Consider the following 72089-nt stretch of genomic DNA (forward strand, 5'->3'; position numbering starts at 1 on the left):
TGCTACATTTCAGGGCCTCGTGGAGCCAAAGGGCCATTGTGATCCTGCAGGGCACCATGGATCCATGGAGAGCATTGTGGCATTGCAAGGCCCCGTGGAATCATGGAGACCCTTGTGACCCTGCAGGGCCTTATGGAAGGAAGGGGCCATTGTGACACTATGGGAAGTTGTGGAACCAAGGGAATCATTGTTGCACTACTGGGCCCCAATGGAACCAAGGGGCCATTGGACACAGCGAGGCTTCATGGAAACCAAAGTCCATTATGGCACTGTGGTGCCTTGTGCTTGTGGAACCATGGAGACCATTAGGATCCTTAAGGACTTGTGTAACCAAGGAGCTATTATGACACCTCAGGGCATCATGGAAGCAAGAGAATCATTGTGGCACTGCAAGGCCTCAGAGAAGCAAGGAACCATTGTGACACTGCAGGGCCCTGTGGAACCAAGGCAACATGAAATAGGTGTGGCTGCCTTGGTCTCCCAGGGATCACCTGACAGGTCTGGCTGACCTTGGAATGTGGAAGGCCACTCCCATCTGCCCCTGAAACACTGAGGCTCTGCACTTTCTTTCTTATGGAAAAGAACTGTCCATCTTTTCCTGGCATCCATGGCCAAAATTAGGATTCCACCTCCAAATTTCTGTGTATCCAAGGATGTGTCCCAGACAAAAGCTCCCAGGACAGACAGATCTGGCTGGTCTTTGACTCCTGAGGGGCAGCCATCACCTGTTTTCCAAACACTGGAAAGGGCTCTGTGCTTTTCTTTTTATGAAAAAACCCTCCTCCCTCTTCTCCAGGCACAAATGTTTTAGATTAGGACTCCACATTCATCAGTTCAAATATCCAAGGGTTGCTCCAAGCAAACCTGCCAGGACGGACAGGTCAGGATTGCCTTGGCCACTGGTGGTTGCTGTTCATCAGCTCCTGAAACATGGGGGCTCCGTCGTTTCCTTCCTATGGAGACCAATGTGACGCTTGGGAGCCTTGTGAAATGAAGGAGCCATTGTGACACTGCAGAGCACCATGGATCCAAGGGACCGTTGTGATACTGTGGAACCCAGGACATCTTTGTGGCTCTGTGGAGGATTTTATTAATGAGTGGTTAGCAGAGAAAGGCCATGCTGACATAATGCCGCTGGTTCAGCTGAAAGAGGAAGGTCAGCATTCAGTAGGCTGAAAAGGGAAGTCAGCAGTCTCTGACTAAGAACCGTATGACCTTGCTGCAACATGAGGAAAGGGAGGTGAGATTAGCTCTGAATATCTGCAGAATGTAACAAAAGAATAACCATAAGAATGCAGAAGTAGGCGTAGTTGCTGATATGTAACTAACCAATCCTGAGCTCAACTTTTGCAATATGTATGAAGTTCATTATAAACGGTATTTAACCTGCTGTACCGATCAATAAAATCAGACCTGCGATGATCAAATTGATGTCCGGGTCTCCTTCCGTCGACAAATGGTGGAGAATGCAGGCAACCCCCTGAACGTTCGCTCTCTTGGATTATAAACGCACCACGGTCGAGGAAGTTGGGTGTGGGTCCTTGCAGCCGGGACGGTGCCGGATTTTAAAGCACCCTTGAGGATCACAACGGTGACTCAAGCCAACTACGTGCTGCAGGAGCCTGGAGAGCTGCAACAGCGTGCGCTGATATATAGGTATGGATAGGCAAGCGGCATACGATCTCTTCTCCTCATATTTAGAAAGGCGAGGAGTAAAAGGGATAGATTTAAAAAAGGAATTACCAGGGTTATTAGCTTATGGTCATTCTAAAGGAATTTTTGCTAATTCACATACAGTTCATGAGATAGCAGAGTGGAAAAAGTTTGGGGATATCCTGTGGGATACAGTGTTAGATCATGATAAGTCAGCAAAGAAATTTGGCAAGTTATGGTGGGTGGTGTATAATATGTTACTTCAGCAGGTCTCTGAGAGAAAGGCAGCAGAAAGGGCGACAGAAGCTCATAAGAGGAATATAGGGTATGGTCGTGAGGATGATCCCTTAGCACCTTCTGTAACTCAGATATTTATGCCTAAGGGTCCCCAGAAAAATGGTGTGGAAAATTTTCCCTTAGATACAGTGGAACCATCTGCACCCTTCCTGTTAGGGGGGGAGGGCGAGTCGGATGGTGGGGGTGGGAGCAAGCCAGCTTTGCCTCCGCCGCCAGCTTCAGGCGGGTCGGATGGTGGGGGTGGGAGCAAGCCAGCTTCGCCTCCGCCGCCAGCTTTGCCTCCGCCGCTTCCCCCGAGTGAGCCAGCTCCGGCGGGGGGGCCGCTTCCCCCGCACGAGCCGGCTCCTGCTCCACCGCCTTCCTCGTGCGAGAACTCGGTCTCTGTACCAAAGTGCCAGCAGCATAGCACCCTTAAAGAGTCAGATCCCATCCCAGGGGCACACCGTGATCTATGGGGGGAAATGGCTAAACAGAGGAGGGAAGCTTGGGCTGCTTTGGCAAAAGAAGTAATGCAGATGGGGGATGGCGAGGCGGTGGAAGTAGCTTCTAATCTTGCATGTCCGGTCACATACACACCACAGTATGATGCACAGGGGAACCTTCCGCATAATATAGCGGAATATAATCCCTTAGATTGGAAGATGTTAGCTCAGTTACGTTCTACGGTTAGTCAGTTTGGAGTAAAAAGTGAACCTGTTAGGCAAATGCAAGAGTGTTAGCTACTTTAGGGGCAAATTGGACCATTGAGGAGGCATTAGAGCGAATGGCATTAATGCCAACAGCTTCACAGGCATTTATAGCAGAAGCTTTAAAGGAATTAGGATTAGGGTTACAAAAGCAAGCAGAGTCTACTCAAAATAAGATGTTAGCTCCTCAGAATCAGGTGTTAGCTGCTCTTGCTCCTCTCCGAAGCGGCTCACTGGCGGTTACGCAAGGAGGCTCGAGACCGTTCATCAAGTGTTACCGATGCGGCAATGAGGGACATACGCGCCCAGACACAAGTTGCCGCCGTGACATCGGAGACACCAGCTGCTGCCGTAACATCACTGCCAGCAACAGCAGGGAGCCTCGGTTTGGACTTATCAGCAGCAGTAGACGTCACACTAATGACGAACCGGCCTGAGAGGATGCAAACTGGAGTAAAGGGTCCTCTTATGTTAAGTGGACAAAGATGTGGAGCATTATTACTGGGACGTTCCTCAACAACCATGCTGGGATTATTTGTATTGCCTGGTGTTATTGATGCTGACTATACAGGGGAAATACAAATCATGGTTTACACCCTTTATCCTCCGGTTAAATTAACAAAAGGACTACGCATCGCACAATTGGGACCACTATCACAAATGACATCTGGTATACCATCATTTACTGGGCAAACATGGAATGAAAAAGGTTTTGGCTCTACTGGTGTTACACTTTTAACTTTGTGGATTTACAAAATAGACCAAAACAGAAAGTGGAAATTACCCATGGGCATCAAAGCATAACCCTTTATGGATTATTGGATACAAGAGCTATTACAGCTTTTACAGATGCAGGAAAGAAATCAAGGCGTGCTGCTGTCACCTGGCAAGAAAAAGGACAATGGAAGCATCAACTTCTCACAGCAGACCCTGCAGATAGCTTACAAACTTTGGAATTGTTAGCAGTAGTATGGGCAGTGTCCAACTTAAAGGAGCCTTTAAATGTGGTCACAGACTCTATGTATGTCGCAGGAGTAGTCAGACGAATAGAGGAAGCAGCAATTAAGGAAGTGAATAATAAACGTTTGTATGAGTTACTGATACAATTAAGGAAAGCTCTACGAGAGAGAAATGCAGTGTATTCGGTGATTCATATTAGGAGCCATAAATGATCTGAAGGTTTAGGAGAAGGGAATGAACGTGCAGACAAATTGGTTACCTTACCCATTGATAACTCTTGTCCTATTGATAAGCATACATTGGCCAGAGAAGCACATAGTAGATATCATCAAAATGCAAAAGGATTAGCAAGGAACTTTGAGCTGAGTTTGTCAGAAGCTAAGGCCATTGTTAGAGCATGTCCAACATGTAGTTATCATAATGGAGAAATAGGTTTAGGCATTGGAGTTAATCCTTGACGTTTAGAAATAAATGAGAAATGGCAAATGGATGTTACACATATAGCTAGATTTGGTAAAGTTAAGTGTGTGCATGTCACTATAGATACATATAGTCATTACATATGGGCTACTGCTCAGGCAGGAGAGAAAGCTATACATGTTATCAGGCACCTGTTAAGTTGCTTCGCTGTCATGGGAGTCCCAAAGAGTATCAAAACAGATAATGGTCGAGCTTATGAAAGTGCTAGGGTCCAGAAATTTTTGAATCGATGGTCCGTTAAGCATGTGACAGGTATTCCATACTCTCCTACTGGACAGGCAATAGTAGAAAGAGCAAATGGTACCCTTAAGCAGTATATTGAAAAGCATCAAGATATAAAGGACCCACAATCATGCTTGGCTAAGGTTCTGTATGTGATTAATCATTTATGTATTTTTGGGGAAGACGATACCCCCTCTGCAATTAAACATCACCCAAGGTCAGGTCAGGAAATTACTGAGGAAACAGAGGTCTGGGTTAAGTATAAGAACCCGAGTACAGGATTATGGGAAAAACCTGCAAAAGTATTATATTGGGGTCAGGGGTATCTTTGTGTTTCCTCACCAACAGGGCCTTTGTGGGTGCCTGCTAAGTGGACTAAACCTGTTTTTGATGCAGCCTCTGGTGGACTGTCTCACGGAGGAGGACAAGGAGCGACTGGGGAAGAAACTGTCCCTAGTCCTACAACCGCTGCTGCTACAGCTAAAGGGACACTCGAAAGTGTTGGACAGAGCACTGACACGTCACTATCGGACGGCCCAGGAGTTGATCGGTTTTATTGACTCATTATCAACTTTTCGTTTAACAAATCCAGCAAAGGCACCTTGCCTTGACTGTCACAATCCACATTGTGCTGCCTGGATAGCCCTACGTTGTGGGAGTTGTGATAACACTTTTTGGATAGAACAATCATTATTATGGGATTTGTGGTGTCACATTTGTAAGCACGAGCACACGTGGGGTAAAAGCTGGCAAGATGAATTAAGGAGACAAACAGGGCAAAATGCATATATAGCTTTAAATCTTTATGAGTCTCCTGAACAGAAAATTCTTGCTTATTATCAATGGGAAGTACAATGTGTCGTGAATAGAATTAAGGTTCAAAGTAAATCACGTATAGTCTCTGTAAGGTGTAGAAAATTAGTACCTTTAACGCAACGTTCGATTGTAGGGCCCTTCAGAGGGAATCCTGAAAGAGCACTAGACTGCTGCATTGAAAAGTTGCAAAAATTAAGTTTGCAAGTAACAGGACCAGTAAAGTTAGGAGCAGCAAAACTGAAAACTGATAAGAAAAAGAAGGCTAGAAAGGGAACGACCTCATCTAAATAAGGCTATTAGTGATTGCTAATTAGTTTTCTATGATTAGGGCAATTTCACATCTATGGGACCCTGCCTTGTAGGATGCTGTAGCTCCATGGGACCCTGCTTTGTGGCATGCTATAGGTGTTGAAGAACAAGAACAGCGATTACGAGATAAGATACATTTTGTATTAAAGAAGGAGCTTGAATTGGTAGCTGTATATAGTAAGAAAGCTGAAGAGGCTTTGCAATCACCACCATTGAACTGGTTGGATTGGATCACACAGACAAATTTTAATACTGATCCTTTCCTATATACACTTCCTTGTTACATTCGCAAAAAGGATAATGATAAGTGCTATGCTTGGGTAGCTTTGCATTGTGCTGATTGCAATAAGGTTTATTGGTATTCACAGAGGACAGTAGGAATTTTATGGTGTCACCCTTGTTTTGGGAAGTGGATTCGATATTCTTCCTGGTATAGAGCTCTTGAGCAAAGTACTGGTCTACCAGGAAGGTCAGGATTACAACTTTATGAGAGTACAGAACAAGTGGCCATAGCATATATAAGGTGGAAATTACAGCAAGTACTTAGAGAGCTTGAAATTACTACATCCTCACGCATCATAGCAGCTCGCTGTAAAGCTGATTTGCCTTTAAACTTACCTCACGCTATACCCGTAAGCAAGGATGCTAATTTGGAGTTAGACCAGTGTATTCAAAGACTAACTCAAGTTCATTTTAACCGTCCTAACAAACCAGGGAAAAGACAACAAAGAAAGGAAAAACAAGAGAAAGCAGAAAGAAAAATGAGGTTTGTTTTTATACTGCTCAATGCTGCAGCAAGTGAAGCAATAGGGATAACACGTTTCAGTCAGCCAAGAGAAAATCTATGGGTAACACTTGCTAATCAAATTAATCAATCATCGCTTTGTCTTAGTCTTGGAGGAGTTACTAATCCATTTCGAACATGCCTGGTAGGACTTCCGGTGTGGTCTCCTGGAGAATTTTGCAGTTTAATAAGTAATCGAACTTTATGTATGTCTAACATGTCAAACATCACATTGCCAGTGCAGCAAGGGTATACTGCAGGTCAGAGTGATGGCTATCGCCAATGCTTACTAATCCAATCACTTAACACCTCTTTGCATTCTCCTCCTGAAGAATTGGATCTTTTTGGAAGTACAAACGCCAGTATGCCTAACACTAAAGCTGGAGGATAGTTTAGTTTCAAACCCTTGGATGTTCAAAATTTAAATCAACCTAAAGAAACATGGGCCACCGTAGATTCATCCCTGAATTTGAGTGAATTCTCTCCACAGTATTACAGTCAATGTAACAGTACAAAAATCACGGCACCAATGAAATTGTCTACAGGAATATTTTTAATTTGTGGAGACAGGGCGTGGAATGGTGTACCAGCTAAACCACAGAGTGGACCCTGTTATTTGGGAAAATTGTCATTGTTTCATCCTAATGTGCCTTTGCTAATGCGGTTGAGTCAAAATTCAAATAGAAAGAGGCATAGTATACATGACTTGGACTGCAGCCAGATAGGAGATCCAAAGTTTTGGGGTACATTCAGGCAAGTAGTAGTTTCAACTATTTTGCCAGGAGGATCTGCCAATAAGGCTATGAATTTAGCAAAGCAATTAGGGTGCTGGGCAAAAAATGAGCTAAACAAGACATCCCAAATTCTAGACATGTTAACTGCAGATGTGCAGAGTGTTAACCATGCTGTTTTGCAAAATAGAGCTGCTGTAGATTTTTTGCTCTTAGCACAAGGGCATGGATGTGAAGAGTTTGAGGGAATGTGTTGCATGAATCTGTCTGATCATTCGGTGTCCATTCACACTAAGATAAAAGAATTGCAACAAGGACTTCACAATCTCAAGGAAGAAGAAGGTTTAGGAATTGACGAGTGGCTTAAAAACTTAGGACTTGGGCCATGGCTGAGGAACCTTGTGATCTATGCTATAGAACTACTGGGTGTAGTTTTACTGTTTTTGCTTATTTTGCCTTGTGTCTTTAATTGTATTCAAAACATGGTCAGTCGTATGATAGCAAAAATGCAGACTAGTCTTCTTGCTCAAGAAGAAAATGGGGGAAATGTGGAGGATTTTCTTAAGAGTTGGTTAGCTGAGAAAGGCCATACTGACTTAATGCCACTGGTTAAGCTGAAAGAGGGAGGTCAGCAGTCTCTGATTCAGTGACTGCTGACAGGCAAGAATGCCGGATGACCTTGCTGCAACATGAGGAAAAGGAGGTGAGATTAGTCCTGAATATCTGCAGAAGGTAACAAAAGAATAAGCACAAGAATGTAGAAGCAGGCGTAGTTGCTGATATGTAACTAACCAATCCTGAGCTCAGCTTTTGCAATATGTATGAACTTATTAAGAACTGTATTTAACCCGCCGTATTCGATCAATAAATCGGACTTGGATGAACCAATTGGTGTCTGGGTCTCCTTCCTTTGACACAAACCAAAAACCCCTACAACCTATAACTCATAAAAAATAACCCTGTAACTAAAATTAAACACAAAAAAACCCCAAAAACCAATCGTAAAACCAATCCTAACACAACCCAAAACCAACTCCCACCACAAGTTACTGGAAGGTCAGGTGTTAATCCTTTCAATACATCAATCCTCCATTGAGTAAAAGAAAAAACAAAATGCAAACATATTAAAAAACACTCATCAAAGTCAGTACAAAAGAAAGGCAATCCCAAATAAAAAACAGAAGAAAAAATACCTTATTCTTAAATCTTAAATCCTCCTATAAACTATGAAAAAACCCCTCTTTTTTATGGCACATAATATTATTAAAAAATATTCAAATTAATATCAAACAAAAACCTACATGCTAAAATAAACAACTGTTAAAATTACTGTAATTTCATTAGAAGTTTAAAAAGTAAAAGAAAAAAATCATAATCCAATACCCTCAAGAGAAGAACTCTATTCCAGAAGATAAAAATAATTTTAAAAGTAAATAACAAAACCTTTTACCTTTAAACAACTCATCTTTAAAACAATACCTCATAAGTCAGCATGGCCCATCAACAAGCAGTAAAATGGCTTGTAGCAATAAAAGGAACTACACAATACCTAAGTTTCCCAGACAACTGTATTCATGACAAAATTAAGAACCACAAAAAACCTATATTTTCCTCCTGTAAAAAAACTCCTTAAGTTTAACATGAAAAACTTCTCTCCCAAAGTAATCTAAAAAAAGGACTATTCTGGAAATAGCAAACTAACTAGAAATTTTAAATTTAGTTACTTCACATTGTCAGAAAAAGTTCAAAGAAAAAAGAGTGTACTAAAGAGTTTATTTTAATTCTTACTACTTTCTTCTTTTTTAATTTATTTTTAATTAAATTTTCTTTTTACCCTTTTAAAATTTTAAGCCTACTTTGCCTTTCTTGTAATCCTATCTCACAATAAAATAAATACAGAAATATTTAATTGGCACTAAAACCCACAACACTCATCAATACATTAATTAAGAAAACTCAAGATTAGAAAAATCTTAAATTAACAAACCAAAACCACTACAATATTGTAATAAAAATTTTGCCAAAGTTTCTCTGATTTTCTAAAGTTGCCAGCAAAGGCTGTTTGGTTGTTCTGAGTGCCTGAGAACCTCCTGTTGTTATTTTCCAGGGAGTCCAACTCAGAGGACACATGCAATTGTAATTCCTTTTAAATCTCTCTTCAAGAGAGTTGTTTGGGGGATGGGAGTCAGGGCTTGTCTGTCCTGCTTGGCACAGCCCAGGCAGGGCTTTCCCAGCCACATTCCACACTCCATTTCCCAGCTGGAGCCGTTGCTGCCTCTGAGTTGTGCTGCCCCAGCCCCAGGGACGCTCTCCTTGTCTGCCCATTCCCCCACGGTCTCTGGGCAGGGATGGCCTCAGTGGGGGCTGCTGACATCCTTGGCAACTTGGAGGCTGCTGCTGAATTTTCCTGCTCCAGAGGCTTGTTCAGCCTTCAGCTCTTGAGTGCAGGAATTCAGTGTCCCAGGGCTCATTAACATTCAGAACACCTTAACAAGCCAAGCGCATGGGAATAATTTGATTTTAATTTTCAAATCCTTTGTGTTTAAGTAGTTCTCAGTAGTGTATTCAAAGTGAATACATGATATTTAAAAAGACAGCCAGAAAATATTTTTTGGGGCCTGTTTAGTTTAGTTTTGTTTTCCTGTTAATTCATTGCTATGTGCAATCTCCAATTGACAGTGAATCTGAGTACCTCCTCATGCAGTTTGACTGGGAATGAAAATCAACACCTTTCATGGCTGACAATCAATCAGACTCTGTCCCTACCCCCATCCCATCATTTCCCCCATCCATGGCTGGCACTCAGAGCAGCCTTGTGCAAATCTGAGCTCCCTCCAGCCCACACTGGACCTAGCCAACAGACCACAGTTGAACAGGATACTACGTAATAAAAATTACACAATTAAAATAGCAATCACACAATTACAAACTCTTCCCTGATCTATGTGCAATGTCCCAGGAGTGTCTGATGAGTCCACTATTCACAACTGATTTACATACTAAAATTAATTTTTGACAAACGGGGTTCTTTGATAGATATAAACACAATTAAGTTCTTGTGTCAGGATTCTTGACCTGGACTGAGGACAGAACAGCTCAAACAATTCCTGATTTGCAATTTTATCAGTGGTAGATGGAGAAGAAAGGTCAGGCTGCTCTTGGTGTTGAGGAAATGCTGCAACCAGCCTGACTCCTTTCATCTGCTCATGCCCTGGCTGATCTCCCCTCTTTCCCCTTCCACCCATTGGCTTTTATCTCCCACCAGGCCACCTGGTGAAGAGCCTGGCTCTGTGTTCTCCATCCCCTCCTCGCTGGCACTGCCAGGCTGGCATGAGGAGCCCCTCAGCCTTCCCTGCTCTGGGCTGGACAAGCCCAGCTCCCTCAGCCTCTGCTCACAGCCCAAGGGCTCCAGCCCCACCTTCGAGGCTCTTCCCAGACCCGACTGCAGCTGCCAGACATCTTTCCTGTCCTGGGCAACCCAATCCAGGCCACAGTGACAGGATAGCCCACATCCTTGATGTCCTGGTCACGCAGCCCTGGCCCCTTGTCCCCTTGTCAGGCTCTGGGGTGGATCCTGTGGAACATCCTTTGGTGGAGGCTGTGGCTCCAGGTGGGCCGGGGGGATCCCGGGGGACAGGGACCCTGCTGGGCATGAACAGCATTGGACTTGTTGGGAGAAACTGTGAGGGGGAGCTGGGGCGGAGTGACCAACCCAGTGACCTGACGCAGCCCTGCTGGGATGTCACACAGCTCCTCTGGGATGTCACAGCCTGCTCTGTGATGTCTCAGTTTGCTCTGCGATGTCATACCTCTAACCTGTGATGTCACAGCCTGCTCTGTGATATCACAGAGGCAGTCTGTGATGTCATAGCTGCTCTATGACCTCATATACCCCATTCTGTGATGTCATAGCCCACTCTGTGATCTTCTGTGAAATAAGGAAGGGCAGCAACAAAACTTCTGCACTGGAATTAGGAAGGGCAGACTTTGGCCAGTTTAGGATGCTGATTTGGGGAGTACCAAATCAGGTCCTGATTCTTTAAAGGGAAACAGCCCTTAAAAACAAAGGGGTCCAGGAAGGATGGACACGTTTCAAGAAAGTAACCCTAAGAAGAAGGAGCAGCCTCTGCCAGTGTGGCAAAAGATGATCTAGTGAGGAAAATGACTGGCTTAGCTGCCCATTCAGGTTTTGTGGGAACTCCGGTGTAAAAAAGGACCAGCAACTCAGGAAGTGTTTAAGGATGTCATTATGTTATCCGAAAGAAAATTAGATACGTAAAGCTCAATCAGAACTTAACCTGGCCCATTCTGTAAAAAAATTTTAAAAAAAACTTTGTATAAAAAAGTGTATAGCAAAAGGAGGGATAAGGGAATGTCTACTCCTTATTGGATGTAGTGGAGAATATAGAAACTAAAGAGAAAGAAAAGCTGAGCTACTTAACACCTTGTTTGTCTCAATTTTCAATATTAGGACAGGTTGTTCTAAGGACAAGTGTTCTTCTGAGCTGGTAAATGGGCACAGGGAGCAGAACAGCCCCCCCTGTAATCCAGGAGGAAGCAGCTGGGCACCTGCTGAGACACTCAGATGCTCACAGGTGTATGGAATCAGATGGAATCCATCCTAAGGGCATGAGGGAGCTGGGGCATGAGCTCCCCAAGCTGCTCTCCATCATTTACCATCAGTGCTGGCTCAGCAGGGAGGGCCCAGAGGACTGGAGGTGCCAATGTGAGCCCATCCCCAAGAAGGGCCGGAAGGAGGAGCTGGGGAACTCCAGGCCTGTCAGCCTGACCTGGGTGCCCAGCAAGGTTCTGGAACAGATCACCTTGAGTGCCATCACAGGGCGCCCACAGGATGGCCGAGGGATCAGAGCCAACCAGCGTGGATTTAGGGGTGGCAGGTCCTGCATGACCAACCTGGTCTCCCATTATGACCTGGTGACCCATCTGTGGATGCAGGAAAGGCTGTGGATGTTGTGTGCCTGGATTTTAGCAAAGCCTTTGACACTGTCTCTGACAGCATTCCCTGGAAAAGCTGCAACCCACGTCTTGGGCAGGTTCCCTCCTCGCTGGGAGATTGAAGAGCTGGCTGGAGGCTGGGCCCAGAGAGTGGTGGGGATGGTGCTGCACCCAGCTGGTGTCCAGGCACTGGTGGTTTCCCCCAGGGATCTGTGTTGGGCCCAGTCCTGTTTAATATCTTCACTGATGATCTGGCTGGGGGGATTGAGTCCACCGTTCACAAATTGCAGATGGCACCAAGCTGGGTGTGAGTGTGGATCTGCTGGAGGGCAGGACAAGAAGACACAGCCCTAAGGTGCACCAGGGGAGGGTCAGGCTGGGCAATAGGAAGAAGTTCTTCACAGAAAGGGTGAGTGGGCATTGCAATGGGCTGGCCAGGGGAGAGGTGGCAGAGTCACTGTCCCTCTCCAGTGGCACTTAGTGCCATGATCTGGGTGACAAGGCAGTATTAGGGCATTGGTTGGACTTGATCATCTCAAAGGTCTTTTCTAGCCTATTTGATTCTTTTATTCTGTGATGACTGGGATATTCTGGGGCAATTGTGACACTGCAGGGCCTAGTGGAACTAAGAGGACCATGGTGACACTGTGCAGCCCCACAGAAACAGGGGTCCACTGTGGTGCTCTGGGGCCAAATGGACCCACGGAGTGCTCCGTGACACTCTGGGTCCTCATGGAAACACAGAGACCATTGTGACACTGCAGGGCCTTGTGTAACCAAGGGCTTTCACCATTTTGGCACTGCAAAACCAAGGAGACCATTAGGGGGACTGCAGGGCCTAGTGGAACCAAGGGGACATTGTGACACTGTGGGGCCTCATGGAACCAAGGGGACATTGTGACACTACCGAATCCTGTGTAACCAAGGGGCCACTGTGAAACGATGGGGCCCCAAGGAATCTGGAAGAACATTGTGACAGTGTGTGGCCTTGTGGAAACAAGGAGTCCATTGTGACACTGAGGGGACTTCTGGAACCACAGAGACCATGGTGACAGTGTGGGACCTCATGTAACCATAGGGGCATTGTGACACTCTGGGGCCTCATGGAAACAAGGGCCCACTGTGGAACTGCAGCACCAACGAGAATATTATGACACTGTGAAGTCCCACAGAACCAAGGGGTCAACTGTCACATTTTGGGGCCCTATGGAATCAAGGAGACTAGTGTGACAGTGCAGGGCCTGGTGTAACTAAGAGGCCATTGTGACACTGAGGGGCCCCATGGAACCAAGGACATCTTTGCAGATGACACCAAGCTGGATGTGAGTGTTGATCTGCTGGAGGTCAGAAGGGCTTTGCACAGGGCCCTGGACAGGCTGGATCCAGGGCCCAAATCCAACAAGGCAAGGTTGAACAAGTCCCAGTGCCGGGTCCTGCCCTTTGGCCACAACAAGCCCTGCAGCACTACAGGCTGGGGACAGAGAGGCTGGAGAGCAGCCAGGCAGAAAGGGATGTGCAGGAACTGATGGACAGCAGGCTGGACATGAGGCAGCAGTGTGCCCAGGTGGGCAGAAGGCCAATGGCTCCTGGCCTGGATCAGGAATGGTGCAGCCAGCAGGAGCAGGGCTGCTGTACTCAGCACTGATCTGTCCCCAGCTCTGCACACAGACATTGCTGCTGCAGCTCCAGAGAAGGCAACAAAAGGGCATGTCTGCAGAAAACTCTGCTGGGAGATCCTTTAGTTCTATTAAAGCCACCAACAGTGCAGCTCCTCATTGACACAGTCAGTGGCCACAGGGCAGGTGGAGAGAAAAAAAATGAAAAATGGCACAAATAATTATATTTATTAGTGGACAAGATTTAAAAAGTAAAATAAATAGATAAAGAACCACCAAAATGAAACCATCAAGAAGTATCAAAGAGGACTTTTATTACATGTGATTTGCAGAAACTGGCCAGCAGTTTAATGCTTCTGAAACCATCCCGTCATCAGTCTCCACACTGCAGCCTTGAGCTCCTGGTTCCTCAGGCTGTAGATGAGGGGGTTCAGAGCTGGAGGCACCATTGAATCCAGACCTGACACAGCCAGATCCAGGGATGGGGAGGACATGGAGGGGGGCTTAAGATAATAAAATGTACTAGTGCTGAGGAACAGAGAGACCATGACCAGGTGAGGGAGGCAGGTGGAAAAGGCTTTTTGCCATCCCTGCACAGAGGGAATCCTCAGCACAGCCCTGAAGATCTGCACATAGGAAAAAACAATGAACATAAAATAACACAATGCTAAACAGATGGAAAACACAAGGAGCCCAAATTCTCTGAGATCGGATTTGGAGCAGGAGAGCTTGAGGATCTGAGGGATTTCACAGAAGAACTGGCTCAGGGCATTGCCATGGCACAGGGGCAGGGAAAATGTATTGGCTGTGTGCAGCAGTGAATAGAGAAAGGCACTGTCCCAGGCAGCTGCTGCCATGTGGGCACAAGCTCTGCTGCCCAGGAGGGTCCCGTAGTGCAGGGATTTGCAGATGGACACGTAGCGGTCGTAGCACATGATGGTCAGGAGGAAATACTCTGCTGACAGGAAGAAGAAAATCAGAAAGACTTGGGCAGCACATCCAGTGTAGGAGATGGTTCTGGTGTCCCAGAGGGAATTGTGCATGGCTTTGGGGAAAGTGGTGCAGATGGAGCCCAGGTTGCTGAGGGCCAGGTTGAGCAGGAAGAAGAACATGGGCATGTGCAGGTTGTGGCCGCAGGCTATGGCACTGATGATGAGTCTGTTGCCCAGGAGGGCAGCCAGAGAGATGCCCAGCAAGAGACAGAAGTGCAGGAGCTGCAGCTGCCACATGTCTGTCAATGCCAGCAGGAGGAAGTGCCTGATGGAGCTGGTATTGGACATTTGCAATGCCTGAGCATGGGGATCTGTAAAAATGTAAGCATGGAATAGTTGGGTTTGGAGAGGACTTTAAATATCTCAGCACAGCTTGGGGGCACTTTCCTCCCACTGTCTGCCCAGAGCTCTGCTGCCTGGAGCTGTCCCTGCCAGCAGCTGCTTCCCTGTGCCAAGGGCTGAGCCCTGCCAGTGCTGCCAGAGCCCAGCCCAGCCCTGGGGGCTCAGCTCTGCCCTGCAGACCCCTCCCAGCTCTTGCACTGCCCAGTGGCAGCTCGGGCTCTGCAGGCTCTGATGGCTCTGTCACAGCAACCCTGAAGAATCTGGAAAAGCAACATTGATGCTGCCTTTGGGGTCCTGTGCTGATTGCTGTTGCTGCCTGGTTTATTCAGATCACAGTGAATTTAATTTTCCAACCTTAACTGAGTGATGAATATCTATGTGTAATTTCCAACCCAGGCCAGTCGATTAAAAAAAGCAGGATTTTCCCATTTCTGCAGCCCCTGCTTCACTATGCTCCCTGTAAAATCTACTTGGAAATATTCTGCAGTCAAATGCCAGGATGGGAGCAGTCCTGAACAATGCAGCATCCTCCCCACACAAGAAGAACACTTCCAAGCCTAACCAGCTGTCTCCTCCCACCCAGATCTTGTCCCCCAGTGCTGGGAGCAGCTGCCAGGGCTGGCTGAGAGCTGTCCCTGGCAGGCAACAGAGTCCCTGCCCCAGCACAGCGCCCTGGGCTGCAGGACCCTGCTCTGCAGGACAGCCCTGAGCACCCCTGGCTGCTCTGCACAAGAGACAATCAGAGAATGTACTCACAGAGTCTGTAGGCATTGGGATGTTCCAGCTTTAGGAGATGGCTCCAGGAACTGCAGCTGCATTGTCCTGCAGCCAGAGGCTCCTGTGCCAAGGGCTGGCAGTGATTCTGCCCCAGGAACCTCTCGGCGCCTTCCCAGCCCTGACTGATTGAAGCTCTCTGTGCCTCTGTGCTGTGCCCAGGGTGGCTGCAGGCAGAGCCCCAGCCCTGCTGGGCTGTCAGAAGAGCTGCTCATCAAGAGAAATGTGCTTTTGAAACTCTTCTTGGTTACCAGGAGCTGCCTCTGTGCCAGGAGCCCAGCCCAGCTCAGCAGCACAGACACAGCACAAGGACTTTAATGAGCCTCTGGGGCTTTGTGCTCAGGCCCTGAACATCAGTTCCTGAGAGGGAGCTGAAGAAACCTCTCCAGAGCTCCAAGTCAGAATCTAACTCAAAAGTTTCTTGGACTTGTAATGGGTCCCAGTGAGGGACATGCCTGAGAAAGTGTCCCCAGGCCCCAGGCAGAGCAGAGAACTGGAGGCAGTGATGACAGGTGGGGACAAAGAGAAGCCAAGTCTTGGTGCTCTGGGGCACAGCAGCAGGGTCTGTGCCACCAAGAGCTGTGAGGAGACACCTTCCTTAGGCACTGGGGCCTCCTGACACAGCCCCAGCCAGGCTGGGCACTGTCAACCCCTTGTCCTGCCCTCAGAATCCCCCCCTAGCCCACATCCCTGTAGCCTCAAGGATCTGCTGGAAGGAGTCCCTGGGGAGCTTTGCTCAGGAATGGCCCTTGAGGGCTCCTTAATGCTCCTTGTAGGGACTGCAGGTTTTTGAAAGGACTTTGGGTTTGGCTTTTGCCTTGGAGTCTCTGAGAGGTTTGTGCAATCATGGCCTCCAATTGTCTGCTGTAGTGAGTCCCTGGAGAGCCTTTGCCAGTAACAACACTCACTGGGGCACATTAATTCTTCAGGGTATTTCAGTCTGTTTAAGGTACTTGGTGTTTCCCTTTTGATACAGACTCTGTAAGAGGTTTGTGCAATCATGGCCCCAATTATCTGCTTTAATGAGTCCCTTGTGAGCTTTGTACTGACACTCAGTGGTGCCCATTAATGCCTTGAGATACTCAAGGTTTTTAGGGTACTTTATGGATTTAGGAATACTTTTAGGTACTTTTAAGGTGTTTCCTTCCCACACTGAGTCTCTGAGAGCTTTTTGTACCATTCTGGCTGCCAATTCTCTCCTACTAGGAGTCCATGAGGAGCCTGTGTTGGGTATCTTTCTTCTTTCTGTTTTGCAACAAAGATGGCACTGAAAGAATTTTGTAAGACTTTCTAAAAGCATCCAAACAAACATTGGACATTTAACAATAAAACAACAACCGCTAAGAGAATGAATAGTCCTGTCTTAGCTCGACATCATCCAACCCTTTAGTCCCTTGGATTCGAAGAGTTGTTTGACCCAGTCTTTGTTTTTGACTTGGAGCTTCTTGAACCCTTCCTTCAGTACCTGAATGCTCTTTTGGATTGACTCACTGTGGATGGAGAGGTTCATGCAACACATGCCCTCAGAGTCTACACTGGCATGGCCATGTACCCAGAGTAAAAACTCTGTCGCTGTTCTGCAAGGTGGCATGTCTGATGGCCTCTATGTCTGTGAGCAGGCCACTCAATGTGAGGGAGGTAGCATTGGTTTGCTTACTTAACAGGCACCCAAGATGGTCTAATTGTCCTAAAGCTTTAGCTGCAGCCACCCAAGGCAGTCCACATTGGGGGTGCTACCATCCAATACCTGGATTAAAGCTTGCAAAGCCATCTCTTTGATATCATCCAATACTTCTCTCAGGACACCTGCTGCTTGATCATCTGGTAGGCTGTGTTGTCCTTCTGCAGCCAGATGATTGTTTGTCAATTCCGCCCTTGCCTCATTATTAGCATAGTCTGCTATTAATTGATTTAGTAAACACTTCCATCCCCCTTCCCAAAGGGTGTATTCTGTAGGTGACACCAACATGGTCATAATATATTTAAATCATATGAGGTTGAGACATGTGCTGTAAACATGGCCCTCATTAGTCCATTAAAACAAGGTAAGTCCTTCCTATGGTCTTTAGCTGCCCTACACAGATCCTTGATTTCCCCTCAAACCAATGGCTGATAGCTAGGATTCTGCCCCCTTCTTTCATAACATACCGGGGCAACGAGGAGTTTCGAGACTATTTGCCAGTCTCCTTTCTTAACTGCTTCTTTCTGGATCCTTTCCTGGGGATCTTCTGGGGTTGAGGGGCAAGGTGGCTCTGGGGAATCCAAACTGTTTTTTAAGGAGGAAGAATAACTTGGAGGAGAAACATTTGGATTAGAAATAGTGTGACAGTTGGGCTTAGTATCTGTGACCATGGGGTTATATTGTTGTCGGAGGGGGAGGCAAAGGGCACTGCCATTTTGTCAGGTGTTGGAGAGGAAGGGTCTTGATTTAGGACGGCATACCCCTGGGCTGGCATTCTGGAGGCATGGCCCAGGCTGAAGGTGGAATGATTGAAAGTGGGGGTGTGACCTGCAGTTCTGGGGGTGGAGTCTGGAGGTTCATTCAGGGTGGAAGAGAAGGTTGTGGTAGTAGGAAGTGGAGGAGCCAAGATGGAGGGAGGATGGTCAGGCTCAAGGGCATCTGGAAAAATTTTAATGATCCACTTCACAACTGATTTTTATTTGTTCTTTGAAGATATTTGGTCATGATCAGTAAGAATTAACTTGCAGCATCCATATATGCACCTTTCTACTTTGGAGTTCTGGCTGCCCATTTTTCTCTTTCTCTGCCTTAGGTGGAACAGCCACTGGAACATCCCAAATCAATAATGGCATGTGGATGTATATTGTAAAAATGCAGTGGCAAAATGGGCAATAATTGTCCTGCGTTTCCCTAAACCCACCTGCAATCCTACGCAGGTGAAACCGTCATTGTCCCTGGGGATCCTGGCTGAGGTCCCTCAAAACAATGATGAATCTGCCAGCCTGACATAATCCAAAGTCCCGGGGAGCACTGGTCTATCCATCAGCTAACCACTCTGATGTGACTAAATGTCATGGTTCCTGTTCGGGCGGCAAAGGTCGCAATGAGGGTGGCTGTGACAAACCTTTCTGGTTCCGCAGCTTCAGGGCAAGGGTGGTGAAAATGAAAAGAAGCAGATGCTGGGGAAGATGAAACAGGAAAGCCTTATAAATATGATTGCCTGGCAAAAGATTTTGAGAATATGGAAACTATAAGTGAGATTGAAATGAAAGCAAGCTTTGAGACACCAAGCCTTAGTTACTGGACAACAGGCAAACATTAGTATGGCCGGCTGAAGGTAATCTTCTTTTGATGAAACAATACCCTCTGCTTGCAGACAGGTCCAAGGGTCAGAGCAGACCCTACTAGCTTGGCATAAGGGGCCCAAAGAGTAGTTTTTAGGTTTTAGAATGTAACACAGTATGGTAATGTATATAGGCTGTATGTAAATGCTATAAGATTTGTATCTTGTATTATATTGTTTAGCAAAAATTAGAATATGCAGCACAGAAGAAGATTTATTGTATAGTAATGGGAACTCCCCTCCTCTTTCAGGCATCCATTTTGGGTGTCTCTTTTGGGCCTGCTCTGGGCTGTGGCTGGCAGCTCCAAACAAGGTCCCTGCACCCACACCCTTTGCAATAAACCACAGGTTCCGAGACGTGGCTTCAGAGATCTCTGGTCTCCGTCCATCCCAACCGTCCTAGCCCCTGATGATCCTACAAGCAGGATCAATGAGTTTGCCCAAATAGAACTTTAGTAACAGGGTGAAAAACAATAAACATGGAGAAGTCAAGCGCAATGCAAGGGGTAGGATTCAAAGACCTGAGATAAAGGCGAAGCAACAATATATACACTTGAGGGTAGAACACTCTAGAACAATAACCATATAGGGGACACAAGTAACCAGTAGGGGAGGAGAACTTGGACAACTTAGCATAACAACATTAAGGCTTCTGGGGGAACTCTCTAACTCACCTTAAGTTAAACAAATGATTTCCAGGGCTTGAAACTCGAGCCCGGTACTTCCGAGGTAAAATCTGTTTCACTGAGTTACAGCTGGGCTAACTCCCACACCGCTGCTTTGCTCTGGTCCCTTGGGCCCATTTGGCCTAACAGAGCCACAAAGATGTCCTGGGTTCCACAGTGTCACATTGGTCCCTTGGATCCATGGTGCTCTGCAGTGTCACAATGGCTCCTTCATTTCACAAGGCTCCCAAGCGTCATATTGGTCTCCATAGGAATGAAACCACGGAGCCCCCATGTTTCAGGAGCTGATGAACAACAATCACCAGAGGCCAAGGCAAGTCTGACCTGTCTGTCCTGGCAGGTTTGCTTGGAGCAACTCTTGGATATTTGAACTGATGAATGTGGAGTCCTAATCTAAAACATTTGTGCCTGGAGAAGAAGGATGGGGTTTTTTCATAAAAAGAAAAGCACAGAGCCCTTTCCAGTGTTTGGAAAACAGGTGAGTGCTGCCCCTCAGGAGTTAAAGACCAGCCAGATCTGTCTGTCCTGGGAGCTTTTGTCTGGGAGACATCCTTGGATACACAGAAATTTGGAGGTGGAATCCTAATTTTGGCCATGGATGCCAGGAAAAGATGGACAGTTCTTTTCCATAAGAAAGAAAGTGCAGAGCCTCAGTGTTTCAGGGGCAGATGGGAGTGGCCTTCCACATTCCAAGGTCAGCCAGACCTGTCAGGTGATCCCTGGGAGACCAAGGCAGCCACACCTATTTCATGTTGCCTTGGTTCCACAGGGCCCTGCAGTGTCACAATGGTTCCTTGCTTCTCTGAGGCCTTGCAGTGCCACAATGATTCTCTTGCTTCCATGATGCCCTGAGGTGTCATAATAGCTCCTTGGTTACACAAGTCCTTAAGGATCCTAATGGTCTCCATGGTTCCACAAGCACAAGGCACCACAGTGCCATAATGGACTTTGGTTTCCATGAAGCCTCGCTGTGTCCAATGGCCCCTTGGTTCCATTGGGGCCCAGTAGTGCAACAATGATTCCCTTGGTTCCACAACTTCCCATAGTGTCACAATGGCCCCTTCCTTCCATAAGGCCCTGCAGGGTCACAAGGGTCTCCATGATTCCACGGGGCCTTGCAATGCCACAATGCTCTCCATGGATCCATGGTGCCCTGCAGGATCACAATGGCCCTTTGGCTCCACAAAGCCCTGAAATGCAGTAATGGCCTCTTGGTTCCACAAAGCCCTGCTGCTTCACACTGGCCCCTTGGGACCATGCAGCCCAACAGACCCACAAAGATGTCCTTGGTTCCACAAGGCCCCACAGTGTCACCGTGGCCCCTGGGATCCATGATACCCTGCAGGGTCACAATGTTCCTCTTGGTTCCTTAAGGGCCTACAGTGTAACAGGTTCCACAGGGGCCTGCAGTGTCACCATGGCCCATTGGTTCCACAATGCTCTGCAGTGTCACAATGGTCTCCATAGGAAGGAAACAAGTGAGCCCCACTGGTGCAGGGGCAGTCACCAGAGAGGCAGTCACCAGAGGCCAAGCCTAGCCAGACTTGTGTCATCCTGTTTTTTTAAGATTTTCTAAGCCTTCTGATGTTGACATTCTTGTAGTGAACTTTCTCACACACTTTCTGTAAATAACTCATTGTTTCGCATTCTTTTACGGAGGAGGAGAGAGTTGAAGGGCTGTTGCTTTGACCAGTATCATTGGAGAGGTGGCACTGTCACCTTCCAATCCACTGTCACTTTTGGAAAACTATAAATGTTGGAGTCAGAAGATAAATTTCCCTTTTTTCTTTCACCTTGAGAACAGCAGTGTACGCTTCTGTTCTTTCCTGTCCTCGAGTGACATCTGGTGACTGCCAAAGTGTACTGCAGCCTAGGCTGAGACAGAGTCCGGATTGCCGGTATTGTCCCCCCTCTTTGGTGCTTTGCCTCCTGTTCTTGTGGTGATGGCAACCTCTGTGGGTTTTGAGAAGGATTCACTCATTTTGGACCTCTGGAGGGAGTCCTGGAGTGGAAACAGGTTTCTATTTCCTGGCATGATTTTGAGCGATTGTTTCTGTGGGTCCGAGAGCGAGGGCTCTTTTCGGACTCTGCAAAGCCGTTCTCCAAGGAGGAGTGGTCTCTCGTGGGGGTCCGCTGCATGGAGGCCCTCTTTGATGACTGCACTGTAGACATGGGATCGCTGCTGGTGCAGTGGAAAAAGTGTGAGGAGCTTTGGCAGGGGTCTGGCTCTTGTACCCCTCGGAGTTCCCAGTGGACCCCTTCTGTCTCGGACATGGACGAGGGGGAGTTTGAGTTTCTGTGTGATGTGGAGCTCTCTCCCCACCCTGGGACAGTGTGCTAGGGGATGGGTCCAACTCGGGGGATGGCGATGGTTCCCCTGGGGTGGATTTGGCTGTGCCAGGCTCCCTTGTGCCACTCTGCAGTGATGCGGCTCCACGGGCTGCACATCTCTCGGCACCCCTCCCCTCCTCCATGTCAGGGACAGGGCCCTACGCCGGTCTCGTCCTGTTGCAGACATCTTTTCATTAAAATCCTTTCATTAGGACTTTTCCTGCTGAAGCTGAGAAGTTTCAGCAACAAAGTGTAAACAATGGTTATCTGCTGCTGTGGAATGCAATAGGTGGATCCGTGATTGGTCTCCTGTGCATGTTTGGATGTACTGACCACTCACGGCAGAGCTGGGTCTCGCTCTCAGCCAAGACACAGATCTTTGTTATTCATTCTTTTCAATTCCATTCTTAGCTTAGCCTTCCAAGAAACCTTTTCCTTTCTATTTCTTTTTAGTTTAGTTATAATGCAGTATATATATAATAAAATAATAAATGAAGCCTTCTGATCATGGAGTCAACATTCTCATCTCTCTTTAATCCTGAAAACTCCTGTGACCATGGTCACATCGTCCCACTCCACACTGGGTTTGCAGGCAGTGCCGGCACCTGTACCCGCCAAGGCGCCCCCTGCCAGGGCTACAGCACGACAGGGCGCTGAGGTATTTACCTTTAGCGCGAATGCCGACACAGCCGGCGGGAGGCCAGTGGGTTCCCGGGGCCATGGCGTCTCCTCATCGAATTTGTGGACGCTTCCCTCGTGCCAGGTGACTGTGTGTCTGAGGGACCCTGAGCGTTTCTGGCGAGAAGCCAAAACTAAGACTAACGAGATGTCTGAGCCTGCCTCCTTGCGGCATCTGCTGGGTCGCGGAGCAGGTTCCTCTGGCTCTGCCGGTGCTGCAGGGGGCACGGGGGTGAGTGGTGTTGACCTGGCTCCCAGTCAGTCATCCCCTCTTTTCCCTGTGGGGCCCAAGTACCGGAACACAGCAGGTGCTGTGGCTTTCCCAGGGGGTTCCCAGGCTTTCCCTATGCTCAGGGGTGTTACAACACTCATGAACTGCTTTTGTATAAGCTGGAGAAGGAAGTCCATGATGCGGTTGCTTAGCATGGTTTGGGGTCTGCTGAGGTTATGCAGACTCTCGGGAGGGTTGCTACGGACGTGCTGATGCCTCATGACCTCGATCATGTGGCACATTCTCTTTTTGACCATGTGCAATTTGGTGTTTTTGAGACCAAGTGGGCTTGTTTGGCAGCCGACGCGGTGGTGCAGAATGCTGTGCTGGCACTGCAGGAACCCAGGTGTGTGGATGTCACTGACATGCTGTTGGGCACAGGGCTTTATGAAAATGTTCAGGGGCAGGTTGGCTTCGGTCCCCTTGTGCTTGACCAATGCCACATGTTTGGCTTTGCAGCAATTGTTCAGACCCTGAAAATGGCTGCTCGGAGGCAGCCATTTGCGACCATTGTCCAGGGGATTGATTTGATGAGTCTTTCATGGCATCTGTGGCAAGGCTGACTGCATCTGTGGAGAGGCAGGTGCCTGATCCTGTGGGAAAGAGGATTGTGATTGCAAACCTAGCGAGGTGTAATTGCAATGATGCTTGTAGGAAGGTTATAGTGGCTCTGCCTGGTGTTCCTACTGTCTCCCAGATGGTGGAGACCTGTGCGGACATCCCCTTGGGTCAGAAGTTGGCTGCCGTGGCTGTCGCTGTGCAGCCAGTCTGGGCAGCACCGCAGGGCAGGCAGCCACAGCAGGGGAATGAGCAGGCTGGCAAGAAGCAGGGGAAGAAAGCACAGAAGGTCAAATTCCCCATGTTCTTATGTGGTTGGTGTGGTAGGCCGAATCACATGTCCAAACCAATATCTGCAAGGGGACTGTTCATGTTAATGGCCAGGCTTTACCGGGCTTGGGAAATGTGAAGCGGAGCGTGCAGAAGGGACGCGCCTAGACACAAGCGTCTCTCCAGACCCCAGAGCCGATGGAGGTCTCCTTGGCCGGCTTGCAGCCAGCACCCGTGGATCAGCAGGTGTGGATGTCTGCACCGCAGCAACAGTTGTCTTAGAATCTTGTAAAATACACAAAGTTCCCCTGGATTCCTTTGATCCCTTGGCTGGGGGCATGAGTGCTCTCCTGATGGGGAGATCTATTGCCACCCTTCAGGGCATCATTGTGCCCCTGGGGCTCATTGATGCAGATTTCACAGGGCAGATTTGTGCCATGGTCTCCACACCCACCCCCTCCCGTCACGATCCCGAAAGGGACGCGACTTGCTCAACTTGTGCCTTTTAAGTCCTCTGTTTGCAGGACAACTGACCGGTCACGTGGAGCTGGTGGCTTTGGATGCACGGGCCGCCTCAAGTTCGCTGGACTGCTGTCCTGACCAAGGATCATCCTGAGATGCTGTGTACCCTGTCTGTTCCTGGTGCAATGCCATTGGAGATCCACCTCCGTGGGCTTCTTGACAGCGGTGCTGACATCACGGTTCTCTTCCTTGCCGCCTGGCCCCCAGAGTGGCCCCTGGATCCGGTGGGGACGTCTGTCGCGGGTCTGGGAGGGACGGCACAATGCTACGTGATCCAGCGGCCAGTGCTGGTCACGAACCCAGAGGGACAGATGGCCTGGGTAAGGCCTCATGTTACTTCAACTCCTCCCCCGCTCTGGGGGAGGGATGTTCTTCTGTCTGGGAGATGTGCATCGGGACGGATTTTTGATGGGGGTCACTGCAATGAAGGGCGCAGAGTGTCTTATGCCTCCTGTTCGGTGTCTGGTGGACAAATCTGTCTGGAAGAAGCAGCTTATCTCCCTCAAGATAAATTGGTCGCCCTTCAGAATCTGGTGCAGGAGCAGTTGGACCAGGGTGAAGCCGGCAGGGGGGCTTTGTACAAACCATGAACCAGACAGGGCTGCTGTAGAACGTGCCTCGAGCTGCTTTAATTTTCAGCATCAGTCTCATTACATAATTATGACAATGGGAAGATGCCATCCGCTCACATTTCAGGCAGCAGACCAGGAACTTAATGTTACAACTTACTTTATAATTTTCTTGACCAATCACACAAAGAAAAAGCACATTGACAGTAGTTCTATCCAATCACCATAAGCACAGGTAACTTCGATTAAAACAATGCTTGCTTATTTCAAATACAATACCTACTTGTAAGCCTTAAAACACAATGCACAGAGCTCCATTATTAAGCTTTAACCTTCCTAATATCTAGATAGATAAGCTTTCTGTAGCTTAGAGAGTTATTCTATTGTTTACTTGGATGTCAGCAAGGCCTTTGACACTGTCTCCCACAGCATTCTCCTAGACAAACTCGCAGGCTATGGCTTGGACAGGAGCACTCTTTGCTGGGTTCAGAACTGGCTGCATGGCCGGGCCCAGAGAGTGGTGGTGAATGGTGCTGCATCCAGCTGATGACCAGTCACCAGTGGTGTCCCTCAGGGGTCTGTGTTGGGGCCAGTTCTGTTTAATATTTTTATTGATGGCATGGATGAGGGTTTAGAGTCCTTCATTAGCAAATTTGCAGATGACACTAAGCTGGGAACGTGTGTTGATCTGTTAGAGGGACAGAGGGCTTTGCAGAGGGACTTGGAACGGTTGGATGGATGGGCAGAATCTAATGGGATGAAGTTCAATAAGTCCAAGTCCGAGTCCTGCACTTTGGCCACAATAACCCCCTGCAACGATATAAGCTAGGAACGGTGTGGCTGGACAGTGTTCAGGTGGAAAGGGACCTGGGGGTGCTGGTTGACAGTCGGCTGAACATGAGCCAGCAGTGTGCCCAGGTGGCCAAGAAGGCCAATGGCATCCTGGCCAGTATCAGGAACGGTGTGGCCAGCAGGAGCCAGGAGGTCATTCTTCCCCTGTACTCAGTACTGGTGAGGCCTCATCTGGAGTATTGCGTCCAGGTTTGGGCCCCTCACTTTAGGAGGGACGTTGAGTTGCTTGAGCGAGTCCAAAGGAGAGCAACGAGGCTGGTGAGGGGCTTGGAACACAAGCCATATGAAGAACGACTGAGGGAGCTGGGGTTGTTCAGCCTGGAGAAAAGGAGACTCAGGGGTGACCTTATCACTCTCTTCAACTTCCTGAAGGGTGGCTGTGGTGAGCTGGGGGTCGGTCTCTTTCTCCAGGCAACAACAGACAGAACAAGAGGACACAGTCTCAAGCTGCGCCAAGGGAGATACAGGCTAAAATTAAGGAGGAAGTATTTTACAGAAAGAGTGGTCAAATACTGGAATCATCTACCCAGGGAGGTGGTAGAGTCACCATCCCTCGAAGAGTTTAAAAAAAGACTGGATGTGGCACTTGGTGCCATGATCTAGTTGAGGTGTTAGAACATGGGTTGGACTCGATGATCTTAAAGGTCTCTTCCAACCTAGAATTTCTGTGATTCTGTGATTCTATACAAATTTTAATACACAGACCATTGTTCTATTTGCCCTTGCTTTTCTACAGTTTAAATAATTTTTCTGCTGACCTATCTCATGGCTGCTGCATAGCTCTGCTCACAGTTCTGCTGTCTCTGAGGCCTGCATCTTGAAGCTTTCCCAAAATCCTCTAATTTTGTGAATTCCCACACAGGGTCATCTGGAGCCTTCTACTAGTCTCTGGAACACTCCTGTCTTCTGCATCAAAAAGAAATCTGGGAAATGGAAGTTTTTGCAAGACCTCTGAAAGGTTAATGCCGTGATGGAAAGCATGGGAAGATTGCAGGCGGGCATGCCATCGCCTACCATGCTTCCCACAGACTGGCCAGTCCTCATTGTGGATCTGAAGGATTGTTTCTTTGTTTCTTTACGATTCCTTTGCAACCTGATGACAGACCGATGTTTGCCTTCTCAGTGCCAGCGATTAATGAGGCTGAACCCACACAGAGATATCAATGGAGGACGTTGCCCAAGGCATGCAGAATTCTCCTGCCTTATCTGAAGTTCATAAGCAGTTTCCTGATGCATGTTCGTATCATTATATGGACAACATTCTGGTGGCTAGGCCCACCCAGGATGAGCCGCTGAGGATTCAGCCTCGGTTGCTCGATGCTTTGCATGCTCATGGATTGCAGGTGGCTCCAGAAAAGGTTCAACAACCACCTTGGAAGTACTTGGGGGTCAAAATTCTGGAATGGATGATCCGTCACCAGGAGGTGCAATTTGTGCATTCTGTGAAGACACTGAATGATGCTCAGAAATTGGTAGGTGTCATCACTTGGTTACGTCCGTACTTGGGGCTAACTGATGCACAGCTGTCTCCTCTGTATGATTTGTTGAAAAGAGAATCTGATCTCAAGTCACCTTGCACACTGACCCCTGAGGCATGTAAGGTGTTGCAGGTGGTTCAGCAAGCTGTTTCGTCTTGCCAAGTTTATCGCATTGATCCCTCCATTGATGTCACTGTGTTCATCAGCACTCCAGATTTGTATCCCACAGGCATCATTGGCCAATGGAGTGACAAATGGTCCGATTCCTTGCATGTGTTGGAATGGGTTTTCCTGCCCCATCTGCCGCAGAGGATGGCAACTGCATTGTTTGAGCTGATTGCTCGCTTGGTAATCAAATGCCGGCAACGGTGTTTGCAATTGATGGGTGCAAATCCTGCAAAGATCATACTCCCGGTGCAATGGGAGGATTTTGACTGGAGCTTTGCAAACAGTGTGTCCCTGCAAAGTGCTCTGGAAAATTTTTCAGGGCAGATCATTTATCATCTGCCCAGTCATAGGTTACTGCATATGGCAAAATTCACACAAATCCCTTTGCAGCCCAAAAATACCCAGGAACCTGTGCAAGGACCCACCGTCTTCATTGACGGTTCAGGGAAAACATGAAAGGTTATTGTTACCTGGAGGGATGGATCTGAGTGGCAGGTTCTGGAAGGCCATGAGAATGGGTCAGCCCAATTGGTTGTAACTTAGGGCTGCTGTCACGGCATTTGGGAAATTTTCCCAGGAACCTTTCCACTTGGTCATGGATTCCGCCTATGTGGCCGATACTGCACAGAGGTTGGGTCATTCCATTTTGAAGGAGGTCAGTAATCCTGCCTTGTTTCATTTACTGAAGACCTTGTGGTGTGCCATTCAGGCCTGGGTTCATCCATTCTATGTTCTGCATGTGAGGAGTCACACCAATTTGCCAGGCTTTATAGTGGAAGGTAACACGAGGGCTGACAAGTTGGCTAACCCAGCGTGGGTAGTGCCTCAGCCTGATACACTCATGCAGGCCAAGGCATCACATGGGTTTTTCCACCAAAATGCACATACCTTGCGGAAGCAGTTTCAGCTGACACCAACTGAGGCTCGTGACATGTTTGAGTCATGTGATGACTGCCATGCACTTGCTCCGCCTTGACGGCAGGGGTAAACCCCAGAGGCCTTAGGGCCTTGGAGCTTTGGCAGACCGATGTCACCCAGATTGCCGAGTTTGGCCGGCTCAAGTATGTGCATGTCATGGTGGACACGTTCTCCTCTGCGATGTGGGCTTCTGCTCACACTGGGGAGAAGGCCCGTGATGTCCTCGCCCACTGGAGGCAGGCCTTTGCCGTTCTGGGCATACCTTCTGCTGTGAAAACCGACAATGGTCCTGCACACGCATTGCAAAAGGTGCGGCAGTTCCTGCAATTGTGGGGTGTCTAGCACAAGTTTGGTATCCCTCATTCTCCAACTTGTCAAGGTATTGTAGAATGAGCTCATGGTACTCTGAAGCAGGTTCTTCAAAAACAAATGCAGGGTGAAACCTTGCACAGTCGGTTGGCAAAAGCTTTGAGCACAATCAATCATCTCACTGTGCCGCACAACTCAAATAATCCTGTCAATTTGAATCACCATCTCTCGTTGCAGGCTGCGGACGAGGCACATCAGCCTTGAGTGAAGGTTCAGGTGCAGAATTTAGTCACCAAACAGTGGGAAGGTCCCTATGACCTTATCGCTTCGGGGTGCAGGTATGCTTGTGCATCCACACATACTGGGGTACGCTGGGTACCTTCGAAATGTGTTCGCCCCGAGCTGCGACCGCAGAGACAGAATCCAGCTGATGAGCAAGATGGAAACCGTGACCAACCTGAAAGACATCAAGCAGATGAATCATTGAGTGATGACTCAGATGCAGATGATGAGAGTGATCACTCCGATGATTCCTCCGCAAGTTGACACCAAACATTGTTCATGTTTTCTTTTTCACATTGTTCATTTTCTTTTCTCCTTCTCTCTTTTTAAATGGAAAAGGGTGAGATGTCGCCCTGATTTTTTAAGATTTTCTAAGCCTTCTGATGTTGACACTCTTGTAGCGAACTTTCTCACACACTTTCTGTAAATAACTCATTGTTTTGCATTCCTTTATGGAGGAGGAGAAAGTTGACGGACTGTTGGTTTTTCCGGTGTCATTGGAGAGGTGGCACTGTCACCCTCCAATCCGCTGTCACTTTTGGAAAACTATAAATGTTTGAGTCAGAAAATAAACTTTCCTTTTTTCTTCACCTTGAGAACAGCTGTGTGTGCTTGTGTTCTTTCATGTCCTATAGCGACAATTGTTGACTTCCACTTAAGTGAGACTCAATAAAACTCGAGTCTCACTTCAGTGTTGTGGCTGACCTGAAGGCGTACATCTTCCAGCGACATCTGGCTGGCAGGATCACTGCTGGAGACATTCACAGTGACCTCAATTAATCTGGTCCCTGTTCGGGTGCCAAGTGTAGCATTGTGGCACCACTGAGGCCCTTGGAGCATCCGGCACTCATAAGCCCAAAGCTTACTGCCACCTTAGAAAGCTGACAGAATAGGCAGGATGGGGCTTCACATGATCTCCTGTAAACTGGGTTTATTGGTACAGGAACCGGCCACAAAACCCAAGAGGGTCCAGAGACGAAGATAGGGTGTAGGCTGAGGGCACAGAGTTTTATATGGGATAGTGAGGGTGGAGCTGAGGGTCTGGGTCCAATGGGTGTAGGGGAAAATGGTGCAAAAGAGTAGTTAGGGTCGAGTCAGCCAATACGGAAACAGGGGCAGAGGAATTGGCCAATACGGAAACAGGGCCAATGGAGGGACTAGACAAATGTGGACAATAGGGCTTGAAGTAAGTAATGTGCTAATGGGCCAATGGGTAACATAACTTTACAAAAATCAGCATTTGCCTGCAAAGATCCATGGGAGAAGCAAGCATCTCACCCTAACATGAAAGCTGATTCCTCTTACTTGGGACCAGCCCTTCCAGGCTGGTAGATTGAGACTCTGATGGTAGGACCCTGGGCCTCCACACACCCTCACAGATGGCCCAGGGCAGACCTGGACTGATCTTGGTGGCACTTGGATTTGGCAAACACTTGAGGAGGGTGTCTGTTTTCAGTGGGGAACTTAGGAGTATTACATTACTAAAATAAAAGAAGAAAACCCCTCTGAGTGCCACCAGTTCTCCAAGCAAAGCTGGCCCCAAGTCACAGAGGACGGACAGGATGGCGTTGGCGAATGTGGAGCAAGGTGGTGCACACAGGGTCAGATCTCAAGGCACAGGTTCTCTGATCAGTCCACACCTCTTGAGGAGAGTCCCTGGGTCAATCAGTCATTGAATGCTGCAATTATCTCTGTTCTAAAGAGAACAACACACCCTTAAAACAGAAATGGGGATTTATTAGAACCTCTTTGAAATATTTCTCAGTAACTATATAAAAAGAAATTCCTAATGAACTGAACAACAGAGGATGGAAATAAAGGCAGAGCCATGGTTTGTCAGGATTTGCTTGGTCCTAATGAGCCCTGTGGGGGATTTGGAGCTGAGGCCTTGAACCTCAGGACCCGAGAGGAGATTGCACAAACCTTTCAGGAGTCAAAGACAGAAGAAAACCTCAAAGTGTCTCAAAGCACGAATGGGTCCCACTGAGGTCCATCCCAAAACAGGCTCCTCATGGGCTGCTTGGAGGAGAGAACTGGAGGCCAGGATGGCACAAAAACCTCACAGAGACAAAGTATGGAAAGGAGAATCCAAAGTACCTTAAAAACCTTGAGAATCTCAAATCGGTAATGTGCCCCACTGAGTGTCAGTACAGAGCTCTCAAGGGATTCATTAACGCAGATAACTGGGGCCATGACTGCACAAATTTCTCATAGAGTTTGTACGAAAAGTGAAACACCAAGTACATTAAAATAACTGAAGTACCTTGAAGCATTAATGAGCCCCACTGAGTGTTGTTACTGAGAAAGCCTCTCCAGGGACTCATTACAGCAGATAATTGGAGGCCATGATTGCACAAACCTCTCAGAGACTCCAAGGCAAAAGCCAAACTAAAAGTCTTTTGAAAAACCTGCAGTCCCTACAGGGAGCATTAAAAAGCCCACCCAGGGCCATTCCTGAGCAAGGCTCCCCAGGGACTCCTTCCAGCAGATCCTTGAGGCCACTGGGATGTGGGCTTGGGGTGGGGGGATGCTGAGGGTAGGACAAGGGGCTGACAGTGCCCAGCCTTGCTGGGGCTGTGCCAGGTGCCCCAGTGCCTCAGGACAAGGTGTCTCCTCACAGCCCTTGGTGGCACAGACCCTGCTGCTGTGCCCCAGGGCACCAAGACTTGGCTTCTCTTTGTCCCCACCTGTCATCACTGCCTCCAGTTCTCTGCTCTGCCTGGGGCCTGGGGACACTTTCTCAGTCATGTCCCTCACTGGGACCCATTACAAGTCCAAGAAACTTTGGAGTTGGATTCTGACTTGGAGTTCTGGAGAGGTTTCTTCAGCTCCCTCTCAGGAACTGATGTTCAGGGCCTGAGCACAAAGCCCCAGAGGCTCATTAAAGTCCTTGTGCTGTGTCTGTGCTGCTGAGCTGGGCTGGGCTCCTGGCACAGAGGCAGCTCCTGGTAACCAAGAAGAGTTTCAAAAGCACATTTCTCTTGATGAGCAGCTCTTCTGACAGCCCAGCAGGGCTGGGGCTCTGCCTGCAGCCACCCTGGGCACAGCACAGAGGCACAGAGAGCTTCAATCAGTCAGGGCTGGGAAGGTGCTGAGAAGTGCCTGGGGCAGAATCACTGCCAGCCCTTGGCACAGGAGCCTCTGGCTGCAGGACAATGCAGCTGCAGTTCCTGGAGCCATCTCCTAAAGCTGGAACATCCCAATGCCTACAGACCCTGTGAGTACATTCTCTGATTGTCTCTTGTGCAGAGCAGCCAGGGGTGCCCGGGGCTGTACTGCAGAGCAGGGTCCTGCAGCCCAGGGCGCTGTGCTGGGGCAGGGACTCTGCTGCCTGCCAGGGACAGCTCTCAGCCAGCCCTGGCAGCTGCTCCCAGCACTGGGGGACAAGGTCTGCGTGGGAGGAGACAGCTGGTAAGGCTTGAAAGTGTTCTCCTTGTGTGGTGATGATGCTGCATTGTCCAGGACTGCTCCCATCCTGGCATTTAACTGCAGAACATTTCCAAATAGATTATACAGGGAGCATAGCAAGGCAGGGGCAGCAGGAAAGGGGAAGTCCTGCTTTTTTAATCTACTTCTCTGGGTTGCCTTGATGGGAAATCGCAAACAGATACTCATCTATCACTCCAGCATGAGAAAAAAATTTTTTTCTCAGATCTTACTACACCAGGCAGTGACAGAAATCAGAACAAGACCTCTTAGAGGCAGCATCAGTGTTGCTTTTCCAGCCTCCTCAGGGTTGCTCTGACTTTGCCATTAGAGCCTGCAAAGCCAGAGCTGTCCCTGGGCAGTGCCAGAGCTGGGAGGGGTCTGCAGGGCAGAGCTGAGCCCCCAGGGCTGGGCTGGGCTCTGGCAGCACTGGCAGGGCTCAGCCCTTGGCACAGGGAAGCAGCTGCTGGCAGGGACAGCTCCAGGCAGCAGAGCCCTGTTCAGGCAGGGGGGGGGCAAAGGGCCACCAGGCTGTGCTGGGGTATTTAAAGTCCTCTCCAAACCCAACTATTCCATGATTAATTTTTTACAGATCCCCATGCCAAGATACCATAGGAAATGTCCAACAGCAGCTCCATCAGGCACTTCCTCCTGCTGGCATTGGCAGACACGCGGCAGCTGCAGCTCCTGCACTTCTGCCTCTTGCTGGGCATCTCCCTGGCTGCCCTTCTGGGCAACAGCCTCATCATCAGCGCCGTAGCCTGCGGCCACCACCTGCACACGCCCATGTTCTTCTTCCTGCTCAACCTGGCCCTCAGCGACCTGGGCTCCATCTGCACCACTGTCCCCAAAGCCATGCACAATTCCCTCTGGCACATCAGGAACATCTCCTACTCAGGATGTGCTGCTCAGCTCTTTCTCTTTATGCTCTTCATTGGAGCAGAGTTTTATCTGCTGACCATCATGTGCTACGACCGCTACGTGTCCATCTGCAAACCCCTGCACTACGGGACCCTCCTGGGCAGCAGAGCTTGTGCCCACATGGCAGCAGCTGCCCGGGACAGTGCCTTTCTCAATGCTCTCATGCACACAACCAATACATTTTCCCTACCCCTGTGCCATGGCAATGCCCTGGGCCAGTTCTTCTGTGAAATCCCTCAGATCCTCAAGCTCTCCTGCTCCAAATCCTACCTCAGGGAACTTGGGCTCATTGCAGTCAGTGTCTGTTTGGTATTTGGTTGTTTTGTGTTCATTGTTTTCTCCTATGTGCTGATCTTCAGGGCTGTGCTGAGGATCCCCACTGAGCAGGGACGGTATAAAGCCTTTTCCACCTGCCTCCCTCACTTGACTGTTGTTTCCCTGTTTGTCAGCACTTCAGCATTTGCTCACCTGAAGCCCCCCTCCATGTCCTCCCCATCCCTGGATCTGGCCCTGTCAGTTCTGTACTCGGTGGTGCCTCCAGCCCTGAACCCACTCATCTACAGCCTGAGGAACCAGGAGCTCAAGGCTATAGTGTGGACACTGATGACTGGATGGTTACAGAAACATTAAACTGTTGGTCAATTTCTGCAAATCACTTGTAATAAAAGTAATTCTGAAAACTTCTTGTTGGTTTCATTTTCGAGATCTGTTTCCTTTGTTTTAATTTTTTCATATTGTCAACAAAGTAAAGCCATTCCTTGTGCCATTTCTCATTTTTTTTCTCTCCACCTTCCCTGTGGCCACAGATTCTGTCAATGATGGGCTGCACTCTTGGTGGCTTTAAATGAACCAAAGGATCTCCCAGCAAAGTTTTCTGCAGACATGCCCTTTTGTTGCCTTCTCTGGAGCTGCAGCAGCAATGTCTGTGTGCAGAGCTGGGGACAGATCTGTGCTGAGTACAGCAGCCCTGCTCCTGCTGGCTGCACCATTCCTGATCCAGGCCAGGAGCCATTCGCCTTCTTGCCCACCTGGGCACCCCTCTGCCTCATGCCCAGCCTGCTGTCCATCAGTCCCTGTAGGTCCCTTTCTGCCTGCCTGCCCTCCAGCCTCTCTGTCCCCAGCCTGTAGTGCTGCAGGGCTTGTTGTGGCCAAAGGGCAGGACCCGGCACTGGGACTTGTTCAACCTTGCCTTGTTGGATTTGGGCCCTGGATCCAGCCTGCCCAGGGCCCTGTGCAAAGCCCTCCTGACCTCCAGCAGATCAACACTCACATCCAGCTTGGTGTCATCTGCAAAGATGTCCTTGGTTCCATGGGGCCCCTCAGTGTCACAATGGCCTCTTGGTTACACCAGGCCCTGCACTGTCACACTAGTCTCCTTGGTTCCATAGGGCCCCAAAATGTGACAGTTGACCCCTTGGTTCTGTGGGACTTCACAGTGTCATAATGTTCTCGTTGGTGCTGCAGTTCCACAGTGGGCCCTTGTTTCCATGAGGCCCCAGAGTGTCACAATGCCCCTATGGTTACATGAGGTCCCACACTGTCACCATGGTCTCTGTGGTTCCAGAAGTCCCCTCAGTGTCACAATGGACTCCTTGTTTCCACAAAGCCACACAGTGTCACAACGTTCTCCCAGATTCATTGAGGCCCCATCGTTTCACAGTGGCCCCTTGGTTACACAGGATTCGGCAGTGTCACAATGTCCCCTTGGTTCCATGAGGCCCCGCAGTGTCACAATGTCCCCTTGGTTCCACTGGGCCCTGCAGTCTCCCAATGGTCTCCTTGGTTTTGCAGTGCCAAAATGGTGAAAGCCCTTGGTTACACAAGGCCCTGCAGTCTCACAATGGTCTCTGTGGTTCCATGAGGACCCAGAGTGTCACGGAGCACTCCGTGGGTCCATTTGGCCCCAGAGCACCACAGTGGACCCCTGTTTCTGTGGGGCTGCACGGTGTCACCATGGTCCTCTTAGTTCCACTAGGCCCTGCAGTGTCACAATTGCCCCAGAGCCTCCCAGTCATGACAGAATAACAGAATCAAATAGGCTGGAAAAGACCTTTGAGATGATCAAGTCCAACCAATGCCCTAATACTGCCTTGTTACACAGAGCATGTCACTAAGTGCCACTGGAGAGGGACAGTGACTCTGCCACCTCCCCCCACAGCCAGCCCATTGCAATGCCCACTCACCCTTTCTGTGAAGAACTTCTTCCTATTGCCCAGCCTGAACCTCCCCTGGTGCACCTTAGGGCTGTGTCTTCTTGTCCTGCCCTCCAGCAGATCCACACTTGTGGGATCTCAGCACATCAGTCCTGATGTGCAGAGTCACCCAGATAACCCTTGGGGGGCTCGGAGGTCCTGGAATGTTGCCAGAAGTGTCTGGTGGCTGGACTTTGACCCTGCACAGGAAACGACACTTGTATGAGGATGGGAGGATCTCACGGGGATGAATGGTGAAGAGATAGGTTAATTATAGTGTGAAACACAGGTTTTAGAATTTCGGTACAGGGGGGTCTAGAGAAGTAAGATGGAGGAATTGGGGCGTGTCCTGTCCTTCTTCTTCTTCTTCTTGGCCTCCATCTTCTGTGGTGGTGGTGGCACTTTAGGATTGGTTCTTACTAAAAGTGCACTTGTCAATAAGGGTGAAAAGCATTGGGGAAAATAGGTAAATATCTTATACGTAGTTTTGAGTATAAAGATAAGTGACCGCCCTGAGGGCACGCAGTGTGCTCATGGCCAGCGTGCTGTGCGGACCTCTGTCGGGCCAAGAGAAAATCTTGTAGATAAAAACTAATAAACACTGAAGACCGAGAAAAAACCTGAAGACTCTTTTCGTCCTTTGGAGTGCGGGCTGTCCCAAGGCCATCTCGAGCCTTTCCAGGCCATCAAAAGCAGCCGAGAACGGGAGACACACTCACACCCAGCTTGGTGCCATCTGCAATTTGTGCACGGTGGACTCGATCCCCTCAGCCAGATCATCAGTGAAGATATTAAACAGGACTGGGCCCAGCACAGATCTCTGGGGGAAACCACCAGTGCCTGGACACCAGCTGGGTGCAGCACCATCCCCACCACTCTCTGGGCCCAGCCTCCTGCCAGCTCTTCAATCTCCCAGCGAGGAGGGAACCTGCCTAAGCCATGGGCTGCAGCTTTTCCAGGGAATGCTGTCAGAGACAGTGTCAAAGGCTTTGCTGAAATCCAGGCACACAACATCCACAGCCTTTCCTGCATCCACAAGTGGGTCACTAGGTCATAATGGGAGACCAGGTAGGTCATGCAGGACCTGCCACCCCTAAATCCACGCTGGCTGGCTCTGATCCCTCGGCCATCCTGTTGGTGCCTTGTGATGGCACTCAAGGTGATCTGTTCCATAACCTTGCCGGGCACCCAGGTCAGGCTGACAGGCCTGGAGTTCCCCAGCTCCTCCTTCCGGCCCTTCTTGGGGATGGGCTCACATTGGCACCTCCAGTCCTCCGGGCCCTCCCTGCTGAGCCAGCACTGATGGTAAATGATGGAGAGCAGCTTGGGGAGCTCATGCCCCAGCTCCCTCATGCCCCTAGGATGGATTCCATCCAATCCCATACACCTGTGAGCATCTGAGTGGCTCAGCAGGTGCCCAGCTGCTTCCTCCTGGATTACAGGGGGGGCTGTTCTGCTCCCTGTGCCCATTTACCAGCTCAGGAGAACACCTGTCCTTAGAACAGCCTGTCCTAATATTGAAAATTGAGACAAACATGGTGTTAAGTAGCTCAGCTTTTCTTTCTCTTTAGTTTCTATATTCTCCACTACATCCAATAAGGAGTAGACATTCCCTTATCCCTCCTTTTGCTATACACTTTTTTATACAAAGTTTTTTTTAAAATTTTTTTACAGAATGGGCCAGGTTAAGTTCTGATTGAGCTTTACGTATCTAATTTTCTTTCGGATAACATAATGACATCCTTAAACACTTCCTGAGTTGCTGGTCCTTTTTTACATCGGGGTTCCCACAAAACCTGAATGGGCAGCTAAGCCAGTCATTTTCCTCACTAGATCATCTTTTGCCACACTGGCAGAGGCTGCTCCTTCCTCTTCGGGATTACTTTCTTGAAATGTGTCCATCCTTCCTGGACCCCTTTGTTTTTAAGGGCTGTTTCCCTTTAAAGAATCAGGACCTGATTTGGTACTCCCCAAATCAGCATCCTAAACTGGCCAAAGTCTGCCCTTCCTAATTCCAGTGCAGAAGTTTTGTTGCTGCCCTTCCTTATTTCACAGAAGATCACAGAGTGGGCTATGACATCACAGAATGGGGTATATGAGGTCATAGAGCAGCTATGACATCACAGACTGCCTCTGTGATATCACAGAGCAGGCTGTGACATCACAGGTTAGAGGTATGACATCGCAGAGCAAACTGAGACATCCCAGAGCGGGCTGTGGCATCACAGAGGGGCTGTGTGACATCCCAGCAGGGCTGCGTCAGGTCACTGGGTTGGTCACTCCGCCCCAGCTCCCCCTCACAGTTTCTCCCAACAAGTCCAATGCTGTTCATGCCCAGCAGGGTCCCTGTCCCCCGAGATCTCCCCAGCCCACCTGGAGCCACAGCCTCCACCAAAGGATGTTCCACAGGATCCACCCCAGAGCCTGACAAGGGGACAAGGGGCCAGGGCTGTGTGACCAGGACACCAAGGATGGATCGTGACTCCCGGTCACTGTGGCCTGGTTTGGGTTCCCCAGGGCAGGAAAGATGTCTGGCAGCTTGAGCAGGGTCTGGGAAGGGCCTCCAAGGTGAGGCTGGAGCCCTTGGGCTGTGAGCAGAGGCTGAGGGAGCTGGGCTTGTCCAGCCCTGAGCAGGGAAGGCTGAGGGGCTCCTCATCCCAGCCTGGCAGTGCCAGCGAGGAGGGGATGGAAAACACAGAGCCAGGCTCTTCACAGGGGAGGCTGGTGGGAGACAAAAGCCAATGGGTGGAAGGGGAAAGAGGGGAGATCAGCCAGGACAGGAGGAGATGAAATGAGTCAGGAGGCTTTCAGCATTTCCTCAACACCAAGAGCAGCCTGACCTGCCTTCTCCTACCACCACTGACAGCTTTGCAAATCGGGAATTGTTTGAGCTGTTTTGCCCCCACTCCAGAATGAGCATCCTGATACAAAAACTTAATTGTATTTATATCTATCACAGAACCACGTTTGTGTGAAATAAATGTTAGTCTGGAAATCATTTGTTGATGGTGGACTCACGAGATCCTGCTGGGACATTGCACATGGCTCAGAGACCAGCATGATTGTTATTAAATTGTGTCCTGTTCAACTGTGGTCTGTTGGCCATGAAGAGAAACTTTCTGTGCCTCTGAGTTTCTGCAGTTCCTGCCCCCCAAAGGACACAAACCTCATTAGTTGTGGCTCCCACCCCAGTGGTGGCACTTGCATCTCCCTCCATCCCCAGAGCAGAGCTCCCTTGTCCCACAAAGTCCCTGGCAATGCAGGGGTGAAGGAAACTGGACAGGCTGTGGGGATCAGTGTCAGGGCAGAGCCAGGGAGAAGAATGACTTTTGCATTTGATGGAGCTGTGCCTTGCCTTGGCTTTGTTGGTTGACAAGAAATGAACATCCCTCTGTGTCTCAGGCAGCTCCTTCTCCAAGGAAAGCAGGTGGGAGCTGGAGCCAAGGAGCTGAAAGCTGCAGGTGCAGCCTGGGCTGGAGGGAGCTCAGATTTGCACAAGGCTGCTCTGAGTGCCAGGGCTTGGATGGGGGAAATGGTGGGATGGGGGTAGGGACAGAGTCTGATTGATTGTCAGCCATAAAGAGTCTTGATTTTCATATTTATTCAAACTGCATGAGGAGGTACTTGGATTCAGTGTCAATTGGAGATTGCACACATCAACGAATTAACAGGAAAACAAAATTAACTGGACCTAAAAATATTTTCTCACTGTCTTTTTAAGTATCATATGTTCACTTTGAATACACCACTGAGATTTACTTAACTACAAATTATTTGGAAACTGAAATCAAATTATTCCCAGAGGCTTGGCTTGTTAAGGTGTTCTCAATGTTAATGAGCCCTGGGACACTGAATTCCTGCACTCAAGAGCTGAAGGCTGAACAAGCCTCTGGAGCAGGAAAATTCAGCAGCAGCCTCCAAGTTGCTGAGGATGTCAGCAGCCCCCACTGAGGCCATCCCTGCCCAGAGACCGTGGGGGAATGGGCAGACAAGGAGAGCATCCCTGGGGCTGGGGCAGCACAACTCAGAGGCAGCAGCGGCTCCAGCTGGGAAATGGAGTGTGGAATGTGGCTGGGAAAGCCCTGCCTGGGCTGTGCTAAGCAGGACAGACAAGCCCTGACTCTCATCCCCCAAACAACTCTCAAGGAGAAATTTAAAAGGAATTGCAGTTGTTTGTGTACTCTGAGTTGGACTCACTGGAGAAATACCAACAAAAGATTCTCAGGAGCTCAAAACAATAAGACATCTTTTACTGGGAACTTAAGAAAATCAGAGAAACTTTGGCAAAAGTTTTAGTATGACATTCAATAAACAAAAAACACTTTTCAAAGCATAAAGTTGGCCCATTCAATTTCACAAAATCTAAGCCTGTTCAATTTTTACATACCCAAAATTTTCAAGAGGAGGGAATTAGGAGAAGAAGACACAGAAAGAGAGAAAGAAATACAAGATACAGAGGAGCACACACACAGCTACCAACTCCAGGTTTCTAGCAATGTTCTGATAAAAATTCCAGTAGGAGGTAGGGACAAGATGTGTGCTTGCCTTGTGCTCAGCCTTCAATACCCCTTGGTCTCCCTGGGCCCTTCCCCCAGGTGGGACTTGGGCTCATTCGGTCCCTCAGGAGCTGGGCTGGGGGCTGCAGAGGTGGCTGTGGAGCATTGCCTGTGCTGTGCCAGGGACTGGCAGCCACTGCTGGGCTGGGATAGAGGCTCTGGGGGGATTGGGGCTCCAGAGCAGGGCAGGGCTGGGGTTATAGGGCATGGAAAGGCTGGACCTGCCCCTTCCTCCCCCACACACAAAAGGTTTCCAGCCAACAATCTCCCCCAGTCCGTCACAATAGGGAATGCTGAAGGTGGAACCCAATTCTGGCCATGGACAACTGGACGAGAAGTACAGCTCTATTCCAGAGGAAGGAAAGCAGCGAGCCCCAGTGTTTGGACAGCAGGTGAGAGCCTCACAAGGCCAAGGCCTGGCAGACTTGTCAGTAATGGCAGATTTTGTCTGGGAGCAGTCTTTGAATTGAAGGAATTTTGGAGGTGGAAGGCCAGTCTTGGCCATGGGCGCCTGGAGAAGCAGGACAGTTCTTTCCGTAGGAACGAAAGCACAGAGCCTTCTGCACTATTTGGGGACAGATGGGAAGTGACCCTCATGAAACCACTGCCAGCCAGACTTATCCTGGCAATATTCCTATGGGAACAATCTCTGGATATAAGGAAATTTGGAGGTGAAATCCCAATTCTGGCCATGGGTGCCTGGAAAAGAACAGTTATTTTCCAATGGGAAGGAAAGCACGGAGCACAGTGTTTCAGAAGCAGATGACAAGAGACTCTTAATGTTCCAAGGTCAGCTGGACCAGTCAGGTGGCCCCTGGGAGGCCAAACCAGCCAGATCTCTTCTGTGTCCCCTTGATTTTATGGGGCCCCATAGTGTCACAATTGTGCCTTGGATCCATGATGCCCCACAGTGCCATAATGATGTCTTGTTTCCATAGGGTCCAGCAGTGTCACAATATCCTCTAGGTTCCACAAGGCCCTGAAGTGTCACAATGGTCCCACTGATTCCATGAGGCCTTGCAGTGTCACAATGGTCTCCATGGTTCCCCAGGCCCCACAATGTCACAGGACTCCTCTGTTCCACGAGCCCTGCAATGTCACAATGGACCTTTGGACCCTGGGGGTTTGTAGTGTCACAATGGTCTCCTTTGGCTCCACAGTGTCACAATGGACCATTGATGACATGAGGGCCTGCAATGTCACACTGAACCTTTGGTTCCAGGCAGCCCTGCAATGTCACAAAGGCCTCTTGGTTTCACAAGGCCCCACAGTATCACAATGGTCCTCTTGGTTCTGTGGCGACCTCCAGGGTCCCAGTGGTCTCACTGGTTGCATGAGACCTCACAGTGACACAATGCTTTGGTTATTCCATGGGGCCTCAAAGTGTCACAATGGTCTCCATGATTCCATGGTGCCCCTCAGTGTCACAATGGTCTCCTTCATTCCATGAGGCTGTGAAGTGTCCTAATGGTCTCTCCACGGTTCCATGAGGCCCTGCAATGTCACAGTTTGGACCCTTGGCTCCATGGAGTCTTGCAGTGTCACAATGGCCCCTTGGTTCCATGACACCCCAAAGTGTCATAATGGTCTCCACAGTTTGAGGACTCCCGGCAGTGTCACAATGCACCCTTGGTTTGATGGCACCTCTCAGTGTCACAATGAACCCTACATTTCATGTAGCAACACAGTGTCAGGACAGTCCCCTTGGTTCCATGAGGCTCAGCAATGTCACAGTGGTCTCCATGATTCCATAAGGTCCCACAGTGTCACAGTGGTCCCGTGGTCTCACAGGCCCCACAGTGTCACAATGGTCCCTTGGTTCCATGGCCCTGTGCTGCTGCATTCCCCCCTCCCCTTCTCAGGCCGCCCTGCCAGCCGAGAAATGTGCCTTGGGCCTCGGCCTTGGCCAACAGCCCCTGGGCTCAGCTCCTCTGCAGCTCATCACAAACACTGTCTGCTCCAGGCACTGCTGCTGCCAAACCAGCTCCTGGTTCCTTTAGGAGCAGCCCTGGGAGCTGTTTTTGTTCCCTCAGCGGCACAACATCCCTGTTCTCACACTGCCAAAGAAAGCTGTTGGTGCCAAGTGCGGCCAGGATGAGCCATTGCTGGGACTGTAGCCCCTCTCTTGGGGCCCTGCACACAGCGCTCCAAAAGGAGCCCTTGGAGCTCTCCTGGGCCAGCGACTCCCTCTGAGTGGGGCCTCTCCCAGCCGGGAACTCTCCCGTTTGCTGCACTCGGGGATCCTGAACAACGACAGAGCCTGGGCCGATCCCCCCACTCCTCCAGGCTCAGCCCTTCACCTGCTGGGGAGATGCCAAAGGATCCACAGTGAGCATTGCCTGCCCTCAGGGGAATTTCTCACAGGTGCCTTGCACTGACTCTTTGCGTCTGTGTGCACACAGGAGTGCCTGTGCTGGGGAAATGTGGCAGAAATGCTGTTCTCTGAGGGGTTGGAGTGCCTTGGATAGCTGACTCAGTCAGGCCTGTAAATAAGGTTAAGTCATGAGGTCTAAGCTAAGTCAAATGCTTTTAAGAGTTGTTCTTTTGCTACATTATGTTAAATATAACTTATAAGCTAAGTTGAATATTGTTAAGTTTTATTCCTCTGTTAAATTTCTAACATAGGTTTTAAATTAGGTTAAATACTGTTAAGTGCTGTTCTTTTGCTAAATTGTGTAGTTGACTGTATCAATTAAAATTAAGGTATGAGATAAGTCCTGTTAAGTGTGAGGCCTGTTAAGCTTTTAGGCCATATTCCTTTTATCCTTGCCCTCACTGTCGTTGTGTCTCACACACACACAGGGACTGTTCTCGGTTCATTTATGGTTTGATTGCCTGGATTTGGTTTGGTTTTGTTGTTGCTTTGTTTCCTTGGTGTGCCTGAAGTGCCCAGTCAGGAGCAGAGTGACTCTTGCCAAGGAACTTTGTGCTGCTTGAAATAAACAGGGCAAGGAGTCTTCTTCTCCTTTTTAATGCCTTTATTATGAGTGATCAGCTCAGGTTTGGGCAGCTCGGCGGGGCTGCAGTCTCCCGTCGTCACTCCCAGGGTGACTCAGAGGAGGAGGACGACATGTGCAGCTTTGTCCACCAGGGGCAGAGCTGGAGGTCCAGTCCTCGTGGGAGCCTTTAGGGCATCAACACCCTCCGATGTTGAATTGGTCTCAGTCTCACTTCCTGCCAGACCTGGCCCGGGGGCTCTCGAACTCAGGGTGAGGAACAACGAAGGTTTTTAGCATCTCTGCAGGCCCAGCACTCTGCTCCTCTCATCCAGACATCACTCCAATCTCTCAACTCTTAGGTGGCTCGTTGTTTCTGGGGTTTTCTCAGTGCATTCGGAGCAGGGGGTCCCACACAGCATGCTGGTCCTTGGAGTTATTTGCACATCCCTCCCCTGCAAAGTCTCTTCTCCTCGCTGTTCGCTGTTCGGGAGGTCCCCACCCTTCACTGTCTCAGAGCAGGGCCATTAACTCGCCCCAGCCAGGGCTTTTACTGATACATAAACAACCATTAACAACAACGACCCGTAATTACCATAACACAAGCAGAACCCCAGCAGCAACAGTGGTAACCTTTTTCTCACAGAAAAAATCAACTTAATTTTTGTTCATAACAATAGGGATGGGAGTTTTGAGGCGAAAAGGGGAAATTTGTTAGAAAAAAGGGGGAATTTGGGAATGAATAATGGGAATTCGGGACTGAAAATGGGGAAATGGGGACTAGAAAGGGAGAATTTGGGGCTAAAAAGGGGAAAATTTGGTTCAAAAATGGAGAGCTTGGGTTGAGTAAAGGGAAGATTTGGGTCCAGATTGGGATCGAGTCCACCGTGCACAAAATGAGAAATTTGTAACAAAAAAAAAAGGGGGGGGGAGGGAATTTGGGTCCAAAAAAGGGAAATTTGGTTCTAAAAAGGGAAATTTGGGTTTAAAAATGGAGGATTTGGTGCCATGAATGGAGAATTTGGGCTGAAAATTGGAGGATTTGGGTCCAAAAAATGTGAATTTGTACCAAAAGAGGAGAATTTTGGTCTAAAAGGGGAATTTGGGGGCTCAGGTGAGAAGTCTGGATCTAAAAAAGGGGAATTTTAGTCTACAAACGGGAAAAATTGGACCAAAGAAGGGGAATTTGGGGCCAAAAACGGAAACTGGGGACTGAAAAAGGAGAATTTGTGTCAAGGAAGGGAAAGTTTGGGACTAAAAACGGGAGTTTGGGTACTCAGGTGGGAAGTTTGGGGTCAAAAATGGGAATGTGGGGGATTTTGGTGTCCCAAGGGGGGAATTTGGGGGATTTCGGAGAATTTGGGGGATTTGGGGTGTCCTGAGGGGGAATTTGGGGGAGTTTGAGGCATTTTGGGGAAGTTTGGGTTTCCTGAGAGGGGAATTTTGGGGGAATTCGGGGGGAATTCATGGGAATTTGGGTGTCCTGAGGAGGAAATTTGGAGGATTTTGGGGGGGATTTGGGGTGTCCTGAGGGATAATTCGGGGGATTTTGGGGAATTTGAGGGAATGTGGGAGGGTTTTGGAGGATTTTGAGGGGTTTTGGGGTGTCCTGAGGGGGAATTTGAGGGGATTTTGGGGGAATTTGAGGGACTTTGGGTGTCCTGAGGGGGATTTTGGGGGAGTTTGGATGTCTTGAGGGGGGAATTTGGGGAAGAATTTGGGGCATTTGGGGAGAATTTGGGGGATTTGGGGCATCCTGAGGGGGAATTTTGGGGGGAATTTGAGGGAATTTGGGTGTCCTAAGGGGTTTTTTAGTGGGATTTAGGTTGTCCTGAGGAGGGAATTTGGGAAATTTTGGGGAAATTAGGGGAATTTTAGGGAAATTTGGTGGAGTTTATGGGAATCTGGAGGATTTTGGGGGGAACTTGGGCATCCTGAGGGGGAAATTTGGGGCATTTTTGGGGAGTTTGGGTGTTCTGAGGGAGAATTTGGGCAATTTTGGATGTTCTGAGGGGGAGTTTGGGGTGAATTTGGGGACTTTGGGCATTTTGAGGGATTTTAGGTGTCCTGAGGGGGGGATTTGGGAGAATTTGGGGGTTCTGAGAGGGAATTTTGGGGGATTTGAGAGGAATTTGGGGGATTTTTGTCGTCCTGATGGGGGAATTTGGGTTATTTTGGGGAATTTTGGGGATTTTGGATTTCCTGAGGGGGAATTTTGGGGGAATTTGGGTGTCCCAAGGGGGGAATTTGGGGGAATTTTGAGGGATTTGGGGGATCTGGGGAGAAATTTCGAGGATTTTGAGGGAATTTGTGGAAGTTTGGGAGGAATTTGGGGGATTTTGGGTGTTCTGAGGGGGAATTTGAGGAATTTGGGAGAATTGGGGTGTTCTGAGAGGGAATTTTGGGGGATCTTGGAGTATTTGGGTGTCCTGAGGGGGGAATTTGGGGATTTTGGGGGAAATTGAGACATTCTGGGTGTCCTGAGCATGGATTTTTGAGAGAATTTGGGGGAAATCTGGGGAATTTTTGGTTTCCTGAGGGGGAATTTGAGGGATTTTGGGGGAATTTATGGGAATTTGGGTGTCTTAAGGGGGAATTTGGGGATTTTGGGGGGAATTTGTGCGATTTTGGGTGTCCTGAGGGGCAATTTATAGATTTTGGGGCAATTTGGGGGATCCTGAGGGGGGAATTTGGGAGATTTTGGGGAAATTGGGGGATTTGGGGAATTTTGGGAGATTTTGGGTGTCCTAAGGGGGAAATTTGGGAGATTTTGGGGGAATTTGAGGGATTTTAGGTGCCCTTAGAGGGGAATTTTGGGGAGATTTTTGTGGATTTTGGGGTGTCCTGAGGGGGAATTTGAGGAATTTTGGGAGATTTGTGGATTTTGGGTGTCCTGAGGGGGAATTTGGGGGATTTTTGGAGGAATTTGAGGGAGAATCTGGGGAATTTTGGAGGGTTTTTGATGTCCTGAGGGGGAAATTGAGGATATTTAGAGAATTTTGAGGGAGTTTGGGGGGAATTTGGGGGATTTTGAGAAAATTTGGGGGAATTTGGGGAATCTTGTGGAGATTTTTTTTGGATTTGGGGTGTCCTGAGAGGCGAATTTGAGGGGATTTGGAAGAATTTGAGTATTCTGAGAGGGAATTTTGGGGAAATTTGGGGCATTTTGGAGGATTTGGGTGGAATTTGGGTGTCCTGAGGGGGAATTTGAGAGGAATTTGGGGGATTTTTGTTCTCCTGAGAGGGAATTTGGGAAAATTTGGAGATTTTGGGTGGAATTTGGGGGATTTTAGGTGTCCGGAGGGGGAATTGGGGGCATTTTTGGGGAATTTGGGTGTCCTGAGGGGGGAATTTGGGAGATTTTGGGGAAATTTGGGGATTTGGGGCATTTGGGGGGATTTTAGGTGTCCTGAGGGGGGAATTTGAGGGGATTTGGGAGAATTTGGGGTTTCCTGAGGGGAAATTTGGGAGATTTTGGGGGAATTTGAGGGATTTTAGGTGTCCTTAGAGGGGAATTTGGGGGAATTTAGGGAGATTTTTGTGGATTTTGGGCGTCCTGAGGGGAAATTTGGGGATTTTGGGGGGATTTTTGTGGATTTTGGGTGTCCTGAGGGGAAATTTGGGGATTTTTGGGGGATTTTTGTGGATTTTGGGTGTCCTGAGGGGAAATTTGGGGATTTTTGGAGGAATTTGGGGGAATTTTGGAGGATTTTTGTTGTTCTGAGGGGGAATTTGAGGGAATTTAGAGAATTTTGGGAGGAATTTGGGGCATTTTAAGGGATTTGGGGGGAATTTGGAGGATTTTGGGCATTCTGAGTGGGAATTTTGGGGCATTTTGGGTGTCCAGAGGGGACAGTTTGTGGATTTTGGGGCATTTTCGGGGATCCTGAGGGGGGAATTTGGGAGATTTTGGGGGAATATCAGGGATTTTAGGTGTCCTTAGAGGGGAATTTTGGGGAGATTTGTGGATTTTGGGGTGTCCTGAGGGGGAATTTGGGGGATTTTTGGAGGAATTTGGGGGAGAATCTGGGGAATTTTGGAGGATTTTTGATGTCCTGAGGGGGAATTTGAGGGAAATTAGAGGATTTGGGAGATTTTGAAGGATTTGGGGCAATTTGTAAAATTTGGGGCATCCTGAGGGGGAATTTGGGGCATTTTGGGGGATTTTTGGTTTCCTGAGGGAGGAATTTGGGGCAATTTGGAGAATTTGGGGCATTTTGGGTGTCCTGAGAGGGGAATTTGAGGGATTTTGGGGAAATTTGGGGGATTTGAGAGGAATTTGGGAGATTTTTGTTGTCCTGAGGGGAAATTTGGGTTATTTTGGAGAATTTGGGGGGAATTTGGGAGTCCTCAGGGGATAATTGGAGAAATTTGGTAAATTTTGGGGGAATTTGGTGGATTTTGGGGGAATTTGTGGCATTTTGGGTGTCCTGTGGGGGAAATTGTGGATTTTGGGGAATTTTGGGGGATCCGGAGGGGAAGATTTGGGAGATTTTGGGGAAATTGGGGCATTTGGGGGAAATTGGGGCATTTTGGGAGATTTTGGGTGTCCTGAGGGGGGAAATTTAGGGTGAATTTGGGGGAATTTGGAGATTTTGGGGGAACTTGAGGGATTTTAGATGTCCTGAGGGGGGAATTTGGGGCATTTTGGGAGATTTTGGGTGTCCTGAGGGGAAATTTGGGGATTTTGAGGGGAATCTGGGGCATTTTGGGGGGAATTTGTGGGATTTTGAGTGTCCTGAGGTGGCAGTTTTGGGATTTTGGAGGAATTTTGGGGTGTCCTGAGGGGCAGTTTGTGGATTTTGGGGCAATTTGGGGGATCCTGAGGGGAAAATTTGGGAGAATTTGGGGAAATTGGGGAATTTGGGGGAATATGGGGCATTTTGGGAGATTTTGGGTGTCCTGAGGGGAAATTTGGGGATTTTGGGGGAATCTGGGAATTTTGGGTGTCCTGAGGGGCAGTTTGAGAGATTTTGGGGGGAATTTGAGGGGGGAATTAGGGGGATTTGGGGGGACTCTGAGGGGGGAATCTGGACGATTTTGGGCGAATTTGAGGATTTTTAGGGGGAATTTGGGGCATTTGGGGGGAATTTGGGGCATTTTGGGGGGAATTTGTGGGATTTTGACTGTCCTGAGGTGGCAGTTTTGGGATTTTGGAGGAATTTTGGGGTGTCCTGTGGGGGGGAATTTGGCGGGAAATTTCGGGTGTCCTGAGGAGAGGAATTTGGGGGGGGGGGGAATTTTAAGGATTTTGGGGAGATTTGGGGTAAGTTTGCTTGCCCTGAGGGGGGATTTGGGATAATTTGTGGGATTTTGTGGGATTTTATAGGATTCTGTGTAATTTTCCCCTCAGAAAGTGTCCCCGGCCGGGCTCCCCACACGCTCGGCCCACCCCGCCCGCTTCTCCCCCGATGACAAATTCTCGCGGCACCGCCTGGCCCTGAAACGGAGATTCGGGGTCCTGCCCATCCAGCGGGGCCGGGCCGTGCTCTGAGGGACCCCAAAAACCCCCCAAAAAACCCCAAATCTCCCCAAAAACCCCCGGTGGAGGAGATGGAGCTCAGTCAAACCCGCTGAGCTGAACTCGATGGAAGGGAGGGGTTAAACAGGGGGAAATTGCGAATATTAAAGGATTTGGGAGCTCGGAGGTGTCTGAGTGTTGGTGGTCAAAGAAATTTGGGGGTTTTTCCTGGTTTGGGGGGGGTTTTGGGGTGTGGGAGGGAATTAATGGCGATCTGTGGGGCGCGGGGGCTGATGGGAGTTAGAGGCGCGGGTATAATGGGGATCTATGGGGCGCGGGGCATGATGGGAGTTGGAGGCGCGGCTATAACGGGTTTCTATGGGGCGCGGGCGAGGATGGGAGTTGTATGCGCGGATATAATAGGGATATATGAGGCGCGGGGGAGGATGGGAGTTGTATGCACGGATATAATAGAGCTCTATAGGGCTCAGGGGATGATGGGAGTTGTATGCACGGATATAATAGAGCTCTAGAGGGCTCAGGGGATGATGGGAGTTGTATGCACGGATATAATAGGGATCTATGGGGCGCAGGGGATGATGGGAGTTGGAGGCGCGGGTATAATGAGCTCTATGGAGCACGGGGCATGATGGGAGTTGGAGGCCTGTGTATAAGGGGGCTCTATGGAGCGCGGGAGATGATGGGAGATGTAGGCGCGGGTATAATAGAGCTCTATGGAGGCTTGTGTATAATGGGAGTTGTATGCACGGATATAATAGGGATCTATGGGGCGCGGAGGATGATGGGAGTTGTAGGCGCTGCTTTATTAGAGCCGCGGTGCATCACAGGGGATGAAGGCTTTGTTTTAATCAGGCCGCGGGGCATCATGGGGGATAGAGGCGCTGCTTTAATGGCGCTTAATGGAGCCGCAGGGTACGATGGGAGCTGTAGTCCCGGAAGTGGCAGTGACAGAGCGTTTGGGGGTCCGGGAGGGCAACTGGGGGGACCCTGTGGCCTCGGGGCGCCCTTGGGGGGCACCTGGAGGGCTCTGAGGCATCTCCTTGGGGCGCGGGACGTGAACGGGAGTGGCAGGACCGGAACTCGGCCATGAGGGGGCTCTATGGCCACAGGGGATGACGAGAGATGTAAGCCCGAAAGCGGCGCTCGGAGGCCTCTGTGTGCCCTGGGGCGTTTGGGGGTCCCAGGAGGCGTTTGGGGGTCCCGGGTGAGCTCTGGGGGGCAGCCGGGGGTCCCGCAGCGTCTGGGGGTGACAATGGGGCACGGGAAGGCGATAACCGGCGCTGTGGGGAGCGCGGGGCATGACGGGAGCTGTAGGCCCGGCTCCATTAGGCGTCCATGGGGCCGCGGTGCATGACGGGAGTTGAAGGCTAAAAGTTTCTAAAATGGCACCGCCTCCAGGCCCCGCCCCAGGGTCGTGTTCCTGGGCGCTGATTGGTCTCAGCAAGTGACGGGCGGGAGCGTCAGCCAATGGCAGGCGGTGGAGGCGGGAACAGCCCCATTTAACCCTCCAGTACATTCCAGTTCATCACAATATCGCTCCTAGTACATCCCAGTTTGCCCCAGTGCCTCCCAGTATCTCCCAGTCCATCCCAGTACAGACCAGTCCATCCCAGTATCACTCCCAGTCGCTCCCAGTCCCTCCCAGTCCATCCCAGTATCACTTCCAGTATGTCCGAGTTTGCCCCAGTCCCCTCCCAGCATGTCCCAGTCCCTCCCAGACCATCCCAGTATGCCCCAGTTTGTCCCAGTCCCTCCCCGGCCCCTCCTCAGCTCTGCCCCCGCCCCTTCTATGACCACGCCCCTTCTATGACCACACGCCTTCTTTGCTTGGCCCCGCCCCTTCTTTCATTGGCACCGCCCCCTCCCAGTTCCCCCTCCCCCCCCCCCATTTCCAGTTCCAGCGGCTGCTCTGGGAAGGTGAGTGGGGCCCCAGTTCATCCCAGTTCATCCCAGTAACCCCCAGTTACCCCCCCCAGTAACTCCCAGTAACCCCCCAGTAACTCCCAGTAACCCCCCAGTAACTTCCCAGTTCATCCCAGTAGCTCCCAGTAACCCCCCCAGTGCTCCCCAGTCCATCCCAGTAACTCCCCAGTTCATCCCAGTAATTCCCAGTCCCTCCCAGTCCCCCCCAGTTCATCCCAGTTCCCCTCCTGTCCCCCCCCAGTTTGTCCCAATCCCTTCCCAGTTCCCTCCCAGTATCCCCCAGTTTGTCCCAGTCTGTCCCATTCCCTCCTCCCAGTATCCCTCAATTCCCTCCCAGTCCCTCCCAGTTTGTCCCAGTTCCCTCCCAGTATCCCCCAGTTTGTCCCAGTCTGTCCCATTCCCTCCTCCCAGTATCCCTCAATCCCCTCCCAGTCCCTCCCAGTATAAACCAGTATCCGCCAGTCTGTCCCAGTTCCCTCCCAGTCCATCCCAGTCCATCCCAGTCCCTCCCAGTCCCTCCCAGTATCTCCCAGTTCCCTTCAAGTTTATCCCAGTTCCATCCCAGTCCATCCCAGTCCATCCCAGTCTGTCCCAGTTCCCTCAAAGGTCACGGAATGGAGCGAGAGCGGCTGCGGGCACTGGTGATACTGGGAGGTACTGGGACAAACTGGGAGGGACTGGGACAGACTGGGACAGACTGGGAGGGAACTGGGATGAACTGGGATGAGCTGGGAGGGAACTGAGGGAGGATTGGGAGGGACTGGGAGATACTGGTTTATACTGGGAGGGAGGTAGGACAAACTGGGAGGGGATTGGGAGGGAATTGGGATGGACTGGGATGGACTGGTTTATACTGGGAGGGACTGGGAGGGGACAGAGACAAACTGGGAGGGAACTGGGAGGAACCGGGAGGGACTGGGATGGACTGGGAGGGACTGGTTTATACTGGGAGGGAACTGGGAGGGTATTGGGACAAACTGGGAGGGGACTGGTTTATACTGGGAGGGCACTGGGAGGGACTGGGTCATACTGGGAGGGAACTGGGATGGTTTGGGGGTTACTGGGACAAACTGGGAGGGAACTGGGAGGGAATTGGGATGGACTGAGAGGGAACTGAGGGAGGATTGGGAGGGACTGGGAGATACTGGTTTATACTGGGAGGGAACTGGGAGGGACTGGGGGAGACGGGGGAACTGGGAAGGGACTGGGATTGAACTGGGATTGAACTGGGTTATACTGGGAGGGAACTGGGACAAACCGGGAGGAACTGGGATGGACTGGAAGGGACTGGGAGGTACTGATTTATACTGGGAGGGCACTGGGAGGGAATTTGGGGGTTACTGGGAGGAACTGGGACAAACTGGTCTGAACTGGGATGGTTTTGGGGTTACTGGGATAAACTGGGATTAACTGGGAGGGACTGGGTTATACTGGGAAGGAACTGGGAGATACTGGGAGGGAATTGGGAGGGAATTGGGATGGACTGGTTTATACTGGGAGGGAACTGGGACAAACTGGGAGGGATTTGGGTTATACTGGGAGGGAACTGGGGGGAACTGGGTCATACTGGGAGGGACTGGGACAAACTGGGGATACTGGTTTATACTGGGAGGGAGGGTCCGTACTGGTCCATACCGGTCCATACTGGTTTATACTGGTCCATTATGGTTTATACTGGTCCATACTGGTTTATACTGGTTTATACCGGTCCATACTGGTTTTTACTGGTCCATACTGGTTTATACTGGTCCATACTGGTCCATACTGGTCCGTACTGGTTTCTGACCCCTCCCCTCCCCCCCAGGTGCCTCCAGTTCATTCCAGTACGGTGAGTGACAAACTGGGACAAACTGGGAGGGCCCCAAATGTCCCCAAAGTGTCCCCAAAATGTCCCCAAATGTCCCCAAAATGTCCCAAAATGTCCCCAAGTGTCCCCAAAATGTCCCCAAAATGTCCCCAAATGTCCCCAAATGTCCCCAAAGTGTCCCCAAATGTCCCCAAATGGCCCCAAATGGCCCCCAAATGTCCCCAAATGTCCCCAGAATGTCCCCAAGTGTCCCCAACAAAGGCAATGAATAAAAATGGATGAAAAAATGGGATTTTGGTCACTGGGGGAGGGGACACGGGGACAGCGGTGGCACCGGGAGGGGACATCGGGGCCATGAAGGCCTTGGGGACACTGAGACGGTGGCACCAGGAGGGGACACTGAGGTGACAGTGGCTTTGGGGACAGTGGGTCAGTGGTGGCCTTGGGGACACTGAGGCAATGGTGGCACCTGAAGAGGAGACGAGAGCAGAGGTGACACTGAGGCCCTGGTGGCCTTGGGGACACTGGGGCCATGGTGGCACCAGGAGGGGACACTGAGGTGACAGTGGCTTTGGGTACTGTGGGTCAGTGGTGGCCTTGGAGACATCAGGGCAATGGTGGCACCAGGAGGTGACACAAGTCTTTGGGGACATTGAGTGATGGTGGCCTTGGGGACATTGGGGCATTGGTGGCCTTGGGGACACTGAGGAGATGGTGGCACCAGAAGGTGACACAAGTCCTTGGGTCATTGGTGGCCTTGGGGACATCAAGACATTGGTGGCACCAGGAGGGGACACAATGCCAAGGGTGACACTGGGGGGTGATGGTGACCTTGGGGACATTGGGGTGATGGTGGCACCAGGATGGGACATTGAGTGATGGTGGCCTTGGGGGACATCGGGGCATTGGTGGCCTTGGGGACACTGAGGCGATGGTGGCACCAGGAGGGGACACGAGACCAGAGGTGACACTGAGGTGACAATGGTGGCCTTGGGGACATCGGGGCCATGGTGGCACCAGAGAGTGACACAAAGCCAAGGGTGACACTGGGGTGACAGCGACTGTGGGGACATCGGGGCAGGGGTGGTGGCCTTGAGGACATCGGGTCAATGATGGTGGCCTTGGGGACATCAAGGTGATGGTGGCCTTGGGGACATTGGGGCGATGGTGGCACCAGAAGAAGACACGAGAGCAGCGGTGACACTGAGGTGACAATGGTGGCCTTGGGGACATCGGGGCCATGGTGGCACCAGGAGGGGATACAAAGCCAAGGGTGACACTGGGGTGACAGCGACTGTAGGGACATTGGGTCAGTGATGGTGGCCTTGGGGACATCAGGGCAGTGGTGGCCGTGGGGACAGGGGGTGAGGGTGGCCGTGGGGACATCGGGTCAGTGGTGGCTGTGGGGACAGGGGGTGAGGGTGGCCCCAGGTCCGGCTGTGTCCGGTCCCCGATGTCCCCGCGTCCCTCAGGTGACCGAGCCCAGGGGACGTCCCCCGGTCCCTGCAGCTGCACGAGGCTGCGGTGGCACCGCTGTCCCCACGGTGTCCCCACGGTGTCCCCAGAATGTCCCCATCTCCACAACAACATGGTGGCCACCATCCCCACGTCCCTCCAGATGCCACCAAGTGTCTCCTGGTGTCCCCATCTCCATGGTGATGTGGTGGCCACCATCGCCACGTCCCTCCAGATGCCACCACCACAGGTCCCGTAGGTGCCGATGTCCTCGGTGACGTGGGCATAGATCTGCGTGGCGCCCCTGAAGCTGGTGGTGGCCATGGAGCCCTCCCAGCCCATCACCTGGGCGTGGTGGGGGGCCATGAGATGGTGGTGGGACCATGGGGTGGGTGATGGGACCATGGGGTGGGAGGTGGGACCATGGGATGGGTGGTGGGACCATGGGATGGATGATGGGTCATGGGGTGGCGATGGGACCATGGGGTGGGTGGTGGGACCATGGGGTCATGAGATCAGTGGTGGGACCATGGGGTAGGTGGTGGGACCATGGAATGGATGATGGGTCATAGGATCAATGGTGGGACCATGGAATGGATGATGGGTCATGGGGTGGTGATGGGACCATGGGGTGGGTGGTGGGACCATGGGGTGGTGATGGGGTCATGGGATGGGTGGTGGGACCATGGGATCAGTGGTGGGTCATGGGGTGGTGGTGGGTCATGGGATCAGTGGTGGGACCATGGGTTGGGTTGGGTTGGATTGGGTTGGGTTGGTTGGGTTGGGTTGAGTTGGGTTGAGTTGCGTTGGGTTGGTTGGGTTGGTTGGGTTGGCTGGGTTGGGTTGAGTTGGGTTGGTTGGGTTGGGTTGGGTTGGGTTGGTTGAGTTGAGTTGAGTTGAGTTGGGTTGGGTTGGGTTGGGTTTTGGGCTCAGAGGTGGGACCATGGGATGGTTGATGGGACCATGGGGTGGTGGTGGGACCATGGGGTCGGCAGTGGAACCATGAGATGGGTGGTGGGACCATGGGGTGGTGGTGGGACCATGAGATGGGTGGTGGGACCATGGGGTGGTGATGGGACCATAGCATGGTTGGTGGGTCATGGGATGGGTGGTGGGAACATGGGGTGCTGGTGAGCCATGGGGTGGTGATGGGACCATGGGATGGGTGGTGGGGTCATGAGATCAGTGGTGGGACCATGGGGTCATGAGATCAGTGGTGGGGTCATGAGAGGGTGGTGGGACCATGGGATGGGTGGTGGGTCATGAGAAGTGGTGGGACCATGGGATCAGTGGTGGGGTCATGGGATGGGTGGTGGGACCATGGGATGGGTGGTGGGACCATGGGATCAGTGGTGGGTCATGGGATGGGTGGTGGGACCATGGGATGGTTGAGTTGGGTTGGGTTGGAGCCCCCCCAGTGCATCACCTGGACATGGGTCAGGGCATCAGTGGTGGGACCATGGGTTGGATTTGGTTGGGTTGGGTTAAGTTGGGTTGGGTTGGGGTGGGTTGGGTTGGTTGGGTTGGGTTGGGTTGAGTTGGGTTGGGTTGGTTGGGTTGGGTTGGGTTGGGTTGAGTTGGGTTGGGTTGGGTTGGTTGGGTTGGTTGGGTTGGGTTGGGTTGGTTGGTTGGTTGGGTTGGTTGGGTTTGGTTGGTTGGGTTGGGTTGGGTTGGTTGGGTTGGGTTGGGTTGGTTGAGTTGGGTTGGGTTGGTTGGGTTGGTTGGGTTGGGTTTTGGGCTCAGTGGTGGGACCATGGGGTGGTGATGGGACCATGGGGTGGTGGTGGGACCATGGGGTCAGCAGTGGGACCATGGGGTGGTGATGGGACCATGGGATGGGTGGTGGGACCATGGGGTGGTGGTGGGACCATGGGGTCAGCAGTGGGACCATGAGATGGGTGGTGGGACCATAGGCTGTTTGGGTTGGGTGGGGTTGGAGCCCTCCCAGCACCATCACCCACCTGCACATGGGGTCAGGGGGTCAGAGGTGGCTCACGTGTCCCCAGTTGGCCCCCGTGGCCATGTTGTGACCATCACGGCCATGGTGGCCCCGCATGACCCTGGTGACCCCCCTTGACCACATGATCTTAATGGAACCCCATGACCCCATGACCTTGATGGAACTGCATAACCCCATGACCTCCATGTACCCCCATGACCCCATGACCCTGATGGACCTCCATAACCACACGGCCTTGATGGAACTCCATGACCCCATGACCCTGATGGGACCCCATAACCCCATGACCCTGATGGAGCTCCATAACCCCATGGCCTTGATGGAACCCCATAACCCCATAACTCCATGACCTTGATGGACCTCCATAACCCCATAACTCTGATGGACCCCCATAACCACGTGGCCTTGATGGAACCTCATAACCCCATGACCCTGATAGACCTTCATAACCACATGGCCTTGATGAAACTCCATGACCCCATGACCCTGATGGAACCCCATAACTCCATGACCTTGATCGACCCTCATAACCCCATGATCCCATAACCATGATGGAACTCCATAACCCCATAACTCCATGACCTTGATGGACCCCCATAACTCCATGACCCTGATGGATCCCCATAACCACATGGCCTTGATGGAACCCCATAACCCGATGACTCTATGGCCTTGATCAGCCCCCATAACCACGTGACCCCATAACCCTGATGGAACCCCATAACCCCGTGACCGTGATGGACCTCCATAACCCCATGACCCCATAACCATGATGGACCTCCATAACCCCATAACCTCGATGGACCTCCATAATGCCATGACCCTGATAGACCTTCATAACCCCATGACCCTGATGGAACCCCATAACCCCATGACCCTGATGGAACCCCATAACCCCATGACCCCACAACCATGATGGAACTCCATAACCCCATGGCCCTGATAGACCTTCATAACCACATGACCTTGATGGAATTCCATGACCCCATGACCCTGATGGAACCCCATAACTCCATAACCATGATGGACCCCCATAACCCCATAACCATGATGAACCCCCATAACCCCATAACCATGATGAACCCTCATAACCCCATGACCTTGATGGAACCCCATAACCACATGACCTTGATCAACCCAAATAACCCCATGACCCCATAACCATGATAGACCCCCATAACCAATGGCCTTGATGGAACCCCATAACCCCATGACCCTGATGGAACTCCATGAACACATGACCCTGATGGAACTCCATAACCCCATGATCCTGCTGACCCAACATGATCTTGATGGACCTCCGTAACCCCATGACCTTGATGGACCCCGAGGACCTTGATGGACCCCCATGACCCTGATGGACCCCATAACCACATGATCTCATAACCTTGATGGAACTCCATAACCCCGTATCTCCAGGACCCTGATGGAACACCATAACCCCATAACCATGATGAACCTCCATAACCCCATGACCGTGATGGACCCCCATAGCCACATGACCCTGATGGAACCCCATAACACCATGACGCCATTACCTTGATTGACCCCCATAACCACATGACCCTGATGGACCCCCATAACCCCATGATCCCATAACCATGATGGAACCCCATGACCCTGATAGACCTTCATAACCACATGACCGTGATGGAACTCCATAACCCCATAATCATGATGAACCCCCATAACCCAAATAAATCCCCATGACCTTGATGGACCTCCATAACCACATGGCCCTGATAGACTTTCATAACCCCATAACCATGATGGACCCCCATAACCACATGGCCTTGATGGAACCCCATAACCCCATGACTCTATGGCCTTGATCAGCCCCCATAACCACATAACCGTGATGGACCTCCATAACCCTATGACCCTTATGGAACCCCATAACCCCATAACCATGATGAACCCCCATAACCCCATGACCAACCCCATAACCATGATGAACCCCCATAACCCCATGACCAACCCCATAACCATGATGAACCCCCATAACCCCATGACCTTGATGGACCCCATAACCACATGGCCTTGATGGACCCCCATAACCCCATGACCTTGATGGAACCCCATGACCCTGAAGGAACCCCATAACCGCACAACCTTCATGGACCCCCATAACCCCATAACCCAGATGGACCCCCATAACCCGATGGCCTTGATGGACCCCCATAACCCCATAACCCTGATGGAACCCCATAACACCATGACCCTGGTTACTCCCATGATCTTGATGGACCCCCATAACCCCATGGCCTTGATGGAACCCCATAACCACATGACTTTCTTGGACCCCCATGATCCCATAACCCTGATGGACCCTCATAACCACATGACCCCATGACCTTGATGGGCCTCCATAATCTCATAACCATGATGGACCCCCATAACCACATGACCCCATAACCCTGATGGAACCCCCTGGACCCATGACCCTGATGGACCCCCATAACCCCATGATCCCATAACCATGATGGAACCACATGACCCTGATAGACCTTCATAACCACATGACCCTGATGGAACCCCATGGACCCATGACCCTTATGGACCCCCATAACCACATGACCCTGATGGAACCCCATGACCCCATAACCATGATGCACCCCCATAACCACATGACCCTGATGGAACCCCCTGGACCCATGACCCGTATAGACCCCCCATAACCCCATGATCCCATAACCATGATGGACCTCCACAACCCCATGACCTTGATGGACCCCCATAACCACATACCAATGATGGACCCCCATAACCACATAACCATGATGGACCCCCATAACCCCATGACCCTGATGGACCTCCATAACCACATGGCCTTGGTGGAACCCCATAACCCCATGACTCCATTGACCTTGATCGGCCCCCATAACCACATGACCCCGTGACCCTGATGGAACCCCATAACCACATGACCGTGATGGAACCCCATAACCCCATGATTCTGCTGACCCACCATGACCCTGATGGACCCTCATGACCCTGATGGACCCCCATAACCCCATAGCCTTGATGGAACCCCATAACCCATAACCATGATGGACCCTCATAACCACATGACCCCATGACCTTGATGGGCCTCCATAACCCTATAACCATGATGGACCCCCATAACCACATGGCCCCATAACCCTGATGGAACCCCATGGACCCATGACCCTGATAGACCTTCGTAACCACGTGACCTTGATGGAACTCCATGACCCCACGGCCCTGATGGACCCCCATAACACCATGACCCTGATGGAACCCCATGACCCCATAACCTTGATAGAACCCCATAACCCTATAACCATGATGGAACCCCATAACCCCATAACCATGATGGACCCCCATAAGCCCATGATCCCATACCCCGATGGAACCCCCTGGACCCATGACCCTGATATACCCCCATAACCCCATGATCCCATAACCATGATGGACCTCCACAACCCCATGGCCTTGATGGAACCCCATAACCTGATGACCCTGATGGAACCCCATAACCCCATAACCACAATGGACCCCCAGAAGCCCATGATCCCATAACCCTGATGGAACCCCATAACCCATAACCATGATGGACCCCCATAAGCCCACAACCTCAACGAACACCCCCCACCACCAACCCCACCAACCCCTCCCACCCCGTTCCTCACCTTGGTGTCCCCCAGGAACCTGGTGAGACACAAGAACGCTCTCCCCTCCACCCTGAAGCGCTCGGCCGCGTGCGGGATGTCCCCGTGCAGGATGTCCCTGTGCAGGATGTCCCTGTGTGGGATGTCCCCGTGCGAGATGTCCAGGCGCGGGACGTCCCCGTGCGGGACGTCCCCGTGTGGGATGTCCCTGTGCGGGATGTGCGGGATGTCCCTGTGCGGGACGTCCCCGTGCGGGATGTGCGGGATGTGCGAGATGTCCCTGTGCGAGATGTCCCTGTGCGGGATGTCCCTGTGCGGGATGTCCCCGTGCGGGATGTCCCTGTGCGGGATGTGCGGGATGTGCGGGATGTCCCTGTGCGGGACGTCCCTGTGCGGGATGTGCGGGATGTCCCTGTGCGGGATGTGTGGGACGTCCCTGTGCGGGATGTCCCCGTGCAGGAGGTCCCCGTGGGGGATGTGCGGGATGTCCCTGTGCGGGATGTCCCTGTGCGGGATGTCCCTGTGCGGGATGTGCGGGATGTCTCTGTGCGGGATGTCCCTGTGCGGGATGTCCCTGTGCGGGATGTGCGGGATGTCCCTGTGCAGGATGTCCCTGTGCGGGATGTCCCCGTGCAGGATGTCCCTGTGCGGGATGTGCGGGATGTCCCTGTGCGGGATGTCCCTGTGCGGGATGTCCACATGCGGGATGTCCCTGTGCAGGATGTCCCTGTGCAGGATGTCCCCGTGCGGGATGTCCCTGTGCAGGATGTCCACGTGCGGGATGTCCACGTGCGGGATGTCCCTATGTGGGATGTCTCTGTGCGGGATGTTCCTGTGCGGGATGTCCCTGTGTGGGATGTCCACGTGCGGGATGTCCACATGCAGGATGTGCGGGATGTCCCTGTGCAGGACGTCCCGATGCAGGATGTCCCTGTGCGGGATGTCCGTGTGCGGCGCGAAGCCACCAGCGCCCCACAGGAACACCCGGGGCAGCTGAGCCACCACCAGGAACAGCGCGTCACCTGCCAGGACGGGGTGGCGGGACACCGGGGACGAGCCTGGGGGAGAGGGGACACGAGTGAGGAGACCTTGGAGACCTTGGGGACCTTGGAGATGTTGGAGATGTTGGAGTGATTGGGACCTTGGGGACATTGGAGATGTTTGGACATTGGGGACATTGGGCACACTGGAGATGTTGGGGAGATGGGGACCTTGGGGACCCTGGGGACATTGTGATGATGGAGGGCGTTGGGGACATTGGAGATGTTTGGACATTGGGGACATTGGATATGTTGGGGTGATGGGGACACTGGAGATGTTGGGGTGATGGGACACTGGGGACATTGGGGACACTGGAGATGTTGGGGTGATGGGGACATTGGGACATTGGAGATGTTGGGGTGATGGGGCCTCGGGGACCTCGGAGACGTTGGGGACCTTTGGGGGCGATGGGGACATTGGGGACCTTGGGGACCTTGGGGTGATGGGGACCTTGGGGACATTGGAGGCTTTGGGACATTGGAGAACGTTGGGGACCTTTGGGACCTTGGGAATATGGAGGGTGTTGGGGCCCTTGGAGATGTTGGGGTGATGGGGCCTTGGGGACATTGGAGATATTGGGGACCTTGAGGACCTTGGGAATATGAAGGACACTGGGGACATTGGGGATGCTGGAGCAATGGGGACCTTGAGGACCCTGGGGACATTGGGATGATGGGGACCTTGGGGACACTGGAGATGTTTGGGACCTTGGAGACCTTGGGGACCTTGTGAATATGGAGGGTGTTGGGGCCGTTGGGGACATTGGGGACCTTGGAGATGTTGGGGTGATGGGATACTGGGGACATTGGAGATGTTGGTGTGATGGGGACCTTGGGGACATTGGAAAACCTGGGGGACATTGGAGATGTTTGGACATTGGAGACATTGGGGACCCTGGAGATGTTGGGGTGATGGGACACTGGGGACATTGGAGATGTTGGGGTGATGGGGACCTTGGGGACATTGGAAAACCTTGGGGACACTGGAGATGTTGGGGCACTGGGGATCTTGGGGACCTTGGGGACATTGGGGGCACTGGAGATGTTGGGGACCTTGGGGACTGTCCTGGTTTAGGGCAAATTTGTTAAAGAATCTGCAAAGGAGGGCCCCTCCAGAAAGCAAAACCCACACCGCCCCTTCCCCCAACTGGTTCGGGAAAAAATTCCTTGGAGAGAGGTGGAAAGAACCTGTTTATTTCAGGCACAGCACCCCCCAGCACACAAAATGAACAATAACCGATGACACCGCTCTGAGAAAGATGACAAAATCAGAAAGTCTCTTTCGGGGGTGGTTTCTCTGTTCTCAGTCCCTCCGGCGCTGGGCCAGCTGCTGCAGCCGAACGGTGCAAACCTTGGGTGTTCCCAGGTCCCAGTCCGGAGCAGGTTCGAGATGGTCATAGAAACAGGAGAGGAGAAACAGTCCAGGAAGGGATGTGGACTGTTTAGCTAGAACTAGCTAATAAGCAGAGGCCAAAGCAGAGCAGGGGCGAGAGCAGAAAAGAGAGCAAGCAAAGCAGCAAGCTGAAGCAAGAAGTGAAAAACAGCCCTATGTACTGCTCGTCTCTGTGTCCCTGATAAGGGAAACCCAAACAAAACTTCCACTCTTCAGAGTCGGTCTTAAAGGCACAGAACAGATGAATGGGGATACAAGCATCATAACGTCACCCCAGGACACCAAGTTGCCAAGGCTGTGGGGGCCTTAAGAGCGTGCAGGTGGATTTTGCATGGCTGTGGCCTGCTGGTGGCTCTGGGCCCAGGAGTCCCTGCGGCTGCAGCAGGAAGGGTGGCTGAAGTTTTGCTGCCTGCTTTGGTGGCATGGCTGCAGAGGCCAGTGCTGTGAGAGCCCCGTGGGTGAGAGCTGGTGAGAGCTGAGCTCTTGGGGACAGCGCTGTGCCCCAGGCCAGGAAGAGCAGCAGTGCCCAGTGCCAGGAGTGGTGTCAGTGGGAGCCCCTGTGCACAGGGACCCCCAGCCCGGGGGTGGCTGTGCCAGCACCCCCAGGGACCTCTAGGCCCGGGAATACGGAACAAGTGGAACCCACAAGTGTGCAAAGGCTGCCTGTGCCCAAAGGAATGGAGAAGAGAAGTCAGGTTTTAAAAAGAAACAGTATTTATTTGCCAAAGATCGGCAAATCTAGGATTTACAGAATATTTTTCGTTATAACGACCGTTATAAATACATCAAAACAATGTACCGAACATATTTACATGGGATCTGATGGGCTAACAATCTTCAAAACGTATTTACAGCAAACTTGGAATGCAGTGAACATATTTACAGGAAACTTATAAAGTTTCAAACGTATTTACAAAGGCATCAGATCTGTGCCATCATGTGCATGAGTCCTGGAAGAAAGGAAGCAGCAGAGGTGGACTCAGCTGGCAGCACTGGGCCCAGATGGGCTGGGAGCTGGGCCTCAGGGGCTGGGCCGGGTCTGGCAGGGCTGGCGTGGCCCCAGGCAAGCGCAGGGCAGGTCGGGGCTGGTGCTTGTGGCAGCACAATCCAGGCCCCCTGCGGGCACCGTGTCCCTGAGCGGGGCCATCCAGCCCAGCCCCAGCCTGGCGTCAGGGGACCCAGTGTGTGTGTGGGCAGGGTGTGGGAAGCATCTGCCTGTCTTACTTGTGGGGCTGCATCTTTATCCAAGGACCATGGGCTCCTCCTCATCCTTTACGTCAACTTCCATCTCCTCGGTATTATCCTCCTCATCCACCTCCATCTCTTCAGTGTTGTCCTCCTCATCTACTTCCATGTCCTCAACAGGGGAGGACATGGAAGTAGAGGAGGAGTCCACCTCCATCATCTCTTCGTCATCCAGGCTCAGGTCCACTTCCATGTCCTCCACAGTGTCTCTGTCAGTCTGCAAGGGGCAGCACAATCTCCCAGTGGGCTTCCTGTCCCACATCATCCATTCCCACCTGGCTGCAGCCTGCCCAAGCCGGGTGCCCCCTGCCTGGCATGGCACTGTACCTCCATGGGCACAGCAGACCACGTCCTGCTGGGATTTGCGCTCCAGAGCAGTAGCCAGAAAAAGCCCAGGCAGCAGCAGCACCTCAGGGCTGAGGGTCAGAGCACAGAGCAAGCGGCAACTGACCCTTGGCAGCCGGTGAAGTGTCTACTGTGCTCGTTTCCAGGTCCTGGACGTTCCACCTGGAACCCTCTGGGAGCTGTGATGTCACTGAAGTTTCAGGGGTGCTGTGCAGTGGGAGATGGGGATGGCAGAATGATCAAATCCTTGAATGGTTTGGCTTGGAAGGGATCCTCAAGATGATCTGGTTCCAAGCTGAGCAAGCTCCCTGCACAGCAGGTTGCTGCGGCCCCTGTCCCACCTGGCCTTGGATGTTGCTGGGGATGGGGCATCCACAGCCTCTCTGCACTGGTCCCTGTGTCAGGGACAAGCACCCTGAGAGTAAAGAACTTTTTGCCATCATCAAATCTCTTCTAACTCTTGCAGTTTGATCCCATCCCCCCTTGTCCTGTCACTACAGTTCTTGACAAGGAGTCCTCTCCCACTCTCCTTTGGGTCAGGCTGTTCCTGCAGGGTCACACGTGTGGCCTAACGTGTAAACAGGAGAGAGAGAAGCTAAGCTCCCAGTAAGAGAAAATGGGGAAAGTGACATGAGAGATGAGAGAAGACGGAAAATGTAGAGACATGCAAGGCATTGGTTTGGGTGGGCTGTTGGATTCATGCCTTTTATTAGAGGCCAGGTTCCCTGGTGCACTCAGTTCCTGCCTTATCCTGAGACTTCGCCTGTCCTTTGTGATCCCTTTGGGATGGCAGTGGAAGTGCCCTGAGTGCACATTGAGAGGCACCTTCATGGTTTCTCATGCCACGACACCAAAACTAAATGTGCAAGATGGCTTCCTAGAATGACATTTAGTCCTTTGAAATATCTGCATGCAGTGGTCTGAAACTGCTTTCTGAGCCTGCTCCTTGGGATCAGCTGTGAGGGGCTGAGGCCTGGCCTGAGCCTGGTGCTGTGTCCCACTGGGAGCAGCCCCACAGGCTCACGTGCAGAGCAGGCACTGCCAGAGGTGCGGGAGATCTCACCTGCCCTGCAGCCACCTTTTAAAGATGCTGCAAACATCAGCTGGTGCTGACTTTCCCCTTGGACCCCTTGGTTTAGTGACTATGGGTAATTTCATTCCTGAAGCCTGTGGGATTTCCCCCTGGCAGGTGTGATGTGGATGCTCGAGGAATGTAGGGCTTTGGGGGCAGCTGGCCGGGCAGGGGCTGAGCTCGGAGCCCTGTTGGGCCCATGGCCCCCAGCAGCAGCAGCAGCAGCAGCAGCAGCAGCAGCCGCAGCAGCAGCAGCCCCACGGCCCAAAGCCCTGTGCCCCCTGCCCAGCACAGGCTGCCCTGTCCCTGCAGCTGTCACCCAAGTGGGGCCCAGGGGCCAGTGGCCAATGGCAGCAGCAGGAATGCGGGCAGGGTGAGGATGCCCTGGCTTGGCTTTTGTCTCTGGAACCATGCGGGCTCAGGGCAGTGCAAAGCAGGCCGGGAAGCAGAGCCCAGAGCCTTTGGAGCTCCAAGCCTTAAAGATCAGCCCCTGCAGTAGCCCAGGTTCAGGTGGCCCAGTTGCCAAGTCTGTGGTGGCCTTAAGAGCGTGCAGGTGGATTTTGCATGGCTGTGGCCTGCTGGCGGCTCTGGGCCCAGGAGTCCCTGCGGCTGCAGCAGGAAGGGTGGCTGAAGGTTTGCTGCCTGCTTTGGTGGCATGGCTGCAGAGGCCAGTGCTGTGAGAGCCCCCTGTGTGAGAGCTGGTGAGAGCTGAGCTCTTGGGGACAGCGCTGTGCCCCAGGCCAGGAAGAGCAGCAGTGCCCAGTGCCAGGAGTGGTGTCAGTGGGAGCCCCTGTGCACAGGGACCCCCAGCCCCGGAGTGGCCGTGCCAGCACCCCCAGGGACCTCCAGCCCCGGGAACGTGGAACAAGTGGAACCCACAAGTGTGCAAAGGCTGCCTGTGCCCAAAGGAATGACCAAGAGAAGTCAGGTTTTAAAAGAAACAGTATTTATTTGCCGAAGATCGGCAAATCTAGGATTTACAGAATATTTTTCGTTATAACGACCGTTATAAATACATCAAAACAATGTACCGAACATATTTACATGAGATCCGAGGGGCTAACAATCTTCAAAACATATTTACAGGAAACTTCTAATGTAGTCAACATATTTACAGGAACTTCAAAACTTTCAAACATATTTACAAATGCATGGCATCTGTGCCATGATGTGCATGAGCCTGGAAGAAAGGAAGCAGCAGAGCTGGACTCAGCTGGCAGCACTGGGCCCAGCAGGGCTGGGAGCTGGGCCCCAGGGACTGGGATGGGACTGGCAGGGCTGGCGTGGCCCCAGGCAAGCGCAGGGCAGGTCGGGGCTGGTGCTTGTGGCAGCACAATCCAGGCCCCCTGCGGGCACCGTGTCCCTGAGCGGGGCCATCCAGCCCAGCCCCAGCCTGGCGTCAGGGGACCCAGTGTGTGTGTGGGCAGGGTGTGGGAAGCATCTGCCTGTCTTACTTGTGGGGCTGCATCTTCATCCAAGGACCATGGGCTCCTCCTCATCCTTCTCATCCACTTCCATCTCCTCGGTGTCATCCTCCTTATCCACCTCCATCTCCTCGATGGTCTCCTCCTCGTCTACTTCCATGTCCTCAACAGGGGAGGACATGGAAGTAGAGGAGGAGTCCACCTCCATCATTTCTTCATCATCCAGCCCCTGGTCCACATCCATTGCCTCCACAGTGTCTCTGTCAGTCTGCAAGGGGCAGCACAATCTCCCAGTGGGCTTCCTGTCCCACACCATCCATTCCCACCTGGCTGCAGCCTGCCCAAGCCGGGTGCCCCCTGCCTGGCATGGCACTGTACCTCCATGGGCACAGCAGAGCACATCCTGCTGGGATTGGCGCTCCAGAGCCGGCAGCAGGAAAAGCCCAGGCAGCAGCAGCACCTCAGCGCTGAGGGTCAGAGTGCAGAGTGAGCAGCAACTGACCCTTGGCAGCCGGTGAAGTGTCTACTGTGCTCGTTTCCAGGTCCTGGACGTTCCACCTGGAACCCTCTGGGAGCTGTGATGTCACTGAAGTTTCAGGGGTGCTGTGCAGTGGGAGATGGGGATGGCAGAATGATCAAATCCTTGAATGGTTTGGCTTGGAAGGGATCCTCAAGATGATCTGGTTCCAAGCTGAGCAAGCTCCCAGCACAGCAGGTTGCTGCGGCCCCTGTCCCACCTGGCCTTGGATGTTGCTGGGGATGGGGCACCCACAGCCTCTCTGCACTGGTCCCTGTGTCAGGGACAAGCACCCTGAGAGTAAAGAACTTCTTCCCATCATCAAATCTCTTCTAACTCTTGCAGTTTGATCCCATTCCTCTTTGTCCCGTCACTAAACTTCCTGACCAAGAGTCCTCTCCCACTTCTCTTTAGTCCCTTCCCTCACTGGAAAGGTGCTGATGTCTCCTGTGACTCTCTGTACAATGTTCATAAGCTGAAATCTGCAAGTTGAAGCTTGTAGGCCCTCTGCAGTTATATAGTGGCGCTGGGGTGGTTCCTGAGTTGCAACACGAAATTCTGAGGTATCAATTCATCAGCTGTTTTTATTGTGGTGGGATCCGAGAATTTTGGTCAGCAGAGCCCTATATTGTCAGGGGGAGATGTCTGTGAGCCTGACACAGAATCCAGCACTGAGACTAATCTTTTCTTGAGTATGGTAGCTTTTTTCATTCCTTTCCTCCTGCCCTTAGCCATTGCTAGAATGTCACAGTGAAAATAGAATTGAGGCCGTTTTTCACTCATTACATGTTCTTGTTTGTTTTGTTTCTTCTGCAAGGCTGGGCAAGGTTCATCTCGATGCAAATTCATTCACATCTGAGGAGCTCAAAAAGGCCTTGGCTAAAATGAAGGAAATTGAGAAGGCAGAAAGGAAGGTGAGTTTCCCATTTCTAAAGCAATGCACATTGCAGGGATCTGAAAACACCCTGTTACACTCTGCTGAAACACAATGGTTAAAATGATTGCTTGGAAAACACTGTGCAAACTAATTTTGTGGTGAATATGGACCTGAAATACCTTTATTAACCTGTTAGTGATATTGTTCCCTGACTTTTCTGTATGACTCGAAGATTCTGTGAGTGGTTTGGGTTGGATAGGACCTTAAAGCTGATCCAGTCCCACCCCTGCCATGGGCAGGGACACCTTCCACTATCTCAGGTTGCTCCAAACCTCATTCAAGCTGGCCTTCGACATTTCCAGGGATCCAGGGGCAGCCACAGCTGCTCTGAACAATGTAATTTATCTGTTTCACTGCAGCTCAATTCACAAAAATGTCTACAGACCCCAAAGGGAACTGGATTGCAGCTGACGGTATTTACAGAGGGTGTTTCCCTTTACTCTCCTTGCTTTGGGTTTCCAACCTTGTGCTCTGGATAGCAAAACCCAAGTGGCCATGGTGAAGCAGGAGCTGACGTTTCCTTACACAAGCCCCAAGTTTTCCATTTAGTTACAAAACAACCCACAACCCAAAGTAAATAGGTGGGAAGATGTGTGACTCATCAGGTACATCAGAGCCTCTTTCCCTTCTCCCCCTCAGCAGTATTTCTTTAACCCTCGCTCCTCCTGCTGCCTTGGTCTTGGCTCACTCAAACAAAAACTGAAAGAGGAGTCAAGGCTCTAAAGTTCTGGTGTCACAGAAAGGCTTTTTCTTCCCTTATGTGGCAGCATGGCATGATTTCATTTGCTGGAGATCATTTCCATAGCAGCATTGCTGATTGATTGCAGGGCTGCTGAAAAGGGCTGCTGGAAATGAGGATCATTGAAATACAAAAATTAGTGATACTCTATTAGGTGAAAATAAGCCATATATTAAAACCCCCTGTTAGAATAGCTTTTGTCCCAGCAACTGGGCTAAAAGCAGCTACATCTAATGGACCTAAAGTATTCCATTTGCAGTCACTCCTGCAGAGAGCAAATCCATCCCTGAAGGCTCAGTGTCAGAGGAAATGGAGTTACACCGAGCCTCTCTGTGCTCCGGCAGAGGCAGCTCGGGGAGGGATGGGTTGGGTGTGGTACCTCTGGTAATTTATCATTCCATTGACACAGCTTTCACCTCCATTGCTCACTTGATTTTCCTCCAGCCCTCTCTGATCCCTCATGGGGAGCAGGACAGTGCAAACCCTCCAGCTGAGGCTCACTCCGCATACAAACACATCTTGGCATTTGTGACAAATGCCTTCCAAAAGGGGCTTTCTGCCTTTCTCCTGTCCTTGGGGCAGCCCAGCTCCAGCATGGCCTCTCTGCTGCTTCTGTGCCCTGCAGCAGCAGGCTCTGTCCCCAGTGCCACCAGTGCTGATGTTCCTGCACCTCTGGGGCTCTCTGAGATCTCTGGCAGAGCCTTTCCTCCTCACCACATGTTTTGTGTCAGCTCTCTGTTCAGGGCAGCCCTTGGGGTGCTGTTACTGCGAGGGAGATGAGCTCAGGACAGGCTGTGTGCTGGCCAAGCCCCATGGCACAGCATGTCAGCTGCCCCCAGCTTATCACTGCTCCTTCTGCCTCCCTTTCTGACAGCTTCTGTCCTCACACTTCTCCCTAGGAGATAGACCCTTCCAGGAATTTGCTCAACGCTTGGAAAGGCAAAAGCATCTTTGTCTGTGTCTGAGAACTCGTTGGAGTCACTGGGCACTTTGGGCTGGATGGGACCTCTGGAGCTCTCCAGCCTCATGTCCAGTTCCAGAGAGGTTCAGCTGTAAGATCAGGGAGGTGCCTCAGGGCTTTTTGCAGCCAGGTTTTGAGAAGATCCACTTGCAGTCAAGCAGAGAACAGCAGTACTGCTGCCTGTGGGCTTGATGTTGAATTGGATGGAAATGGGATGTAGAAATAGTGCACAAATGCTGTAGAGATGTAGAAGTGGTGCACAGAGCTCTACTGTTCTCTCATATTGTGGGTATATCACAGCTAACTGGGTTCCTGGGCTTCTCAGAAGGACCCTGCCCCTGCACCTCTGATGTAGAGCAATAAATCCATTGGCACAGACAGCCAGGTTCCCTTTGTGAATTTTGGGGCTGGCATTCCTTTCTGTGTCTGTCTTGTCTCTCTTCATCTCCTATCTTGTTATCTCACATCTGGTTTTTCTTCCTTTTGTTTCCAAGGCCCGAGAGGAAGAGGTGAGGAAGAAGTTCCGGCCCACAGGGCAGCTGAAGGAGGAGTTTGAAAAGCTGAACATGAAGATAGAAACAGATTATGAAATTATGGTTAAATTAATCAGCAAATTCAACAGCTCTGCCTCCACGCTGGATGATAAAGTCGCGGCGCTTTATGATCTCGAATATTATGTTCACCAGGTAACAAGAATGCCTCAGTAACTACCGTGTAAAATCCAGGGGATACGGTGTCATAAACAGGGCTTTATTTTTCTTATCAGTATCAGGTAATACAAATTGCTTAATTACCATAATCCTGGGACAATAACAGACAGCAGAGGACTAGTGCAGGCTTATTTTATATCCAGGTTGGAATTAATCATCGCTTGTGCCAGGAGCCAGCAGTATTCTGGTGGTTGCCTGATTTGTTGTCTGTTCTCAGGCTGGTTTTCTTATCCTCTCTTTTTCCTTTTTTATCTCCTTAATGTTACAAAATGGCGTTTTAGCTGCCATTTTTGGGTAAGTAGAGTGGTGGTTGCTCAGAAAATAATTATTTTCTCTCTGCTTCCATGGAAAGCTGCCATGGTTCATGGTAGGTGCCTTTATATCAGTTCACAGAGAACGTCTTTGTACCAGGAAAGGTGACAGCCACCCAAAACCCCCTATTTTGTCTTGGTGTGAGTAAGCAGTGGCAAGCAGAGCCTCGCTGTGCTAATAAGCTCTGTGTGAGGGTGAACATATTTCCTGGCATCTCGCTTCCTCGGGTTTGTGCTCACACTTTTCCCCCCTCTCTCTGATCTCTCTTGCTCTGCTTTCAGCTCACACATTCCTACCTCCCCTTGGATGCAGCTGCAGGCACAGAGCTCTGCTCCCCTGGGCTTGGTGCCTGCCTTGGTGCCACCCCTGGGAGGGTGTCTGGGCATCCAGCCTCTGCTCTGCTGTGTGGGAAGGGACTTGGCTTCTCCCTCCCCAGTGACTGGGGAGAGTCTGGAGTGCACTGGGAGAGTTTCCAATGGCACTTTGTCATTTCAGAGGGTGAATAGGACAACTCTTGGGAGGTGCCAGTGCAAGCCCTTTCACTGGAACAGCACTTGTTGAACCAAATGTGGTATTTGGAGGCAGGTAGCTGAAGTGTTGCTGCTGTGAGAGAGAGAGTCCATGTGCCAGCTGATACAAGTGTTATTTCCAGGGCTCTTTGTCTTTAACTTCCACTCTGAATTGTGATTGTGGGCGTGCAGAGGCTTCCTTGCTGTTTGTTCTCCCTGCTTTTGTGTCACTGACGGCATCTGTGTGACTCAGAGAATAACTGTGAACAATGGGCACCCAAAGAGCTTCATATTTGTACTCAGGGCTAATCTTGCCTGATTAAGGGTGCCAGAGCATCAGGCCATTGTGCTAAAAAGTAACCCCCAAATGCCCTGGCATGCCTTGAATTCCAGCATAGCGATCTGGACTATTCCAGCAGAAAATCCCTGCAGCACAGGATGGGGCAAACAGTTTCAGAATGGCAGAGGAGCAGGGACTGGAGCATCAAAGGGAAGCACATGCAGCATCAAAGGGGTCAGAGAGGGGGAATGGCAGGAGGCTGGCAGGAGCACAGGGGCTCCTTTGTGCGCCGATCACAGCGCTGCTCTGTGCCCGTGCTGCCGGGGCAGATGGCTGGGCAGCACCTTCTCGTCAGGCAGGAAGCTGATAAGAAATATGACTTGTCTCTAAGCCAGCATGGCTTTTCCTCCTCTTTCTTCTTCCAGTCAGTTGAATGCGTCCAGAGCGTTATCTCTGCTTGGGACTGACTTTAGCAGCAGTGGCTTAATGTAATTACTGAACAGCAGCCAAAGGATGCTGGTGCCACATAACTCTGGAAGGGCTGAACTGCCAGGACTCCTCTGCAGCGAGTCACAGCCCTGCTGTGGGAGCAGGGGATCCTTGCAGATGTGGGTGGCCAAGGACTTGTGTAGGGCCACTTTGCAAGTCCCACCTTCCCCAGCCTCCATCAGAGCAGTACCATGCCGTGCCGTGGCTTTTCAGAACTGTTCAGCTCCCGGTCATCCTGCTGCTGTCTCCGGGACACGGGATGCCCTGTGGAGTGGAAAAGGCCATGCCCTGGAGGGTGTGCAAGCAAAGGCTGCTCCCTGCTCTGTGCCATGGTCACCCTGGAGCAGTGGGTGCGGGGCAGCTTGTGCCTCGGAGCGTGCCGTGGGAGCCATGGCTGGTGCCCAGCCCGGGGAGATGCTCTCTCCTGCCTTTGAAGAGTCAGCCCAAGGGCTCTGCCTTTGCTCAGCTTTTGGTTGTCAGCTCTGGTTTGCTTCTCCTCAGCCACGATTCAGCTTGGCATGTTTGGGAGCCCGTCTTGGAGAAGGAGTAGGAAGGTTTGGCTTGCTGGGTTATCTGTAACACGTAAAACCCAAATGCAAATGTGAAGAGGGCAGAGCATAACTCATAAACAACATTCACGGTGCTTGCACAGCAGTGTGTGGAGCCAAGACCCGTTCTCAGGCATTGCAGGCTCTTTCTCTCAATTATTTACTCTGCTTATCTTCCCCTCTCCTCTGCTCTGACATGCTACACCATCTCTCTCTGCTAATTTCCTCTCCATCGTGTGCAGTTGACATGTTGCTTTCCCTCGCTCTTGTTTTCTAACATTTTCTCTCTCACCTTCCCTCTCTATTTTCTTTCTCCTCCAATTCAAACCTGCTCCCTGAATAACTGCTGTCATACTTGCTCTTCTCCCATCCCTCCCCTCGCCTGCTTTGCCTGTGTACTTTACTCAAGAGCTCTTTTGATCTTTGGTTTTTCTTCTGTGCTGATTTCAGTGGACTGAAGTGA

The 72089-nt window shown here is 51.1% G+C and overlaps 1 protein-coding gene across 1 annotated transcript; it reads left to right on the forward strand.

Annotated features, from left to right (window-relative positions):
* Positions 1–33240: 33240 nt before the first annotated feature.
* Positions 33241–48340, forward strand: LOC128948251 (olfactory receptor 14J1-like; the record flags this gene model as incomplete). The annotated part of the gene is made up of 2 exons (XM_054292869.1): positions 33241–33702; positions 48200–48340. Coding segments are annotated over 2 exons (603 nt in total), but the record flags the coding sequence as incomplete, so codon positions are not given.
* Positions 48341–72089: the final 23749 nt, after the last annotated feature.

The sequence above is a fragment of the Melozone crissalis genome, unplaced genomic scaffold (assembly GCF_028551555.1).
Source record: "Melozone crissalis strain CALT ecotype California unplaced genomic scaffold, PUWL_Pcris_2 ptg000120l_1, whole genome shotgun sequence".
Lineage (NCBI taxonomy): Eukaryota > Metazoa > Chordata > Aves > Passeriformes > Passerellidae > Melozone > Melozone crissalis.